The following is a 60,948-nucleotide window of genomic DNA, read 5'->3' on the forward strand; positions in this document are numbered from 1 at the left end:
CATAACACAAAAGACATCTTATAAACATATTAGGGCAAATACGAATAGGCCATCACTCAGAGTTCTTGAGCTTGTCTCCAAATGAAGGTTTTATATATTAGGAATCTCATTAGCATTTTCTTTTTTACTTAAACTACCCATATGAGATCATGTTTTAGTGTTGACATCTGCCAAATAAAGTCCACCATGTTTTAAATCCAGTCTATACAGTAATGATGTAATACAAACTGTTTTAACCATGCATCTTTTTAAAATGTCCAAGCAGTGCAGCTAACATTTTCATGGAAATCATGTCCTTTGTAGGACAAAGCAGCCTAAAACAACAGATTAACACTTAAAAACTCCAGAAAATGTAGCTACCATAAAAGTTGGGTCACCAATAAAGGTCATGTGAACACATGGGCATGTTTTAAGGCAAAGGGACTTCAGGAGAACATTTTAGAGGACAAAACCCAGTGCTTGGTGGGTAGAAAAATCTATTAAAGAAAAAAAAAACATTGTTAAAATAGAGTAATTATATAAAAAAAACAATACAACTATATCACAGTTCACCTCAATTACTAGCATAAAGTTATAGTATATTAATATATAAATATTCAATTCATTTGATTAGACTCACCAAGAGAAACTGACAGCCAGGCAAATGGCTATTATCAGAAGTAAAACAGCAAGGCATATCGCAATATAGATCTTTTTCTGTGAACAAGACAAGACAGAATGTTGTAAAGACTCTTCGTTTTATTTTAGAAGACCACAATGTATCATCATGAGGCACGAGTATTAATTAGTTCTGCATGAATCCATATTTTCTGACTCTTAATAGCTCAGTAGGCATTTTGACTTTTTAAATGAACCACCAAGGACCACACTTTCATCTAATAATCTTTTTGTATTATTTCTATTGATGAAATAAAGTCATTTAAAATATCTTAAATATTTATGCTTTTTTCCAGACTATTTTCTATAACATAAAATTATATGACAAAATAATATAACAATCATTCTGTCACAACTTAAAGTAACAGTAATTAATTAATATTACAACAAAATCTCAACGTGAATTTAAAGTGTGTGAGAAAATCATCAAACTTAAACCGTTTTAGAATAAAACTGGTTAAACTTGTCAACAGAATTGTGGAGTTTGGGGTTCATTTTATACAGTCCAACTTTAAGTCTGTACTGCTCTAATAGTGAACAGCCGCAAAGATCATCGATCCTCTTTTTCAGCTCCAGCCATCATGCATCATGTCTGCTAAAGGGTTTTTCCCCCATGTTGTGAGAAACCTCACCTCCAATCCTCTCTGAAACCTCATTCACAACCCATAACTACTGCAACAAGGAACATCTCACCTCCCCTCCTCCCACCCTATGAAAACTGTTTGCAACGTAGGGTTGCACCATATTGGAAAAATCTGATATTAGATCTGATATAGAGAAATGAATACAGTTTCACAAGATAGTTTGAATAGCACTATTTGTCAGTTTTCTGGGGAGTCTGACAGTATATTCAGGTACAGACATTGAATAACCTAAATGCAAACAATGATTTCATACTTTGTTTTGCTTCTAAACTAAATACCAAAAAATTCTAAGAGCAGGTAAAAATATATATATTTTTTTTTTACCATCCTGAAAAAATTTGTCAAAATTAGGATATTTTATCCTTAAAACAAGCTAAATTATCTGCCAGTCGGGTAAGTGAACTAATCTTGTTTCCACTTTACAATGTAGATATTTGGACTAGAAACAAGACAAAAATTCTAAGTAAGGTTTTTTTTTTTTGCATAAATCATATAAATTCCATATAAATACAGTGAATATATACAGTTTTGTAGTTCCTGCTCAATTATAATTTAGACTCAACATTGCATATCTTTGCGATTGAAGATGCGCACATTCCGATATCAATTCCAAAATGATATATTGTGCAGCCCCACTGCAATGTATACATCATCATACTTATGAACAATAGGCTGATGATTAATGCGATTATGCAATTAATTGTCTGATTTGGTGTTTAAGTATGTGCTTTGAGAGATTTGTGGCTATTGTTTGCTTTGTCTTGTTTGCTTCATGTTCGTTACTTTCTTTCTACTGGCTTATTTGACCCCTCGAAACTAATTCTTGTAATGTCCCTTAAATGTGATTGCTAGTCCTTGTAAATAGTTTGTAAACACTGTAAATAATATTACTCTAGTAAGGAGTCTGATGCCAGTTTATTTGAGAAAACCTTTTGATCTGTTAGGTAGTTAGGGTAATGAACTGTATTTTCTTTCGTTTAAATAGTTAAAGTAGATGTTTTAAATAAATAAAATTGGTTTTAGTATTCTAGACTTGTCAGCTCCTGAACTCCCAATAAATTTGTGATTTCATATTTTCTTTGTCTCGGCTTAGACTGATGTTGTGCACCTCTCCTAGAAGATGCGTAACACCTGTGAGACACCACATGTAGCTTTACTGCATGTCGTGACATGTAACAGAATGTCAATAAAGCTCAATTTGTCTTGACGATAAGCTTAGAAATGAGAAAAACTCATTTTTGCTCATTTGGGATAAAAGAAAATTAGATCATATCCTGCAACTGAGAATTCAGAATTTCAAAAAGTCAGCATTGTTGTATATAAATATACAATATGTTGTGTATATATAAATATATACATATTAGACCTGCAACAACAACAAAAAACACAAGAAAAAAAAGATGATAAAGTTGCAATTACACGTTGGACAGGAAATGCCGTTTGTTTCACTGACTCACCTTCCGCACTTTTTTTGATGTTTTTACAGCAGCGTCTGTGTCTGCAACCGCCTTTTCCACATAGTCATGGGACATTTTAATGTTCGACTCAATTCGGTCCACCATCTCACCCTGAAAAAATTTGAAAGAAACAAATTGGAAATAGTTGGATTTAATAGGTCCTTTGTTTTTGAATTTACTGGACATAAATGATCTGCTAAATATAGCAGACCATCTCACCTGTGCTTCCACCTCCATTGCAAGGTACTGAAACATGTCATGTAGCTCTTTGATGCTTCTCTCCAGTTTGATGATCTCATCGTGTCGTGACTCGATCTCATTCAGAGCTTGTCTGGTCGCTTTTGCATCATTCAAAATCTGAGAAAAAAAGATTACATTTTTATAGCAGGAATAAAGACACTAAACATTAATTGTGAGGTGAACACAGGACACAATGGTGAAATGTTTCATGGTGCTGATGCTTTCATTTCAGGCAAAGGGCGTTGAAGGATTTTAGAAAAGAAAAGAAAATATGTGCTGATGGTCAAAAATCACTGTAACCAAAATTTGAAAAGGGAAGTGGAAATCTAGAGAGGAGGTACTGAGAATGAGGTGCATTTACTCTAGGAATGCTTTTAATGATGTTGACAAAGCAGACTTGTTTTATCTGAAATACAATTCTAAAGATAAATAAAAATATCTGAAGATAGTTATGAAGATGTCCAGGATCTTTAGTTCCAACTGTACACTTTTCTTGGCTTGTTATATGGCATTTTCCCACTACTTCAGGCCACATGGGCCAGGGCACAGAAAATGCCACTGAAATCTCATTATTTATCATATATGATTTGATCACTTACTAAAAGGACAAACAGCTTAATCAACATCATCAAAAACATGTTTTAACATCATCAAATAACATCAACACATTTGTTCTTAAGAGGACCTTACCAAAATGAAATATCCGTTTCCAAAGAAAGCAAAAGAGAAGACTTTAAAAGTGACTTTAAGAAATCAGAAGACTGCAGTAAAAATATCACACTATTGTAGAGCTGCACAACTGATCACTTAAAGAATTGTAGATTCAAAAACCCATGTGAGCTTATTCTTTAACTATTATTATGATGTCATAAACTATTGCATTACATGTCATTGTGTTAGAATCATACACTGGAGGATTGCAATCTCAATTTTAAAAAGCAAATCGAAAAAACTGTTACTCAGGTCAGCCTGAATTATGCAGCTCTACTTAGTTGTGAACCGTTTTATTCAAGGAGTCCCATTATGCTTTTTTACATGATGCTCTCAGGCGTTCAAAAAATCTCTGAAGCTTCAGCTCAAAATATCTCCAATATCATTTATTACAATGCTGTACATCAGGGGTGCCCAACCCTGTTCCTGGAGATCTACCTTTCCGCAGACTTCAGCTGCAACCTTGATCAAACACACCGTTAATTACCAAGTGCTCCTTTTGATTCTACTTAGTTGGGTTAGTGGTGTAAACTCTGCAGGATGGTAGATCTCCAGCAACAGGATTGAGCACCCCTGCTGTACATCTTTTTAGGATGAAAGTTAAAATATGCTGCTTTTTTTCTTTAAATGCAAATTAGATGCATCTCCCCGCCCCCATTTCAAGAAGTAGGCAGTGCTTTTAGATCTTGTGCGTTAAACACTATGGTGAGAAAAAACACATGCACACATTTGAAAGTCAGTTTAATCCTGCTTGGGGACATATTACATAAAGTTTGATATGTTAGTTTAGGACTATTGAGATTGTATTACAGAAGTAAATCTTAACTCGATTTATTCTATCTTAGATAATCATATCTTATCTATAGATAGGAAATTTGTTCGACAATCCACTCTCAGGTTTGATAACTAGCAATCAACACTGCACTACTAACGAGTCGGAGTTAGAGTAAACAACAGTCAAAAAACAAAACGTTACTGAATTATTGTGATTACAAGTCTGTAATTAAGTGTTTTGTCATAGAAATGTAACTGTAATCTTCAGGGTCCTTGAAGAATCTGTGCAATTAAACAACTTTTTTCTTCATTTTCAAACAATAAATGTAACCCTGTAGTTGAACAGTGCAATTACATATATATATATATATATACATGCATATACATGCATATATATATATATATATATATATATATATATATATATATATAAATTTTTATTATTATTTTTTTTTACATTGTACTGAGTTTCATCCAAAGTTTTGTAAGAGTGAACTTTATTTTATTTTTTTTAAACCGGGGCCCAGAGTGTAAATAAAAATAAATTCATAAAAAGATTAGATAGGGAAAGCTCTGCGTTTGTCAATGTAGTCTTAAGTTTACTACTGCTAGAAGATAGGTCATGACTACAAAGTTCTAAAGAGACTACAAATTTTAAAAAAAAAGTGTTTATGGTGGTAGAGAATAATTCATTTTAGATTTTCTTTCATGCTCAAACAGAAACCTTACACAGTAAAGAATATTAAAAAAGTGTCAAAGGCACAATAGGACACCTTTAAAGTAGAAACTAAGAAATTAATAATTAGGAATTGTCCAAAGACTAAAGAAAACACACACACAGAAAAAAATAAAAAATAAATAAATAAATAAAAATCACTCACATTTTGTGTGAAAACATCTGTTTGTCCACTTTCAAGCATTGTTTCAAGCTCGTCATCTGACACACTGTTACCAGCTGCAGAGAAAACCATGAGTGAATAATGCGTGATAAAAACTACTACATATTATACAGCATGAAATTCTTATAGATTTTACAAACAGTTGTCCTGCTTAGTTTGTTTGGAAAACAGTGAAACTTTTGTTTTATTTTTCATGAATGTTTGTTGAATGGAATGTTTAATGATTCAGAGAAGACATGCTTAAGTGACAGACAGAAAAAAGACAAGGAATGAAAAAACAGACATACAATAGAATGAGAATCACCGGATAATAGAAAAATAATACAAATAGAAAAATGAAAATAAAATTAAACCCAGAACAATGAATAACAGAACAGAAAAAAAAAAATAGAATGACAACACTAGAACAAGATTAGAACAAAAAATAAACAGAACACTAGAAAAAACCATAGAACAAAAGCAAGAAAGATGACAAAAAACAAACAGAATGGGAAATGATAGCTAGAATGATATGATAACTATAGAATGACATGCAGAATAATAAAATACAAAGAACGACAGACAGAAAGAACTATAGAAAACATGTACAAAATTAACAGATGCAGGAAAAAAGATAGAAAGAAAAAAAGACAGATAGAAAGAAAAATAAAACAGATAAATTAATAGAACATCAGAGAGATGTTCAGCATCTATTTACTTGCTAGTATTTTGAATGTTACCTGTGATTTAACCTGATAGATGTTGTAACTATTTAACACGTTTAAATAAATCTCTCATGAAACAATTTTAAAATTAATAAAGCAACTAAATTGATCGTTTGTCAGTCATGGAATTTAAAATTATCGAAAATATTATTTTAGATTTAATATTTACTATATTTAATATTATAAACATCATATTAGAATATTAGTCCTGTGCAAGAAATACATATCTCTCTCTCTACATCATCAAGAGCAATAGCTGAGAAAGCTTATTGTAATAGTAATAATTTAATTTATTTCAAGCCAATGCAACATCAGCCCTTTTGCCCTTTACTGTATAGAAAAAACAACAACAATGTTTTCAAAACCAATGTATACATACTACAGAGCCTGTGTAATATCACACTTCAAGCTGACTCCGCTTAGCAGCAATGAAACCCAACTGTGTCGTCACTTTGCATTGGATCTTGCTGGCCCAAAAAGATGTATGTGAACACACAAACAGACGAAAGCTGACTGAAACGATAGCCGAGATTTGCACCTGCGCAAGAGTCTGATAATCTAATAATTCATATCATTGAATTATCATTGGAAATATTTAAGAAATGTAGTGAAATTCCATCCAGACTCTTTGTAATCCTTCTTGGCTCGAGTTGTTTACCTGCTACAACACTTATCTACGTCACACTCGTGCTCTGATTCGTTCCTGAATAACCAGTCAGAGCGCTCTCTTCAGCTGAGGGTCTGACGCCGATGTTAACCCGGCGAGAGGCGACACGTAGAACACACCAAACCAACTAGCCTGACTGACGGACAGATGAAGCCCAACAGCAGACTGTTGGCTTGGTGTGTCCCGGCCCTTACAGTGCATTAAAAAGATGACTTTGTGAGAATGCTAATAAGATCAATGAAATAAAGCACAGCAGAATAAGCACATACTGATTTTGAGTTGTCTTTTAATCCTCTCCACATTGCGGTCTCTGTATTGGGCTTGAATTGTATTACAGCGACCCATCAGTTCCAGGAATTCACGGGACAAAACACCATGCTTTCAAAAAAATGTTGAGAAGACATTCAGGATCAGATTATTCTCATTCAAAACAACTCTGTTTAAGTTTATATATATTAAAATAGAAGATATAAAACCAACCAACCTGAGTTCTCCTCATTCTTACATTCACTGGGATATATTTTTCTTCAACTTCCAATTTCTTGGGTTCAAGACCTGTGATGTAAATGCAGTTGAATTTTTCACATTTGTTAGGTTGAGCAGAAAAAAGTCTGATTATCAAAAAAAGCTTTATTTGTAGAAGTTTATTTGTCAGTCTCACTTTTAATTTCTTTTGGATCTGGCTGGCCATGCCTTTGATGTCTTCTCTGAGTGACTGCAGCTCCTTTTTCATACCTGTGTTCAACGAGAAATATTATACTCAATCACGTACTTTTCTTTGACTTACTCTCTTCGTAATTATAAATAAAAGTATTGTTTTTTTTTAATTAATCATGACTAATCTTAGACAAAAATAAAAGGTTTTAAAAGTATAACATGTCATGTACACATATTGTGTATATATAAATGCACACACCATACAAGAATAACTTTAAACATACATATTTATCACTATTAAACATATATACATTTATAAATATATATATATATATATATATATATATATATATATATATATATATATATATATATATATATATATATATATAATATATATATATATATATATATATATATATATCTTATTTATTTTTTTATATATGAAGAATTATTAGCCCCCTATTGATTTTTTCAGTTCAGTTCTGGCGAGCTCTGAGAAGTGTGTGATGGTCGCGCTACAGATGTATCACTTTTTTATTTCAATAATGTAACGTAACATTTTATTTTGCGACGGATGTTTGAGTGTCTTTTTCTTTTCTTTTTGCCAACTCATTGTTGTTGACTGGCATGTATGTAGTCAACAGCAAACGCATAAAGGTCAATATGAAGAGCGAAAGTTTCTGTCTCCTTTTATATTCCTTAAAGTCTCCGGGTAAACGCTGAGACACATGGCACCTGTCACAATACCGATGGCAACAGAGAATACTGTAGACTGTAATATACTGTAGGGAGATATGCTTGTAGACGGATGGCATTTCATGTCACGTTCAGCCTTATAATCTTAAAATGTGAGTCAGCAGTTTTGTCATCACCTTAAGGGGGTCACACACCTGAAGCGCCGCTTCACATTACGCTATAGATAATCGTTCAAATACTAGCTCTAAAGTGACGTTAGTGAATTAGTAATGGCTTCTGCTGTTCTGATGTCAGCTGCAGATGTAAATGAATGGCGGAAGAAAGTAGTTTCTAATACAAAGGGTTTTAGACTCGCCGTGTTTGATTTTCTTTTTATATAAAAGATTGTGCCGTCAAACTGTTGTATAAACGCAATATCACACTCGTAGAAGTGTGATATGGCTGTATATCAGCACTGGTGGGTCGCACCGCACGCCTCCCACCAGTGCTGATACAGAGCCATATTGCACTGCTACTCGTGTGATATTGCTCCTATATATATATATATATATATATATATATATATATATATATATATATATATATATATATATATATATATAAATAAAGCTAAACACACACATGGTTGTATTCATATAAACAACACATACACACAGTACACAAAATTATGCAAGTGATTAATCAAAAACCCAAGTAAAAGCTAAATTACTCACTGTCCTCTGGAAGTGCACTCCTAACACTGTTTTCTGCTTGTTCTCCAATTCGGAAACCTTTCTCTTAAGAGTTTCAAGACCCTCTCGAATCTCATGAACCTACATAGAAAAAAAGAAAATATATTTTCATGACAAGTTTCAAAGGAAACTTTCCAAGCACAAATATTATGGAATCAGTAACCCAAATGTAATTGGTGTGTAACGTTTGGCAGCCTGCATTCCTTTATTACTGTATGCATGTGCATGTTCCTAATCTATGGTGGCGGAGAGAGCTCAAACATACAGCAAGCTAAGATATGCATATAGAAAACACAAACATATCTTAAAATACTCTTCATTAATTTGAACACATGGGCAAGCAAATTCTCACAACACATGCAAATAGCACAGACCATGTCAGAAATGTGTCGGGGAACCCTAAAGTGACAAACCCGGCTACCTCCTATTTAGAGCCTGTCAGGGCTGCTGTCTCAGATCTAACAGGTACATTATAGGTTATTTTAATGTCCTGGTCATAAGTTTCCTTGTTGTTTGTACATTTTTGCATTAATAATTGCTAAAAATGCTTTTTTGTTGGTGTATTTCTATTTGCAAGTATTCTGAACTTGCAGTGCGTTTGAGCACTCTCAGCCACCGTAGTAATCAGTTTATTTTGAGAAACCTGCAGTGTAGAAAATAATAGTTCAGAATTGCCAGATTCCTAAATTATATTATCCAAGAACCAACAAAACACACTTCAGATTAAAATCATTGATTACAGAAACAACATGCTACCTTTATACAGATCCATAAAACATGTGCATATAAGTGTTGAAAGCTGCAGTTCAAATGAGAACAAATGTGCTACAATGACCTTTTTAAAGAAAGCTTCATTTTCTTTCTCTTCATTTGCTGAGGTTCCGGATCCAGGCTGTATTATCAGAGCTACAGATTCTTCATCTTCATCTGAGACATCAGCAGTCTAGTAAAAGAGTATACATAAGACACTGAATATAGCTGAGAATATAGTTATTAATAAATTAATATATTGTATGTAATCTTATTTTAAAATAATACCACCAGACAAAGGCAACACAATGTTTCTGCAGCTTATATAAAGGTAAATAAGGTTAATACAATTTCTAATATCTATAGTAATACCTCAAAGTTTAAAAATAAAACTGTAATCAGATCTGTTATTTCTCAACTTACAAAAAAAAATTCAATAATGAATAGCCAAAATTACGCTTCTCATCACATTGCAAAAAATACATCTTCCACTGTAGTTGTCGTTTTCCAAATGTCTAAAAATTCTTAAATCAAGATATATTTTACATTTACTGGAAATTATGTTTCATGAAAATAAATGTAAATTTAATTAGTTTAAGATTGCAGAAAAATTGGCTTTAAGAAAAAAAAACACGTTGACAAGAAAGACAGATGTTGTGTTTTATTATGTGTGAATTAACTTACATTTAGTTTCTTAAGATTTTAGGTTCTAGCTTGTTCAGGAAAACAGTAAAAATCCTATGCAGGACATTCATTTATTCAGTAGTGCAACATTTAATGTAAAAACGTTGTGAAATTAACCCTTCGTTATTCGCTTTGGGGCATTTGACGTTAAAGGTATTTGTTGTCGAAATGCAAATTTAGTCCCACAGAAAAAAAAACCCCGCAATAACACAATTCAGTGAAGAATATAAACGGAATGTATAATAAACCTTTATTGCCGAGCGAATGACAGTGTAGTATACTAATATAACTTCAAGTACCAATTCAACGCTGACTGAAATGCAACCATTCATGGCTGCTGTATTTATATGTGGGCTAAATAAGTTACACCCCATTTACCCAAGAACACTGAGCGCTAGTGCTGTAGGAGGGTGTTAGCCTACAGTTCGTGGACACTAAGATATTTTTTCCAACACAAGAAAATAAGTCATGCAGCTGCAGATTGTGACCCGTTAGAATCCTTGAAGGTGTTAATAAATCGCAGTCGAGCCAGTGGTGACAGCAGTATATCCGCTGGTTTAACTTTAGCCCGTTAGCCAGTTAGCCGGTTTCCTGAGTGCACTGCCCTGAATTTACTCACATTGCCCAGTTCTTTGGTCCGGTCCCGCATTTTCGATGTATTATATGGCCAGTTCAGATGAAATGTTCCCGTTTTTAAGAGGTGTAGCTCATCTGTTTGCTGACCCTATACTTGCAAAACTCACAACAGATAAGAGGGAGTTTCCATTCAAAGTCACATTTCACGCCAGCCAACTTCCACAAATAACTTTCAGAGCAGAATGTTGATGGACGCTGAGAGATAATGTATATTATATGGATAAACCCCGGTTATGCTTAGAGATCAATGTGGGGCAATGTCGTTGCATATGAGTTTGCTGTTTTCTTCTTCTCTATTAGTTTGCAGACGTATGACAAACCCTCAAAGCTTTTACTGCCGCCTACTGAGCGACGCGACAGAGGACATAAATGGAAGCAGTTCCGCCACAGAATAACATTTTTTATGTTATTCCGACTTTTTATTTCAGAATTCTAAGATTTAAAGTCACAATTACGAGTTATAATGTCAGAATTTTCAGATATAAATTCCCAATTACGAGTTATGTCAGAATTCTGAGATATAAAGTCGCAATTGTGTGATATAAAGACAGAATTTTCAGATATACTTCAATTCAGAGTTATAAATTGAGAATTTTGAGATAAAGTCACAATTCTGAGTTATAAGTCACAATTCTGAGATATAAAGTCACAATACAGAGTAATAAAGTCAGAATTCAGTCTATTCAGAGTTATAAAGTCACAATTCTGAGACATAAAAGTCACATAAAGTTATAAACTCAGGATTCTGAGATAAAGCAACAATTCAGAGTTATAAAGTCACAATTCTTAGATATACGTCACAATTAAGGGTTATGTTAGAATTCTAAGATAAAGTTGCTATTGTGTGATATAAAGACAGATTTCTGAGATATACGTCACAATTCAGAGTTATAATTAATTAGCATTGCCAGCTAGCCCTTTGCAACTCTTACATGGTTGCCCACTGAAGCTAAGCAGGTCAGTTTCCTGGATGGGAGACCACATGTGAAAATACTGTAGGCCAGGGGTCACCAAACTTGTTCCTGGAGGGCCGGTGTCCTGCAGATTTAGCTCCAACCCTAATCAAACACACCTGAATGAGCTAATCAAGGTCTTACTTGGTATACCTTGAAACATCCAGCCAGGTGTTTTGAGGCAAGTTGGAGCTAAACCCTGCAGGGACACCGGCCCTCCAGGACCGAGATTGGTGACCCCTGCTGTAGGCTATTGCCGGAGGTGATGTTAGTGGGACCAGCAGGGGGTGCTCAACCTGCGGTCTGTGTGGCTCCTAACGCCCCAGTAAATTAATGGGGACTCTATACTGTCAGTGAGCGCTGTCTTTCGGATGAGATGCTCTCTGTGGTCGTTAAAAATCCCAGGATGTCCTTTGAAAAAGAGTAGGGGTTTACCTTGGCATCCTGGCCAAATTTGCGCACTGACCTCTGTCCATCATGGCATCATTGGTCTCCACTCCACTAATCAGCTGGTGTGCGGTCTGGCGCATGGTGGTGGATGAGGAGATTTCCTCACCCAAAAAAAATGCGTTAAGCGCTTTGAGTGTCCAGAAAAGTGCTAAATAAATGTAAGGAATTATTATTACAATTCTAAGATGCAATAACTATTTAAAAAAAAATGTACCCAGAGGCGTAAACTGGCTTACATATACACAGGTGCATCACTCAGTAGGGGCAGTAAAAGCCCCTGAGATTTGAAGTCAGAATTGCGAGTTATAAAGGATATCAGACCAGTTATTGTGAAAAGAAATAAAGAAAAATGAAAGCTGGAAAATAATCCTAAAAATACATTTGATCGGAAGAACCAAAACTGAAGTTTCACAGTGATGACATAAAAAAGCTTTTCGTTTCCCCAGAGCCTTAAAATGAAAGGTCTTTCAAAGTACCATGTTGAACAACATCTTGGAAGAAATGTTGCATAGCTAGTTTACTGATTAGCATGTAAACACAGACCACAGACCAACCAAACAATCAGATTTTTGATAGCTCTGCGCTTATTTTGTGCATGTAAACAGAAACACACACAGTGATTACAGAATTCTCATTTTTGGATGAACTATCCCCTTTAAGAATGTAACCTTATGAAGGATAATATTCCATGTTTGCTTTATATAACTTTTTAATTAACAAGAAAAGTAATTTTTTTCTCATGTAAACAAACAAAGAAAAATAATATGGCATAATATATTTGTTTATAAAACAGTCATAGTTCAAATCAGCAAATTAACCACAGAATATATACGAACAAAATAAGAGAAGCACATTGATACTCTACTGCCATCATTTGCGAATAATAATACAAACCTAAACGTCTTTCATTCCTGACTGTTTAACATAAAATACTGCAGTTTCCCTTTTTCATTAGAACAGATTATACACATGAACAAACTTATTCACATGCTAGTTTGCCATCAAACGAGGATAGTGTGATAGCAATGCCTGTAGAGCACACATGGGAAAGCTGTAGTCCATGGAAACACAATCGTCTGCAACCCGGCCAAACTGCATCACGATGTAGTCCACTGGGGAGAGATATTGATCCACAAAATAAATCACAACTGGGAACTGTAATATTGTTGTATGTTATGTGATTTGCGACTAAAAACACATACCATTATCTGGATGGACAATCTGAAAGTTTTTAACAGATGCCTGAGTAACTCGGCCATGGAAATTGAGCACATACGACTGAGTTTGCTCATTCCAGCTGGGTGATTTATTGACTAGAGTGACAAGATTCTCTTTGTTACCGTTCTCGTATCGGGTGAGCAGAGACTCCAGCTCCTGGAACATGCAAAGTAGATGTTCATTATTAATACAGTATGCTGTACATACAAATGAATCAGTAGTGAATCAAACTCATAAGAGAAATAATGTATTTGATATTTCTAAATTTATAAATATTCAGTCCCTCCATGATTTTGCGAGTCCAATGGTTCTTGAGATCATTTTTGACATTTTACAAGGTTTGTCTGTATTTTCACATCAAACGGACAAAAATTGAAGCAAATAATATCAAACGTGTTGAGAAAAGGCATCACAAAATCAAGCAAACTCCACACAGAAATGCCAACTGACCCAGCCGGGGCTCAAACCAACGACCTTTTTGCTGTGAGGCGATCGTGTTACCCACTGCGCCACCGTGACGCCAATTCATTAATATTATAATAAATTTTATTAATATAATAAATAGTGATATTAATAACAAATGAACCTGCAATATTTTGGAGGGACTGAAAATTTCAGAATATCATACTTATACACTACTCTTTAAAGTGTAGGGATATTTAGAATAAAATGTATACTTTAAAATATAAATTTTTTTGGCAAAGATTCATTAAATTAATCAAAAGTGACATTAAATATAATCAATTATTGATTTAATTATGATGTTGTGAATAAAAAAAACGAATAATTGCTGTTCTTTGACCACTCTTTTAATCAAAGAACATTTATAAATAAATATATTATATATATATATACTGTTGAAGTCAGAATTATTAGCCCCCTGTTTATTTTTTTCCCTAATTTCGTTTACCGGTGAGAAGATTTTTTTTCAACACATTTCTAAACATAATAGTTTTAATAATCATTTCTAATACTGATTTATTTTATCTTTGCCTTGATGACAGTAAATAATATTTTACTAGATATTTTCACCTCTATATAGCTTAAAGTGACATTTAAAGGCTTAACTGGGTTAATTAGGTTAACTAGGCAGGTTAGGGTAATTAGGCAAGATATTGTATAACGATGGTTTGTTCTGTAGAAAAATTGGCTTAAAGGGGCTAATAATTTTGACCTTAAAATGGGGTTTAAAAAAACGTAAAACTGCTTTTCTTCTAGCCGAAATAAAACAAAAAAGACTTTCTCCAGAAGAAAAAATATTATCACACATACTGTGAAAATGTCCTTGCTCTGTTAAACATCATTAGGGAATATTTTAAAAAGAAGAAAAAAAATCAAAGGGGGCTGATAATTCTTCAACTGTTTATGAAACTTTAATAATATTTCACAATAGTTCTGTGGCATTGCATAGCATTTTGACCAATTAAATGCAGCCTTGCAAACAATAAGATATTTTTAAAACATTTGAAATTAAATCTTTCCATGATTATCCAAATAAAATATTATATTAATGATCATCAAACCATTAGTAACATATGAACAACTTACATTTTTTGGTTGAATAATGACTCTCTCATCATTCTCGTGCATACCAGGAATGACTACTGTCATTTTGCGGGGACCTTTGAAACCCAGAACATTTTTTTCCTGTGTGATGTTAAAGAAAAAGTAAGAATTTTACAATCAAACAACCATATATAATTACTGTATGGTTAATACAAATACAAAGTACAACTAAATACAATATCCAATCCAAATACAATTTAATCCAATTGAAAACTACCGTAGACTTTATCTAACGCACACAACGAGCATCTTACATAACATATTGCCGCCAGCTCTTGTCGCAGTGTATCCGTTTCTTTAATAAATGGTTTTCTTTCAGGATTCTCACCATTATCAAACACAGTGAACTTGGTCCCCAAGACATTTGACCTGAGGAGACAAACCACATTTTAAGGATTTTTATCACAAACATAAAGATTTGTGAGGTGTCACTGCTATGGCACAAACCTTAATTTGCCAATGTAGCTGTCAGTATCCCTGGATAAATCTGTAGGATCGACTGATATCAAATAATTGGACGTTTTGCACTTCTTTCTTTTCCTGCCAGCCATCAGAAAGACCTGCCCATTCCAAACAATGGACAAGAGAGTAATACTGTGTTAAGAGATAAGGAAAATTGCTTTTCAAATACTTCACTATTAACACTTCTGCTAACCCGTTTCCCATCCTCCTTTTCCATGTGGAGGTAATAAGTGGGGTAGATCCCTTTCTCCACTCCTCTCCTGTCTCTGGTGATCCTGCACTGAATGGTCACGTCCTTGGAGCAGGACGCATGGCAAACTGTTCCAGATCCTCCAAAGACATCGGAGACGACTGGACAAAACAAGACATATATGAATATTTAGAATATGAATAAATAATCAATCAACATTTATTAACATAATTGTTTATATACATATTAATAAATGTACTTTAATGGGGTATGCACACAGACTTTTCATGTTCAATAAGCCAACTCAATCGCTTCGGTGACCTGTTAAACCAAGTTTAGATATGTATTTTTTTAGAATAGTGACCTTCACTGTCTGACTGAGATACAATATAAACTTTACGATATAAAGTTTACCACAGTATTTTCAATGGAGTATTTGCGCTCGCGCTGCTCCTGGTGGCACTTCCATTTAAACTGTGTTTCATCTCATTTTACGCTTGAACAACTAAATTAATGCTTAAGTCTATTTAATTAATTATTTTTTAATTCAATTACAACATTGAAGCTATTAAAGGAAGCTCAAGAAATTGAAAAAAGTCACATTAACCTTTCACCGGAAGTTTATCAGTGGCTTAAAAACAGTTGTGCATATAGCCAGACGTGTTATTTATACTAATTAAAATTTCTTTAATATATTTTCTGCATGGAACATCAATTCAGCAAATTACAATATAGATTTTATACTTAAGTTAAATACTAAATACTAACACTGCCCCAGTAAACACTTCCCTCACTCAGCAAACTCAACAAAAGTTCCCAAAGGAGGAAAATAAAATAAAATAAAATAAAATAAATAAAATAAAATAAAATAAAATAAAATAAAATAAAATAAAATAATCAATAAATTAAAAAGGCATGAATAAAAATTTTCAATATAAGTATAGAAATGTTAGCCAGCAAGTAATCTTAAAAGGGCACCACACCTTATTGAAGGTATTTAAAGAATCTGTGAGTGGAGGTGATCCCCAACCGATTTAAAAATACAATTTAATCACTCTTTTTTTATGCTTGTACTAAAAAAAGAAAATGCATGCTTCCACTTCAAAATGATGAATATTATTTACACTATCATGTAGTATTTTACATACACAAACATGTGAATGTTACGCTTACAATTAAGACAAGCAGCAAAATAAATGTTTTTTTAAAGCTAGAATTGACTTGAAGTGGAAGACACTGGAAGTGGATGACAAATGAAATAAGCCACATTACATTTACAAATGACCATAGCCAATAATGTGCATGTGTATAAAACAATATAATAACAAAATAATTATAAACTAAGTTTTAGAATTTACACTCACTTTTCCCATGTCCAAAGAATCGCTGTCAGAAGAGTGCTCCTTATAGTTGGAGTTCAAAGAGGCAAGACTGTTATCATTTTTTGCAGCTTTTTTAGACTTCTTTGGTGTTTTTTTAGCTTCCTTCTTCTTGTCCTTCTCCTCGATGTCTTCTTCACTGTCACTGAGATGACATCTCACTACAATGACAGAAGCAGCATTTTACCAATCAGGCACTATTGTTGACAAATTCTTTTTTTATTTATTTACTTGGCTTCATTTGTTTTTTTTTGGTGTAGGAGGAACGGGGCTCTTTGACCAGTCTTTTCCTTCATCCTCACTTTCTGATTCAGGTTTTTTCTCTTCATTAATGGAGAAATCCACAACTGAATCAGTCTGAACTGCTAGGAGGAAAAATACACAAATCGGAATGTTAACAATGCCAATGTCCAATTATTTCCTATTTATGAATAGCTGCGCTGCAGGAAATGGCCTTTAACTTGTGTCAAGCTTAACAATAGACACACATCTCCGGTAAACTTACAGGACTGTTCCCCTGTCTTTGCTCTCTCTTTAGTTCCATTTGTCTTTTCCTTCTTCTTCACAGATTTCTTCTCTTTCTTTTCATTTTCCTCCACCTCCAGCGCAGCTTTTGGTTCAAGTACTGAAATTCAACAAAATAGACTCATCAAACTAAGGCAGACACAACAGGTGAGATTGAAAACAGAAAAAAACCCACTTACGTTTAGTTTGTCCCTTTTTCACACCCTTCTTCTTGTTTTCTTTCCATCTACCTGGCCGTCTGTCTAAAGTGCTTGTAGTGCTGTGCTGTGGGCTGATCTCTAGATCGATTTTCTTAACGATAACGGGACAGGCTGAGCGATTTCCTCTGATGCTCTTCTGTCCTGGATGAAACACTCAGTTCTCCCAAACAAATCTCTTCCACTGTGTTTTCATAAATATGCTCAGGTTGTGTGTCTGATAAAAAAAAGACAGACACAGATGAAGACACAGACACATAGACAATTTCTATGCACACAAAAGGCCTATTTGTCTCAAATATGTTCTAAATCTGTGTCAGTGAGTGCTTATCCACCACCTCACTAAAGTGCTGGCCAACTGCAAACTAATTGTCTTTAACTGGATCTTCTAAATGAACCAGTTCACCAAATAGACCAATTTCCTGAGTTGTTCAGTTACTAGAACAGTACGCTGAGATCAGATGTGAGAACAGTTGAACTGGTAATACTGCATATGCGTGATTCAGCAGGTGGTGAACCAAACACAAACAGTGCATCACAGCCTGTTGTGACTGACACAGTCTCATAGCACAGTCTCAACTGAACTTGGACGACTAACTAAGCTGTTGTAAAAACAGAAAAACAGAAACCGAAGACTAAGAGGATCTGGCGAAACATAAGTTTAGTTCATAACATAAAATCATAATGGAATTAAAATAGTAAGTCAGTCAAGCTCCATTTAGGCTGCAAAACTTAATTGTAAGAAACTTTTCAGATCATGGTGATGTTTTAACTGACTGAAATTATTATTGCTGACTACATATTTTTAGATATGTTGAGTCCTAACATGGGAGGATTGATTACGTCATCATGGATGACGTGATTACATTGTAGTTTTTTTTTAACCGGTTCATTGAGATGAACTGTCCAAGATCCAGTTTGTGGAAAAGATCCAAACTTCTCATCACTTCCTGACATGTGTGGCATATCCAGATGCTGATTACACAGCATGATTATTGCACAGGTGTGCCTTAGGTTGGCCACAATAAAAGGCCACTCTAAATTGTGCAGTTCTACACAGCACAATACCACAGATGTCACAATTTTTGAGGGAGAGATCCTACTGATTGCAGGAATGTTCAACAAATCTGTTGACATGGATTGAATATATCGATCATAATCTTGTCATACCTGTGGGGTTGATCGATTGACTCGACAAAGAAGAAAGCGCTCAGTATCACAGATTAGACAAATGTGTGAACATATTTGAGAGAAATAGGCCTTGTGTACAAAGAAAAATCTTTGAGCTCATGAAAAATGGGAGCAATAACAAAAGTGTTGCGTTTATAATTTTGTTGAATGTAGATTGATTGACAGATTGATGTTAATATGTTAGCAATGAGGTTCTGGTTTATATAATGTAAGTGTGTACAAACCATTGAGGGAAGTGTTGCTTTGAGATTGGCTTATCAATAAAGCAGTATCGTCACACTCAGCTTTCTGTTTGCGTGTCTTGGAACGGATGTCAGGATTCGCTGTAACCATCCGGGCATCTGCCCTTCGTCTTTGTTGTTTCTTGATTAAAAGTGAACGCTATGAGTTGACACGATATGAGCTGTTACACATCCAGTTATGCATTACAATCACAGTATAATGGCATCAGTATAGATAATTTCTCCACAACATTAATTGTGCATTGATTCTATGCTTTAAACATGAAGTACCTAATATAAAATATATCAAATGCATTTTATTTATATAACTTTCAAACAAATGTATTATTTGAGAAATGTCTATCAAAATATACTCATTTTTAAAAATCTTACCTGATTGTCCAGCTTCTGCTGTCGTACTCTGCATCCTCCATTTCTTTAGCTGGAAAAATATAATTATCACATTTTAGCATTAATAAATAATTCACTATTGATCTGCTATTTTGTATTGTCCTAAGCTCACCGTTCAGAATACATGCTCAAATCAAGCTATCGAATGAAAGGCACTGTTTCTCCCCGTTTGTCTCTGTGGCAGCAATGATCTGTTAACGTAGTATGTTCCCAAGTTAGTATGTCCTAAACCTTGCATACTCTTCTGTTACAGACTCAAAAGTATATACTTTTCATTCACAAAAGTACATACATTTAGGACGTAGTACAAGTATGTGAATTGGGACGCAGCAAAATATTCTTTTTCATTTATCATTTTTAGCACATTGCAATTATGATTAACATGTTTATGGTGAAATAGCATTTTTGAAAAATAACTGAAATAGACTGCCATTTTTGATAAAAACACTCCGGATGCTCTGGTTCCCAACATGTTTTCAAAAATGTGATTAGGACCTGTGCTTAGGTTTTATTCACCACAGCATTTATGTTGCAAAAACAACTGGTTGGATGAACATTAGCTTTTATTCTTTGTATCATTGTCTTGGATTAACATTATTAATGGCTTAATGGCCTGTTTTAACTTTGGCTAGAATGTTTTTAACAAATCTTAACACATTTTAAACATACACTGACGTGTTGCTATCATGAATTTTACATGTTTAACAATTTGTGAGCATGAATTAACATTATGTTAATATTTCTAGCATGTTTTGCAAGATGCTGGCATTTGGCTAACATAACTTAATCAGTTGGATGTAATCAACTGATACAAGCATGTTTAATAATGATTTAAAATGTTGCTAGCCACACATATATATATATATATATATATATATATATATATATATATATATATATATATATATATATATAATTGCTAGCTAATGTTTATTATCCTACATTTGGATGTAATGTGTTTTAAAATGTTAGCGTTGATAGATTTTGCTACTAATAGATAAACCTATGAAGGTCCTAAAATGGGTGGATTTATATGAAATAAGAATTTCTGACATCCTCAATAAAAGTCTGTGGGATTTTTCAAGTCTGATGAGTTAGTCAAAATAATGTAGTTCTATACAGAATCCAAAGGCTTTTTTTCTCTTCTTGTTGATTTTGTTTAGATGATCATGATATGCTCATTCATTTCTTTTCGGCTTAGTTCCCTTTATAAATCAGGGTCGCCACAGCAGAATGAACCGCCAACTTATCCAGCATATGTTTTACACAGTGGATGCCCTTCCAGCTGCAATCCATCAACGGGAAACAGCCATACACACTTATTTGCAGACATACACTACGGACAATTTAGCTTACCCAATTCACCTAAATTGCATGTCTTTGGACTGTGGGGGAAAGCGGAGCACCCGGAGGAAACCCACACGAACATGGGGAGAAATCATGAAAAAGTTTTAGAAGAATGTGAAGAGTTGCAAACATCATGTACTGTACATAACTTTGTAGTTTCAATGCTGTGGCCTTGAATATGGACATTTTAAGATAAGCAGGTGAGTGTTCATTATTACTATTTTAATGTTATTTCTTTCAAATTTACAAATATATTTATATTTGACAGTTCAAATTACATTATTTGTTCTGCTTGTTTTTGCGCCTGTAAAAATGAAAATACTGTGCATCTGCAAACCTGTAACAGCTTGGCCTGGTCCTGTACTTTGCTGTAATTTGTTCCATTTCTTTCAACAAGGTACTCAGTCTGGAGACAAATGACAGATGATCATTTATATCAAATGTTTGCAAATAAAACATCTATTGGCACAAGAAATTCCATAAAAAAGGTAGATTTTACTGAAGGTTTTCAGTGTCCTGGATTTCAAGCTGTTGCTGTAACTCAGTTCTCTCTTTCTTCAGCACAAAGATCTTTTGAACAGCTTTCTCATACTTTTCTTGAAGAGGAGTCAGTGACTGTGAATGAATTAGTTAGATAGAAATCATACATATTTCAATTAGACAGTTTAAATTATTCACAATCTTTGGAATCTTTCTTTACCTCTTCGATGGTATTATAACTCTGTTCATCTGGCAGTGGGTGTTTCCGGTTTATCCTTTGATCTCAAATCCTCCATGGCACTCTGCAGTTTAGTGTAAGACACAGGTATAATCACTTTATGCACTACTAAACATATATAGAGGTGTTTCGCAATGACGCCAGTCCAGAACAATGCAGTAAAACCAGTATTACCTTAATCTATTAAAACAAAAATATTAAAAGAACTAAAATTAAACAAAAATAAAAATGAGAAATATTACACAAAAAAGAAAACAAATATTAAAAATATAAAATCAAATTCAACTTAATTATAAAAACGTATTTTTTTTAATGAAAGCGTAAAATGTAAAAAAAAAAAATCTAAAATACTTATGCATACTATAATATATGAAAAATACTGAATTAACACAACTTGATTACTACAATTACTGCAATTATTAGAACATTCTGACAAAAAAATGGATACAAGGCACAAATACTTTTAACAATGACACTGCATAACAAACCTGACATGCAGGTCATTACAAAAAAATCATTTCACACCTTTATTATCCACAAATAACAAGAATTAATAATAATAAAAAAATAATACATACAATTCACACACACACACACACACACACACATAAATACATATATACACATATACATATACATATACATATATATATATATATACTAACCCTGAGTCGGCTCAACTCATGCAGTCTTTCATCCAACTCATTTCTCAGGATTGTATTTGTTTCTTTCAAGGACTCGATCTCCTTCAGAAAGTCTTCTTTCTCTTTCTCCATTATCTCTGCCTGCTCCTACTCACAAGGACAGTCAATAAAGCATCTGTTTAATTTTTTTTGTAAGGTTACTATTGGTAATCTATAACATTTTAGATTAACTATGTCGTACCTGTGTTGTTATGACCAGCAGGTCCTTCTCCAGACTGCAGTCCAGGCTTGCTTCTGGGTTTTGAAAGCAGAATGGAGTGCTGGCTCCTTTGACATGCCCACTGCTGTCTACATAGCAGAACTGGTAAAACTCCCCATCTTCCTTGGGCAGGTAGCTCTCTGAGGATGCAAAAATTGTTCATTAAAGGCTAACCTTATCTATCTTACCTTACCTCTATCTTATTTTACCCAATCATCCCCATCCATCGAATTGGCTCTCTCACTGTCGCTCCACTCCACCAATAGCTGGTATAGTAAGCACACTGGCGCATCATCCAAGTGGATGCTCCACACTAGTGGTGGTGTGGAGAAACACAACACCCCCAATCCCCCCACCCCCTTCATGATTGTGAAGCGCTGTGGGTGTATAAATGCGCTATATAAATACACATTACATTACATCTGAGTCACAGTCCCCCAACACTGTGAAGGCCCCTTCATTAACATATTATATCAGAAGTTTCAAACTTTTTTCTTTATAATCAATCATTGTTTGTGTATTTTTATAATATTTGAGATTTGTTTTGTTTGATACTTTCTGTATAGGTTGTAAATGTTTCATTGATCCTTCCACCTTTTTATCATTTCATTACTTCTGCTTCCATCAACACTCACTTATCATTGAAGTAAAACTTTTAAATAGCTAAGAGTCTAATAACGCTTTTAAAGCTTCTTCAGCCAATCTTAAAATTAATATACATTTTTAATATTGTAGTTATAATGGTGTGATGACTTCATCAATTGAATTTAAACTTCATGAAATTAGAGTTTTTTTTCTCTCTGAATTTGTAGATTTTATTGGTAACTATTGCTATTTTATCATATAATTAATTTCTTAAAATGTATTTATTGTATTTATTTCAATTCAACATAAATCTGTTTAGTGTGAAATCAATAATATGAATTTAGTCAAAGATTTCAACTTAGTTAAAATATGGCAAGCTGTGAAACACAATTTTAGTTTTGCATAAGTTTGTATAGTCCAGTGTTGTGTTTTGTATTTATGAAGCACCATTGTCCTGCAAGACACGACATTTCGCTCCTCTGTATGTCCACACATGTAACGGAATGGCAATAAAAACTTGACTTGACAATACTCAGTAATACATTTATAAATATAAAACACATTGAATGTATTGACAAATACTGTATATAATCCATTTCATTAAATATTTTATTAGAACTATTCTTTATTCCAACCTATTATATATTATTGTAGTAGTACTGTTTCATTCACTCTATTTTCTTTAACATATTGTTTCGTTAACATATGACTAACAAATATGCATCTCATTTATTACATCACAACAAATTTTATTTGCAAATAAAATGCAGATATGATACAATTACATTTTTACAACAAGATTTTTATCCATCTGATCTGAATAATACAATGATGCATTATTTATTCTAGATAAAATTCTGAATTAAATATACCCTTTTATTATTTATCCTATTAATAAGAGTCTAAGCATACAGTTAAAGGTCTATCAAATCACTTCAGAGCTGGAGAAATATTAAATAAATATTAAGATATTTTGATATGGAAAAACTACTCTGCCATGATCAAGTAATCTGCGCACTGTTGCTTTACACATTATTACTTGCCAAGAAAGTGCATGGCAGCAAACCAAATTCTTGAGACACTTGACACATCACAAGGTCCCCTGATATAAGAGCTCTGAGTAACATAGATGTGGTGTTCTACCTTTACTAAAATAGCAGCATGACGTCACATTCACAGCACTGATGCACCAGGAACACATCTATCATGTCCCCCTTTTACCTAAAGCAAATGTTGACTTCTAGAGTGACTGGAGATATTATTTACAATCCCATTTCTAAAAGAGTTGGGGCATTTAGAATAAAGTGAAATCAAGATATTATAGATAGGAGATAGATCTGGACTGCAAAACCTATGTATAAAATGTATATGGCCCTTTCATTAAAAGTAGAAACAGACAATCATGATAGATTGGGCTAACTTTTGCCTCCATCCTCAATTCCAAAAGAATTAAACACTAATTAAATTGAGGTTTCATGGGACACACTGTTTTAAACATGCCTCTGTCCCATTCTTTTGGAGTGTATTGCCAGGATAAAAAATAGTTTACCAGAATAAAATTTATTTTGGCCAGAGGAAATGTTTTAAATCTTTTCTTTCTACTTTGGACAATTAAATAAAAGTTAAAGAGAATTATAGTTCACCCCAAAATTCTGCCATTATTTACTCACCCTTTATTTGTTTCAAACCTTCATGATTTTCCTTCTTCAGTTAAACACAAAGGAAGATATTTTGAACAATGTTGGAAACTTGTAACCACTGACTTCGCCTACGTAGCATTTCTTTTTACTATGGAACTCAATAGTTACAGACTTTCAGCTTTCTTCAAAAATATCTTACAAAAATAAAATATATTCAAAATATCTTCTATGTTCAGCAGATAAAAAAATGTGAAAAATTTATAAGAAGGTTTTTCAGACCTCTGACATTTATGCAGTCTACCACAGTTTGTGTCATAGAGCGAAACACTGAAAAGGAGATTGAGAGGGAGAGGGAGGGAGAGAGGTATTTCCTACCTTTGAAAATCACTTGTTCAGGTTCAGCTTGGTCCAGGTGAGGGGCTTCCACCCAAACATAGTTATAATATTGTTGTGCTGAATTCCAACCAACCTGGATGATTTCAAAGACTAAATTAAACATCATTGAAAAGCAATATGGCCATGCACAACAAATAAAGCATCACAAAATATGATGTATTATCAGTAATCGATTAAAATGAGTGTCTGTTGTTGATTACTCACTTTGTAGATACCGATCCAGTCCCTGGGGTTGGGCTGCAGGTCTCCAGTGAGTGTGAACCGGCAGGTCACGGCAGTGTTCGGCGGGTATGACGGAGGAACGTCGTTAAAAACTACCTGAGCGAATGACGATGTCTCCATTATAACGATCGACTCTTCCTCCGTTCTGTCGCTCATGGCGGGGTTTATGGTGGGGAACCGTCACCTTTTAATGGGTCAAAAGTTTTAGTCAAAAGATATAATGTCCGGTTTGTTTGTCTTTGTTCAAGTTATTCTTTCACTTTCAATTTTTACGTGACTACGTTTTTTACGCTTTACGTAACTAACACAAAAATAAAAGACAAATAACATCGACTGACAAGTTTGGTTAGGTTTGATTTTGTTACCTCGGCGCGTAACGTTAGCCTAAATTAATCAAAGAAAGTTAGGTTATAATTTAAAGACAAAACATTCTAGATCCAGCTTGTAATCTTAAAAAATGGAACTTTAAACTGTGGGCAAACGCACTATTTGACATGTTTAGCCTACTAACGTTATTCGTGTTATTAGGCGATTTATAAACGTTTACAATAAACAACTGCCAGAACTAAATAGTTACCTGAACCTCCTTCAGCCGCAGTGCTGTTCGACAGGCTGTCAGAAACACGACTGTTTCTATAAATGAAACTGTAGAGTAAACAGAACCAACTGGGAGATGTAGTTCTGAGCACACGAGAGAGACTGATGGGGATTCCCGTTTATTATGTCATACAGGGTGTGAATTATAGACTGAGAATAGCTCTCAGAAATATTATTTCTTAATTCTTAGGTTAAAACATTGATATTGTGTTGTTAAAATCCGAATGTAAAGGAATTTATATGAATAACTGTTATATCGCTATGAATAAGAGTGAATATAAACATTTTTAGCAATAAAAAAATCTTACGAATTATTTCTTTTTGCTTACAGTTCTTCAAATGATCATAAAGAATCCGGTTTTTGCAATTTAAAAAAAAAAGAAAGAAAAAAAGAAAAATAATGACATCCATTGGAACTATAAATACTATAAAAAGAGTATTGTCAAGTACCCATTCTCTAGATTTGGTCCTCTGCTTTAGACCAATCCCAGTGCACACACATGAATGAGAAGTGAGAGCACACATAGTGAGCATACACCCAGCGCCTGGGAGCAATTTAGGGATCGGAGTCTTGTTCAGGGGCACCTCGGGTGGGTATCAAAAATGACGAGACTGCGGTTCATTCACTCCCCCATCATCAATTCCTGCTGGGCCTGGGAATCAAACTTGCAACCTTTCAATTACAAGTCCAACTCTAACCATTAGGCCACAAATGCCCCCTATAGAAGGCAATGACTGTTTTTCCCCCAACACTCTTTGAATATATCTTCCTGTGTTCAAAAGAAAATGAGTAAACCATGACAATTTTCATTTTTGGGAGAACTATATATATATATATATATATATATATATATATATATATATAGATATATATATATATATATATATATATATATATATATATATACACACATACACACACACATACACACACACACAGTGACTTCACTATACACTCAAATGGCCTTCAGTCACCAGTCTTAAGGTTGAGAGTTCAAGGCTTCTTGAGATCCAAAAAAAAGAATTTACAAGAATTGTGTATTTTCTCAGGAAAATACACAAAGAACTGAAAGAAATAATGCCAAACGTTTTAAAAAAAAAGCCATCACAAAATCTGCCTAGGTTGAAAATTCTGCAAGGACTGATAGATCACCCTTGGGATGTGCTGGAACAGGATAAGTGCAGATAAGTGGTTTGTTTGGCGCAATTATTTACAAATGTCTACAAACTTTTATTTTTTTTTATAAATCAAATTGCATCTATTTAATAATTGCATCAAACGAACCAACTGCATCATACAGATTGACTTGCTTTACAAAGCATACACACATAACACTTGCTAATAAATGAAGGAGGGAAAGATACTACAAAACAATCAAATATATAATATGTACTTTATTTTAAAAAAATGACAATTTTACACCAGAATGACTAAAATGTGGCAGTTAGTCCTCAGTGAAAGCAGATAAACTGCACTCTTGGTGACTTTAACTGTTGGTCAAGAAAAGGCACCAAGGTTGAGGCACTGAACAAATAACTGTACATAAGCATTTCTTAAAAATGCACGTCTTAACTGGGACAGAGCACAAAACGAGGTAAAATATACAAATGAATGCAATGTCATGATGAGAAGCAGTATTCTGAAAGGTTGTTACTGAAATTCAAAGCAGAGTATAAAATTAGTTTATTATATATACACAGATGACCTATTTTTGCTATTTTTAGTGGCTTTCAAGTGTGAAATGGCATGAATCACAAACACAGAACACAAAAGACATCTTATAAACATATTAGGGCAAATACGAATAGGCCATCACTCAGAGTTCTTGAGCTTGTCTCCAAATGAAGGTTTATATATTAGGAATCTCATTAGCATTTTCTTTTTTACTTAAACTACCCATATGAGATCATGTTTTAGTGTTGACGTCTGCCAAATAAAGTCCACCATGTTTTAAATCCAGTCTATACAGTAATGATGTAATACAAACTGTTTTTACCATGCATCTTTTTAAAATGTCCAAGCAGTGCAGCTAACATTTTCATGAAAATCATGTCCTTTGTAGGACAAAGCAGCCTAAAACAACAGATTAACACTTAAAAACTCCAGAAAATGTTGCTACCATAAAAGTTGGGTCACCAATAAAGGTCATGTGAACACATGGGCATGTTTTAAGGCAAAGGGACTTCAGGAGAACATTTTAGAGGACAAAACCCAGTGCTTGGTGGGTAGAAAAATCTATTAAAGAAAAAAAAAAACATTGTTAAAATAGAGTAATTATAAAAAAACAATACAACTATATCACAGTTCACCTCAATTACTAGCATAAAGTTATAGTATAGTAATATATAAATCTTCAATTCATTTGATTAGACTCACCAAGAGAAACTGACAGCCAGGCAAATGGCTATTATCAGAAGTAAAACAGCAAGGCATATCGCAATATAGATCTTTTTCTGTGAACAAGACAAGACAGAATATTGTAAAGACTCTTCGTTTTATTTTAGAAGACCTCAATGTATCATCATGAGGCACGAGTATTAATTAGTTCTGCATGAATCCATATTTTCTGACTCTTAATAGCTCAGTAGGCATTTTGACTTTTTAAATGAACCACCAAGGACCACACTTTCATCTAACAATCTTTTTGTATTATTTCTATTGATGAAATAAAGTCATTTAAAATATCTTAAATAGTTATGCTTTTTTTCCAGACTATTTTCTATAACATAAAATTATATGACAAAATAATATAACAATCATTCTGTCACAACTTAAAGTAACAGTAATTAATTAATATTACAACAAAATCTCAACGTGAATTTAAAGTGTGTGAGAAAATCATCAAACTTAAACCGTTTTAGAATAAAACTGGTTAAACTTGTCAACAGAATTGTGGAGTTTGGTGTTCATTTTATACAGTCAAACTTTAAGTCTGTACTGCTCTAATAGTGAACAGCCGCAAAGATCATCGATCCTCTTTTTCAGCTCCAGCCATCATGCATCATGTCTGCTAAAGGGTTTTTCCCCCATATTGTAAGAAACCTCACCTCCAATCCTCTCTGAAACCTCATTCACAACCCATAACTACTGCAACAAGGAACATCTCACCTCCCCTCCTCCCACCCTATGAAAACTGTCTGCAACGTAGGGTTGCACCATATTGGAAAAATCTGATATTAGATCTGATATAGAGAAATGAATACAGTTTCACAAGATAGTTTGAATAGCACTATTTGTCAGTTTTCTGGGGAGTCTGACAGTATATTCAGGTACAGACATTGAATAACCACAATGCAAACAATGATTTCTTACTTTGTTTTGCTTCTAATCTAATACCAAAAAATTCTAAGTGCAGGTAAAAAAAAAAAAATAATATATATATATATATATATATATATATATATATATATATATATATATATATATATATATATATATATATATATATATTTTTTTTTTTTTTTTTTTTTTTTTTTTACCATTCGGAAAATTTGTCAAAATTAGGATATTTTATCCTTAAAACAAGCTAAATTATCTGCCAGTCAGGTAAGTGAACTAATCTTGTTTTTACTTTACAATGTAGATATTTGGACTAGAAACAAGACAAAAATTCTAAGTAAGTTTTTTTTTGCATAAATCATATAAATTCCATATAAATACAATGAATATATACAGTTTTGTAGTTCCTGCTCAATTATAATTTAGACTCAACATTGCATATCTTTGCGATGTGACTATTGAAGACGCGCACACTTCGATATCAATGCCAAAATTATATATTGTGCAGCCACTGCAATGTATACATCATCATACTTATGAACAATAGGCTGATGATTAATGCGATTATGCAATTAATTGTCTGATTTGGTGTATAAGTATGTGCTTTGAGAGATTTGTGGCTATTGTTTGCTTTGTCTTGTTTGCTTCATGTTCGTTACTTTCTTTCTACTGGCTTATTTGACCCCTCGAAACTAATTCTTGTAATGTCCCTTAAATGTGGTTGCTAGTCCTTGTAAATAGTTTGTAAACACTGTAAATAATATTACTCTAGTAAGGAGTCTGATGCCAGTTTATTTGAGAAAACCTTTAGATCTGTTAGGTAGTTAGGGTAATGAACTGTATTTTCTTTCGTTTAAATAGTTAAAGTAGATGTTTAAAATAAAGAAAATTGGTTTTAGTATTCTAGACTTGTCAGCTCCTGAACTCCCAATAAATTTGTGATTTCATATTTTCTTTGTCTCGGCTTAGACTGATGTTGTGCACCTCTCCTAGAAGGTGCGTAACACCTGTGAGACACCACATGTAGCTTTACTGCATGTCGTGACATGTAACAGAATGTCAATAAAGCTCAATTTGTCTTGACGATAAGCTTAGAAATGAGAAAAACACATTTTTGCTCATTTGGGATAAAAGAAAATTAGATCATATCCTGCAACTGAGAATTCAGAATTTCAAAAAGTCAGCATTGTTGTATATAAATATACAATATGTTGTGTATATATAAATATATACATATTAGACCTGCAACAACAACAAAAAACACAAGAAAAAAAAAAGATGATAAAGTTGCAATTACACGTTGGACAGGAAATGCCGTTTGTTTCACTGACTCACCTTCCGCACTTTTTTTGATGTTTTTACAGCAGCGTCTGTGTCTGCAACCGCCTTTTCCACATAGTCATGGGACATTTTAATGTTCGACTCAATTCGGTCCACCATCTCACCCTGAAAAAAAAAATTGGAAAGAAACAAATTGGAAATAGTTGGATTTAATAGGTCCTTTGTTTTTGAATTTACTGGACATAAATGATCTGCTAAATATAGCAGATCATCTCACCTGTGCTTCCACCTCCATTGCAAGGTACTGAAACATGTCATGTAGCTCTTTGATGCTTCTCTCCAGTTTGATGATCTCATCGTGTCGTGACTCGATCTCATTCAGAGCTTGTCTGGTCGCTTTTGCATCATTCAAAATCTGAGAAAAAAAGATTACATTTTTATAGCAGGAATAAAGACACTAAACATTAATTGTGAGGTGAACACAGGACACAATGGTGAAATGTTTCATGGTGCTGATGCTTTCATTTCAGGCAAAGGGCGTTGAAGGATTTTAGAAAAGAAAAGAAAATATGTGCTGATGGTCAAAAATCACTGTAACCAAAATTTGAAAAGGGAAGTGGAAATCTAGAGAGGAGGTACTGAGAATGAGGTGCATTTACTCTAGGAATGCTTTTAATGATGTTGACAAAGCAGACTTGTTTTATCTGAAATACAATTCTAAAGATAAATAAAAATATCTGAAGATAGTTATGAAGATGTCCAGGATCTTTAGTTCCAACTGTACACTTTTCTTGGCTTGTTATATGGAATTTTCCCACTACTTCAGGGCACACGGGCCAGGGCACAGAAGATGCCACTGAAATCTCATTATTTATCATATATGATTTGATCACTTACTAAATGGACAAACAGCTTAATCAACATCATCAAAAACATGTTTTAACATCATCAAATAACATCAACACATTTGTTCTTAAGAGGACCTTACCAAAATGAAATATCCGTTTCCAAAGAAAGCAAAAGAGAAGACTTTAAAAGTGACTTTAAGAAATCAGAAGACTGCAGTAAAAATATCACTCTATTGTAGAGCTGCACAATTGATCACTTAAAGAATTGTAGATTCAAAAACCCATGTGAGCTTATTCTTTAACTATTATTATTAATGTCATAAACTATTGTATTACATGTCATTGTGTTAGTATCATACACTGGAGGATTGCAATCTCAATTTTAAAAAGCAAATCGAAAAAAAGTGTTACTCAGGTCAGCCTGAATTATGCAGCTCTACTTAGTAGTGAACCGTTTTATTCAAGGAGTCACATTATGCTTTTTTACATGATGCTCTCAGGCGTTCAAAAAAATCTCTGAAGCTTCAGCTCAAAATATCTCCAATATCATTTATTGCAATGTTGTACATCAGGGGTGCCCAACCCTGTTCCTGGAGATCTACCTTCCCGCAGACTTCAGCTGCAACCTTGATCAAACACACCTTTAATTACCAAGTGCTCCTTTTGATTCTACTTAGTTGGGTTAGTGGTGTAAACTCTGCAGGATGGTAGATCTCCAGCAACAGGGTTGAGCACCCCTGCGTACATCTTTTTAGGATGAAAGTTAAAATATGCTGCTTTTTTCTTTAATGCAAATTAGATGCATCTCCCCGCCCCCATTTCAAGAAGTAGGCAGTGCTTTTAGATCTTGTGCGTTAAATACTATGGTGAGAAAAAACACATGCACACATTTGAAAGTCAGTTTAATCCTGCTTGGGACATATTACATAAAGTTTGATATGTTAGTTTAGGACTATTGAGATTGTATTACAGAAGTAAATCTTAACTCGATTTATTCTATCTTAGATAATCATATCTTATCTATAGATAGGAAATTTGTTCGACAATCCACTCTCAGGTTTGATAACAAGCAATCAACACTGCACTGCTAACGAGTCGGAGTTAGAGTAAACAACAGTCAAAAAACAAAACGTTCCTGAATTATTGTGATTACAAGTCTGTAATTAAGTGTTTTGTCATAGAAATGTAACTGTAATCTTCAGGGTCCTTGAAGAATCTATGTGCAATTAAACAACTTTTTTCTTCATTTTCAAACAATAAATGTAACCCTGTTGTTAAACAGTGCAATTATATATATATATATATATATATATATATATATATATATATATATATATATATATATATATATATATATATATATATAAATTTTTTTATTATTATTTTTTTTTACATTGTACTGAGTTTCATCCAAAGTTTTGTAAGAGTGAAACTTTATTTTATTTTTTTAAACCGGGTCCCAGAGTGGATAAATAAAAATAAATTCATAAAAAGATTAGATAGGGAAAGCTCTGAGTTTGTCAATGTAGTCTTAAGTTTACTACTGCTAGAAGACAGGTCAAGACTACAAAGTTCTAAAGAGACTACAAATTTTTTAAAAAGTGCTTATGGTGGTAGAGAATAATTCATTTTAGATTTTCTTTCATGCTCAAACAGAAACTTTACACAGTAAAGAATATTTAAAAAGTGTCAAAGGCACAATAGGACCCCTATAACTAAGAAATTAATAACTAGGAATTGTCCAAAGACTAAAGAAAAAACACACACACAGAAAAAAATAAAAAATAAAAATAAAAATCACTCACATTTTGTGTGAAGACATCTGTTTGTCCACTTTCAAGCATCGTTTCAAGCTCGTCATCTGACACACTGTTACCAGCTGCAGAGAAAACCATGAGTGAATAATGCGTGATAAAAAATACTTCATATTATACAGCATGAAATTCTTATAGATTTTACAAACAGTTGTCCTGCTTAGTTTGTTTGGAAAACAGTGAAACTTTTGTTTTATTTTTCATGAATGTTTGTTGAATGGAATGTTTAATGATTCAGAGAAGACATGCTTAAGTGACAGACAGAAAAAAAGACAATGAATGAAAAAACAGACAAACAATAGAATGAGAATCACCGGATAATAGAAAAATAATACAAATAGAAAAATGAAAATAAAATTAAACCCAGAACAATGAATAACAGAACAGAAAAAAAAAATAGAATGACAACACTAGAACAAGATTAGAACAAAAAATAAACAGAACACTAGAAAAAACCATAGAACAAAAGCAAGAAAGATGACAAAAAACAAACAGAATGGGAAATGATAGCTAGAATGATATGATAACTATAGAATGACATGCAGAATGATAAAATACAAAGAACGACAGACAGAAAGAACTATAGAAAACATGTACAAAATTAACAGATGCAGGGAAAAAAAGATAGAAAGAAAAAAAGACAGATAGAAAGAAATATAAAACAGATAAATTAATAGAACATCAGAGAGATGTTCAGCATCTATTTACTTGCTAGTATTTTGAATGTTACCTGTGATTTAACCTGATAGATGTTGTAACTATTTAACACGTTTAAATAAATCTCTCATGAAACAATTTTAAAATTAAATAAAGCAACTAAATTGATCGTTTGTCAGTCATGGAATTTAAAATTATCGAAAAATATTATTTTAGATTTAATATTTACTATATTTAATATTATAAACATCATATTATAATATTAGTCCTGTGCAAGAAATGCATCTCTCTCTCTCTACATCATCAAGAGCAATAGCTGAGAAAGCTTATTGTAATAGTAATAATTTAATTTATTTCAAGCCAATGCAACATCAGCCCTTTTGCCCTTTACTGTATAGAAAAAACAACAACAATGTCTTCAAAACCAATGTATACATACTACAGAGCCTGTGTAATATCACACTTCAAGCTGACTCCGCTTAGCAGCAATGAAACCCAACTGTGTCGTCACTTTGCATTGGATCTTGCTGGCCCAAAAAGATGTATGTGAACACACCAAACAGACGAAAGCTGACTGAAACGATAGCCGAGATTTGCACCTGCGCAAGAGTCTGATAATCTAATAATTCATATCATTGAATTATCATTGGAAATATTTAAGAAATGTAGTGAAATTCCATCCAGACTCTTTGTAATCCTTCTTGGCTCGAGTTGTTTACCTGCTACAACACTTATCTACGTCACACTCGTGCTCTGATTCGTTCCTGAATAACCAGTCAGAGCGCTCTCTTCAGCTGAGGGTCTGACGCCGATGTTAACCCGGCGAGAGGCGACACGTAGAACACACCAAACCAACTAGCCTGACTGACGGACAGATGAAGCCCAACAGCAGACTGTTGGCTTGGTGTGTCCCGGCCCTTACAGTGCATTAAAAAGATGACTTTGTGAGAATGCTAATAAGATCAATGAAATAAAGCACAGCAGAATAAGCACATACTGATTTTGAGTTGTCTTTTAATCCTCTCCACATTGCGGTCTCTGTATTGGGCTTGAATTGTATTACAGCGACCCATCAGTTCCAGGAATTCACGGGACAAAACACCATGCTTTCAAAAAAATGTTGAGAAGACATTCAGGATCAGATTATTCTCATTCAAAACAACTCTGTTTAAGTTTATATATATTAAAATAGAAGATATAAAACCAACCAACCTGAGTTCTCCTCATTCTTACATTCACTGGGATATATTTTTCTTCAACTTCCAATTTCTTGGGTTCAAGACCTGTGATGTAAATGCAGTTGAATTTTTCACATTTGTTAGGTTGAGCAGAAAAAGTCTGATTATCAAAAAAAGCTTTATTTGTAGAAGTTTATTTGTCAGTCTCACTTTTTAATTTCTTTTGGATCTGGCTGGCCATGCCTTTGATGTCTTCTCTGAGTGACTGCAGCTCCTTTTTCATACCTGTGTTCAACGAGAAATATTATACTCAATCACGTACTTTTCTTTGACTTACTCTCTTCGTAATTATAAATAAAAGTATTGTTTTTTTTTAATTAATCATGACTAATCTTAGACAAAATAAAAGGTTTTAAAAGTATAACATGTCATGTACACATATTGTGTATATATAAATGCACACACACATACAAGAATAACTTTAAACATACATATTTATCACTATTAAACATATATACATTTATAAATATATATATATATATATATATATATATATATATATATATATATATATATATATATATATATATATATATATATATATATATATATATATATATATATATATATATCTTTATTTATTTTTTTATATATGAAGAATTATTAGCCCCCTATTGATTTTTTCAGTTCAGTTCTGGCGAGCTCTGAGAAGTGTGTGATGGTCGCGCTACAGATGTATCACTTTTTTTATTTCAATAATGTAACGTAACATTTTATTTTGCGACGGATGTTTGAGTGTCTTTTTCTTTTCTTTTTGCCAACTCATTGTTGTTGACTGGCATGTATGTAGTCAACAGCAAACGCATAAAGGTCAATATGAAGAGCGAAAGTTTCTGTCTCCTTTTATATTCCTTAAAGTCTCCGGGTAAACGCTGAGACACATGGCACCTGTCACAATACCGATGGCAACAGAGAAATACTGTAGACTGTAATATACTGTAGGGAGATATGCTTGTAGACGGATGGCATTTCATGTCACGTTCAGCCTTATAATCTTAAAATGTGAGTCAGCAGTTTTGTCATCACCTTAAGGGGGTCACACACCTGAAGCGCCGCTTCACATTACGCTATAGATAATCGTTCAAATACTAGCTCTAAAGTGACGTTAGTGAATTAGTAATGGCTTCTGCTGTTCTGATGTCAGCTGCAGATGTAAATGAATGGCGGAAGAAAGTAGTTTCTAATACAAAAGGGTTTTAGACTCGCCGTGTTTGATTTTCTTTTTTATATAAAAGATTGTGCCGTCAAACTGTTGTATAAACGCAATATCACACTCGTAGAAGTGTGATATGGCTGTATATCAGCACTGGTGGGTCGCACCGCACGCCTCCCACCAGTGCTGATACAGAGCCATATTGCACTGCTACTCGTGTGATATTGCTCCTATATATATATATATATATATATATATATATATATATATATATATATATATATATATATATATATATATATAAATAAAGCTAAACACACACATGGTTGTATTCATATAAACAACACATACACACAGTACACAAAATTATGCAAGTGATTAATCAAAAACCCAAGTAAAAGCTAAATTACTCACTGTCCTCTGGAAGTGCAACTCCTAACACTGTTTTCTGCTTGTTCTCCAATTCGGAAACCTTTCTCTTAAGAGTTTCAAGACCCTCTCGAATCTCCTGAACCTACATAGAAAAAAAGAAAATATATTTTCATGACAAGTTTCAAAGGAAACTTTCCAAGCACAAATATTATGGAATTCAAGTAACCCAAATGTAATTTGTGTGTAACGTTTGGCAGCTGCATTCCTTTATTACTGTATGCATGTGCATGTTCCTAATCTATGGTGGCGGAGAGAGCTCAAACATACAGCAAGCTAAGATATGCATATAGAAAACACAAACATATCTTAAAATATCTTCATTAATTTGACAACATGGGCAAGCAAATTCTCACAACACATGCAAATAGCACAGACCATGTCAGAAATGTGTCGGGGAACCCTAAAAGTGACAAACCCGGCTACCTCCTATTTAGAGCCTGTCAGGGCTGCTGTCTCAGATCTAACAGGTACATTATATGTTTATTTTAATGTCCTGGTCATAAGTTTCCTTGTTGTTTGTACATTTTTTGCATTAATAATTGCTAAAAATGCTTTTTTGTTGGTGTATTTCTATTTGCAAGTATTCTGAACTTGCAGTGCGTTTGAGCACTCTCAGCCACCGTAGTAATCAGTTTATTTTTGAGAAACCTGCAGTGTAGAAAATAATAGTTCAGAATTGCCAGATTCCTAAATTATATTATCCAAGAACCAACAAAACACACTTCAGATTAAAAATCATTGATTACAGAAACAACATGCTACCTTTATACAGATCCATAAAACATGTGCATATAAGTGTTGAAAGCTGCAGTTCAAATGAGAACAAATGTGCTACAATGACCTTTTTAAAGAAAGCTTCATTTTCTTTCTCTTCATTTGCTGAGGTTCCGGATCCAGGCTGTATTATCAGAGCTACAGATTCTTCATCTTCATCTGAGACATCAGCAGTCTAGTAAAAGAGTATACAATAAGACACTGAATATAGCTGAGAATATAGTTATTAATAAATTAATATATTGTATGTAATCTTATTTTAAAATAATACCACCAGACAAAGGCAACACAATGTTTCTGCAGCTTATATAAAGGTAAATAAGGTTAATACAATTTCTAAATATCTATAGTAATACCTCAAAGTTTAAAAATAAAACTGTAATCAGATCTGTTATTTCTCAACTTACAAAAAAAAATTCAATAATGAATAGCCAAAATTACGCTTCTCATCACATTGCAAAAATACATCTTCCACTGTAGTTGTCGTTTTCCAAATGTCTAAAAATTCTTAAATCAAGATATATTTTACATTTACTGGAAATTATGTTTCATGAAAAATAAATGTAAATTTAATTAGTTTAAGATTGCAGAAAAATTGGCTTTAAGAAAAAAAAACACGTTGACAAGAAAGACAGATGTTGTGTTTTATTATGTGTGAATTAACTTACATTTTAGTTTCTTAAGATTTTAGGTTCTAGCTTGTTCAGGAAAACAGTAAAAATCCTATGCAGGACATTCATTTATTCAGTATGTGCAACATTTAATGTAAAAACGTTGTGAAATTAACCCTTCGTTATTCGCTTTGGGGCATTTGACGTTAAAGGTATTTGTTTGTCGAAATGCAAATTTAGTCCCACAGAAAAAAAAACCCCGCAATAACACAATTCAGTGAAGAATATAAACGGATGTAATAATAAACCTTTATTGCCGAGCGAATGACAGTGTAGTAATACTAATATAACTTCAAGTACCAATTCAACGCTGAACTGAAATGCAACCATTCATGGCTGCTGTATTTATATGTGGGCTAAATAAAGTTACACCCCATTTACCCAAGAACACTGAGCGCTAGTGCTGTAGGAGGGTGTTAGCCTACAGTTCGTGGACACTAAGATATTTTTTCCAACACAAGAAAATAAGTCATGCAGCTGCAGATTGTGACCCGTTAGAATCCTTGAAGGTGTTAATAAATCGCAGTCGAGCCAGTGGTGACAGCAGTATATCCGCTGGTTTAACTTTAGCCCGTTAGCCAGTTAGCCGGTTTCCTGAGTGCACTGCCCTGAATTTACTCACATTGCCCAGTTCTTTGGTCCGGTCCCGCATTTTCGATGTATTATATGGCCAGTTCAGATGAAATGTTCCCGTTTTTAAGAGGTGTAGCTCATCTGTTTGCTGACCCTATACTTGCAAAACTCACAACAGATAAGAGGGAGTTTCCATTCAAAGTCACATTTCACGCCAGCCAACTTCCACAAATAACTTTCAGAGCAGAATGTTGATGGACGCTGAGAGATAATGTATATTATATGGATAAACCCCGGTTATGCTTAGAGATCAATGTGGGGCAATGTCGTTGCATATGAGTTTGCTGTTTTCTTCTTCTCTATTAGTTTGCAGACGTATGACAAACCCTCAAAGCTTTTACTGCCGCCTACTGAGCGACGCGACAGAGGACATAAATGGAAGCCAGTTTCCGCCACAGAATAACATTTTTTATGTTATTCCGACTTTTTATTTCAGAATTCTAAGATTTAAAGTCACAATTACGAGTTATAATGTCAGAATTTTCAGATATAAATTCCCAATTACGAGTTATGTCAGAATTCTGAGATATAAAGTCGCAATTGTGTGATATAAAGACAGAATTTTCAGATATACTTCAATTCAGAGTTATAAATTGAGAATTTTGAGATAAAGTCACAATTCTGAGTTATAAAGTCACAATTCTGAGATATAAAGTCACAATACAGAGTAATAAAGTCAGAATTCAGTCTATTCAGAGTTATAAAGTCACAATTCTGAGACATAAAGTCACAATAAAGTTATAAACTCAGGATTCTGAGATAAAGCAACAATTCAGAGTTATAAAGTCACAATTCTTAGATATACGTCACAATTAAGGGTTATGTTAGAATTCTAAGATAAAGTTGCTATTGTGTGATATAAAGACAGATTTCTGAGATATACGTCACAATTCAGAGTTATAATTAATTAGCATTGCCAGCTAGCCCTTTGCAACTCTTACATGGTTGCCCACTGAAGCTAAGCAGGTCAGTTCCTGGATGGGAGACCACATGTGAAAATACTGTAGGCCAGGGGTCACCAAACTTGTTCCTGGAGGGCCGGTGTCCTGCAGATTTTAGCTCCAACCCTAATCAAACACACCTGAATGAGCTAATCAAGGTCTTACTTGGTATACTTGAAACATCCAGCCAGGTGTTTTGAGGCAAGTTGGAGCTAAACCCTGCAGGGACACCGGCCCTCCAGGACCGAGATTGGTGACCCCTGCTGTAGGCTATTGCCGGAGGTGATGTTAGTGGGACCAGCAGGGGGTGCTCAACCTGCGGTCTGTGTGGCTCCTAACGCCCCAGTAAATTAATGGGGACTCTATACTGTCAGTGAGCGCTGTCTTTCGGATGAGATGCTCTCTGTGGTCGTTAAAAATCCCAGGATGTCCTTTGAAAAAGAGTAGGGGTTTACCTTGGCATCCTGGCCAAATTTGCGCACTGACCTCTGTCCATCATGGCATCATTGGTCTCCACTCCACTAATCAGCTGGTGTGCGGTCTGGCGCATGGTGGTGGATGAGGAGATTTCCTCACCCAAAAAAAATGCGTTAAGCGCTTTGAGTGTCCAGAAAAGTGCTAAATAAATGTAAGGAATTATTATTACAATTCTAAGATGCAATAACTATTTAAAAAAAAATGTACCCAGAGGCGTAAACTGGCTTACATATACACAGGTGCATCACTCAGTAGGGGCAGTAAAAGCCCCTGAGATTTGAAGTCAGAATTGCGAGTTATAAAGGATATCAGACCAGTTATTGTGAAAAGAAATAAAGAAAAATGAAAGCTGGAAAATAATCCTAAAAATACATTTGATCGGAAGAACCAAAACTGAAGTTTCACAGTGATGACATAAAAAAGCTTTTCGTTTCCCCAGAGCCTTAAAATGAAAGGTCTTTCAAAGTACCATGTTGAACAACATCTTGGAAGAAAATGTTGCATAGCTAGTTTACTGATTAGCATGTAAACACAGACCACAGACCAACCAAACAATCAGATTTTTGATAGCTCTGCGCTTATTTTGTGCATGTAAACAGAAACACACACAGTGATTACAGAATTCTCATTTTTGGATGAACTATCCCTTTAAGAATGTAACCTTATGAAGGATAATATTCCATGTTTGCTTTATATAACTTTTTAATTAACAAGAAAAGTAATTTTTTTCTCATGTAAACAAACAAAGAAAAATAATATGGCATAATATATTTGTTTATAAAACAGTCATAGTTCAAATCAGCAAATTAACCACAGAATATATACGAACAAAATAAGAGAAGCACATTGATACTCTACTGCCATCATTTGCGAATAATAATACAAACCTAAACGTCTTTCATTCCTGACTGTTTAACATAAAATACTGCAGTTTCCCTTTTTCATTAGAACAGATTATACACATGAACAAACTTATTCACATGCTAGTTTGCCATCAAACGAGGATAGTGTGATAGCAAATGCCTGTAGAGCACACATGGGAAAGCTGTAGTCCATGGAAAACACATCGTCTGCAACCCGGCCAAACTGCATCACGATGTAGTCCACTGGGGAGAGATATTGATCCACAAAATAAATCACAACTGGGAACTGTAATATTGTTGTATGTTATGTGATTTGCGACTAAAAACACATACCATTATCTGGATGGACAATCTGAAAGTTTTTAACAGATGCCTGAGTAACTCGGCCATGGAAATTGAGCACATACGACTGAGTTTGCTCATTCCAGCTGGGTGATTTATTGACTAGAGTGACAAGATTCTCTTTGTTACCGTTCTCGTATCGGGTGAGCAGAGACTCCAGCTCCTGGAACATGCAAAGTAGATGTTCATTATTAATACAGTATGCTGTACATACAAATGAATCAGTAGTGAATCAAACTCATAAGAAGAAATAATGTATTTGATATTTCTAAATTTATAAATATTCAGTCCCTCCATGATTTTGCGAGTCCAATGGTTCTTGAGATCATTTTTTGACATTTTACAAGGTTTGTCTGTATTTTCACATCAAACGGACAAAAATTGAAGCAAATAATATCAAACGTGTTGAGAAAAGGCATCACAAAATCAAGCAAACTCCACACAGAAATGCCAACTGACCCAGCCGGGGCTCAAACCAACGACCTTTTTGCTGTGAGGCGATCGTGTTACCCACTGCGCCACCGTGACGCCAATTCATTAATATTATAATAAATTTTATTAATATAATAAATAGTGATATTAATAACAAATGAACCTGCAATATTTTGGAGGGACTGAAAATTTCAGAATATCATACTTATACACTACTCTTTAAAAGTGTAGGGATATTTAGAATAAAATGTATACTTTAAAATATAAATTTTTTTGGCAAAGATTCATTAAATTAATCAAAAGTGACATTAAATATAATCAATTATTGATTTAATTTATGATGTTGTGAATAAAAAAAACGAATAATTGCTGTTCTTTGACCACTCTTTTAATCAAAGAACATTTATAAATAAATATATTTATATATATATATACTGTTGAAGTCAGAATTATTAGCCCCCTGTTTATTTTTTTCCCTAATTTCTGTTTACCGGTGAGAAGATTTTTTTTTCAACACATTTCTAAACATAATAGTTTTAATAACTCATTTCTAATAACTGATTTATTTTATCTTTGCCTTGATGACAGTAAATAATATTTTACTAGATATTTTCACCTCTATATAGCTTAAAGTGACATTTAAAGGCTTAACTGGGTTAATTAGGTTAACTAGGCAGGTTAGGGTAATTAGGCAAGATATTGTATAACGATGGTTTGTTCTGTAGAAAAAATTGGCTTAAAGGGGCTAATAATTTTGACCTTAAAATGGGGTTTAAAAAAACGTAAAACTGCTTTTCTTCTAGCCGAAATAAAACAAAAAAAGACTTTCTCCAGAAGAAAAAATATTATCACACATACTGTGAAAATGTCCTTGCTCTGTTAAACATCATTAGGGAAATATTTTAAAAAGAAGAAAAAAAATCAAAGGGGGCTGATAATTCTTCAACTGTTTATGAAACTTTAATAATATTTCACAATAGTTCTGTGGCATTGCATAGCATTTTGACCAATTAAATGCAGCCTTGCAAACAATAAGATATTTTTAAAACATTTGAAATTAAATCTTTCCATGATTATCCAAATAAAATATTATATTAATGATCATCAAACCATTAGTAACATATGAACAACTTACATTTTTTGGTTGAATAATGACTCTCTCATCATTCTCGTGCATACCAGGAATGACTACTGTCATTTTGCGGGGACCTTTGAAACCCAGAACATTTTTTTCCTGTGTGATGTTAAAGAAAAAGTAAGAATTTTACAATCAAAACAACCATATATAATTACTGTATGGTTAATACAAATACAAAGTACAACTAAATACAATATCCAACCAAATACAATTTAATCCAATTGAAAACTACCGTAGACTTTATCTAACACACACAACGAGCATCTTACATAACATATTGCCGCCAGCTCTTGTCGCAGTGTATCCGTTTCTTTAATAAATGGTTTCCTTTCAGGATTTTCACCATTATCAAACACAGTGAACTTAGTCCCCAAGACATTTGACCTGAGGAGACAAACCACATTTTAAGGATTTTTATCACAAACATAACGATTTGTGAGGTGTCACTGCTATGGCACAAACCTTAATTTGCCAATGTAGCTGTCAGTATCCCTGGATAAATCTGTAGGATCGACTGATATCAAATAATTGGACGTTTTGCACTTCTTTCTTTTCCTGCCAGCCATCAGAAAGACCTGCCCATTCCAAACAATGGACAAGAGAGTAATACTGTGTTAAGAGATTAAGGAAAATTGCTTTTCAAATACTTCACTATTAACACTTCTGCTAACCCGTTTCCCATCCTCCTTTTCCATGTGGAGGTAATAAGTGGGGTAGATCCCTTTCTCCACTCCTCTCCTGTCTCTGGTGATCCTGCACTGAATGGTCACGTCCCTTGGAGCAGGACGCATGGCAAACTGTTCCAGATCCTCCAAAGACATTGGAGACGACTGGACAAAACAAGACATATATGAATATTTAGAATATGAATAAATAATCAATCAACATTTATGTAACATAATTGCATTTCTATACAATATTAATAAATGTACTTTAATGGGGTATGCACACAGACTTTTCATGTTCAATAAGCCAACTCAATCGCTTCGGTGACCTGTTAAACCAAGTTTGAGATATGTTTATTTTTTTTAAATAATGACCTTCACTGTCTGACTGAGATACAATATAAACTTTACGATATAAAGTTTACCACAGTATTTTCAATGGAGTATTTGCGCTCAACTGCTGCTCCTGGTGGCACTTGCATTTAAACTGTCTTTCATCTCATTTTACGCTTGAACAACTAAATTAATGCTAAAGTCTATTTAATTAATTATTTTTTAATTCAATTACAACATTGAAGCTATTAAAGGAAGCTCAAGAAATTGAAAAAAGTCACATTAACCTTTCACCGGAAGTTTATCAGTGGCTTAAAAACAGTTGTGCATATAGCCAGACGTGTTATTTATACTAATTAAAATTTCTTTAATATATTTTCTGCATGGAACATCAATTCAGCAAATTACAATATAGATTTTATACTTAAGTTAAATACTAAATACTAACACTGCCCCAGTAAACACTTCCCTCACTCAGCAAACTCAACAAAAGTTCCCAAAGGAGGAAAATAAAATAAAATAAAATAAAATAAAATAAAATAAAATAAAATAAAATAAAATAAAATAAAATAAAATAAAATAATCAATAAATTAAAAAGGCATGAATAAAAATTTTCAATATAAGTATAGAAATGTTAGCCAGCAAGTAATCTTAAAAGAGGCACCACACCTTATTGAAGGTATTTAAAGAATCTGTGAGTGGAGGTGATCCCCAACCGATTTAAAAATACAATTTAATCACTCTTTTTTTATGCTTGTACTAAAAAAAGAAAATGCATGCTTCCACTTCAAAATGATGAATATTATTTACACTATCATGTAGTATTTTACATACACAAACATGTGAATGTTACGCTTACAATTAAGACAAGCAGCAAAATAAATCGTTTTTTTAAAGCTAGAATTGACTTGAAGTGGAAGACACTGGAAGTGGATGACAAATGAAATAAGCCACATTACATTTACAAATGACCATAGCCAATAATGTGCATGTGTATAAAACAATATAATAACAAAATAATTATAAACTAAGTTTTAGAATTTACACTCACTTTTCCCATGTCCAAAGAATCGCTGTCAGAAGAGTGCTCCTTATAGTTGGAGTTCAAAGAGGCAAGACTGTTATCATTTTTTGCAGCTTTTTTAGACTTCTTTGGTGTTTTTTTAGCTTCCTTCTTCTTGTCCTTCTCCTCGATGTCTTCTTCACTGTCACTGAGATGACATCTCACTACAATGACAGAAGCAGCATTTTACCAATCAGGCCACTATTGTTGACAAATTCTTTTTTTATTTATTTACTTGGCTTCATTTGTTTTTTCTTTGGTGTAGGAGGAACGGGGCTCTTTGACCAGTCTTTTCCTTCATCCTCACTTTCTGATTCAGGTTTTTTCTCTTCATTAATGGAGAAATCCACAACTGAATCAGTCTGAACTGCTAGGAGGAAAAATACACAAATCGGAATGTTAACAATGCCAATGTCCAATTATTTCCTATTTATGAATAGCTGCGCTGCAGGAAATGGCCTTTAACTTGTGTCAAGCTTAACAATAGACACACATCTCCGGTAAACTTACAGGACTGTTCCCCTGTCTTTGCTCTCTCTTTAGTTCCATTTGTCTTTTCCTTCTTCTTTACAGATTTCTTCTCTTTCTTTTCATTTTCCTCCACCTCCAGCGCAGCTTTTGGTTCAAGTACTGAAATTCAACAAAATAGACTCATCAAACTAAGGCAGACACAACAGGTGAGATTGAAAACAGAAAAAAACCCACTTACGTTTAGTTTGTCCCTTTTTCACACCCTTCTTCTTTGTTTTCTTTCCATCTGCCTGGCCGTCTGTGCCTAAAGTGCTTGTAGTACTGTGCTGTGGGCTGATCTCTAGATCAATTTTCTTAACGATGATCGGGACAGGCTGAGCGATTTCCTCTGATGCCTCTTCTGTCCTGGATGAAACACTCAGTTCTCCCAAACAAATCTCTTCCACTGTGTTTTCATAAATATGCTCAGGTTGTGTGTCTGATAATAAAAAAGACAGACACAGATGAAGACACAGACACATAGACAATTTCTATGCACACAAAAGGCCTATTTGTCTCAAATATGTTCTAAATCTGTGTCAGTGAGTGCTTAATCCATCCACCTCACTAAAGTGCTGGCCAACTGCAAACTAATTGTCTTTAACTGGATCTTCTAAATGAACCAGTTCACCTAAATAGACCAATTTCCTGAGTTGTTCAGTTACTAGAACAGTACGCTGAGATCAGATGTGAGAACAGTTGAACTGGTAATACTGCATATGCGTGATTCAGCAGGTGGTGAACCAAACACAAACAGTGCATCACAGCCTGTTGTGACTGACACAGTCTCATAGCACAGTCTCAACTGAACTTGGACGACTAACTAAGCTGTTGTAAAAACAGAAAAACAGAAACCGAAGACTAAGAGGATCTGGCGAAACATAAGTTTAGTTCATAACATAAAATCATAATGGAATTAAAATAGTAAGTCAGTCAAGCTCCATTTAGGCTGCAAAACTTAATTGTAAGAAACTTTTCAGATCATGGTGATGTTTTAACTGACTGAAATTATTATTGCTGACTACATATTTTTAGATATGTTGAGTCCTAACATGGGAGGATTGATTATGTCATCATGGATGACGTGATTACATTGTAGTTTTTTTTTAACCGGTTCATTGAGATGAACTGTCCAAGAGATCCAGTTTGTGGAAAAGATCCAAACTTCTCATCACTTCCTGACATGTGTGGCATATCCAGATGCTGATTACACAGCATGATTATTGCACAGGTGTGCCTTAGGTTGGCCACAATAAAAGGCCACTCTAAATTGTGCAGTTCTACACAGCACAATACCACAGATGTCACAATTTTTGAGGGAGAGATCCTACTGATTGCAGGAATGTTCAACAAATCTGTTGACATGGATTGAATATATCGATCATAATCTTGTCATACCTGTGGGGTTGATCGATTGACTCGACAAAGAAGAAGCGCTCAGTATCACAGATTTAGACAAATGTGTGAACAATATTTGAGAGAAATAGGCCTTGTGTACAAAGAAAAATCTTTGAGCTCATGAAAAATGGGAGCAATAACAAAAGTGTTGCGTTTATAATTTTGTTGAATGTAGATTGATTGACAGATTGATGTTAATATGTTAGCAATGAGGTTCTGGTTTATATAATGTAAGTGTGTACAAACCATTGAGGGAAGTGTTGCTTTGAGATTGGCTTATCAATAAAGCAGTATCGTCACACTCAGCTTTCTGTTTGCGTGTCTTGGAACGGATGTCAGGATTCGCTGTAACCATCCGGGCATCTGCCCTTCGTCTTTGTTGTTTCTTGATTAAAAGTGAACGCTATGAGAGTTGACACGATATGAGCTATGTTACACATCCAGTTATGCATTACAATCACAGTATAATGGCATCAGTATAGATAAATTTCTCCACAACATTAATTGTGCATTGATTCTATGCTTTAAACATGAAGTAACCTAATATAATAATAATCAAAATGCATTTTATTTATATAACTTTCAAACAAATGTATTATTTGAGAAAATGTCTAATCAAAATATACTCATTTTTAAAAATCTTACCTGATTGTCCAGCTTCTGCTGTCGTACCTCTGCATCCTCCATTTCTTTAGCTGGAAAAATATAATTATCAACATTTTAGCATTAATAAATAATTCATACTATTGATCTGCTATTTTGTTATTGTCCTAAGCTCACCGTTCAGAATACATGCTCAAATCAAGCTATCGAATGAAAGGCACTGTTTCTCCCCGTTTGTCTCTGTGGCTCCATCTGACATCCCCACCTGCGAGCAACAGAAGCTAAAGAAGATTATAGAGGATAAAGTTCTTACACTCAACGCTCCACTGAGACGCCATTTAGAATGGATCCTTCATCATCACTGACATCAGATGCTATTTATGACTCCAAAGTTCTAAATGTTACATGCTATTGTTTGTATAATACAAAAATTGGTATGTATTTCTGCATTTTTCCAACAGAAATAATCTTTTTGTGCAAGATTCTTTTATTCCAAGAATTCAGTTGTGCAAAATATACAAAGAGTTACAGTATATAAGGATATAAAAGAAGCCTCTTCTTCTTGATTATTATCTTTATTTTGAGATTTGGACCTATTGTGGTTCCAAATTGCACATTTAAGTGATCATTTATTTATTCTTTCATATTATTATTATCATCTATTTGAGTCTGTATATTTCAAGTACAAGAATTTTTCCTCAAAACATTTTTCCCTCATGCACTGAGCCAGAACTCTTCACTTGAAATTTACTTATAGCAGAACTTTAATTTGATTTGAAATATGGAATCTTCTGAATTGATTTCTAGTAAATATATCTTTATCATACACATTTGCCAAATAAAACATATCATAAGCATTATTTGTTGTTTAAACTCTCTAAAATATCAACAAAATTCTACAGTATTATTAGCCTGATAAATACTAAAAGTATTGTAAGCCTGATTTTGTACAATTTTCCTTTTTTTTCATAATATATGAATATTTAATTAGATTATACCTCATTTGCATATTCAGACTTTTCCAAAAACCTTTAATACAAACCATGTTATTGTTGAACTTTTTTAAAGTATGTTTTTTTTCCAGTGGTTTACAACTGAAACGACTTCTTGCTTTAATGCAGTTTAAAAAAAAGCTTGTCTTCTAAGGGAAAAGATAAACAGTTCATATTGATGTATTTCGAAATGTAGTCGGCCTGTTTTGTTTGCTTTAGTGGGCTATTATATGTACATAGACTGATGCATAACTGCCTGTTTTTCTAAAACATAGAAAGCGAAACAGCTGCCCAGGAACATTAAAATACTGTACAATTATTAGTTTGATCTGTATTAATTATTTATATCATCAAAATTAGTTGCTATTGCAAAACATTGCTATTTAGAATTGTATTACTGTTTTATTTTTAGGCTAATTTTTGACTGGTGTTTTGAATGTTCTTTCACATATACATATATGAAAAAAAAACAACGTTAAGGGGTCAATCCCTATGCCCTAATCCTTTCTCCCTTCGGAGGGTCCTTCTGAAAGGATTAACTGAAAACATAGGGATGCACACTTCCGAATTGAGTGCCGTACACCAAACAGCTTTCCTGCTCAAAGAATAATTTCCCGAAATGTCCATCAGTTGTATTTTTAAAACTCCTTTATTTAAGGGCCCTTCGGAGCAGGGGCGGATTTAACCAATAAGCATGGTAAGCGGCCGCCTAAGGCCCCAGGAAATCTGAGGTCACCCAAATAAATACCTAGAAGTACAAAACAACCTATATTTATATATTAAATTGTTTTCTATTATATTTTGTATGGTGAGGATCTAAAAAATTTCATTTGAACATAATTATTACATCTGAGCAAATGTGTCGTCCACCTTCAATCACGATGAACCAGTCCAGCAGTCAAATCTGTAAAGATTTAGTACTTAAAACAAAATGGTTAATTTATTGTTTTTAGTTAGTTGATTGTTGTGAATTCATCTTAAGAGAACAAATCGTTTCAAAAGTTTTTACAAGGTGCTTTACATTTTATTATTATTTTGCATTAAGATAAAATGTAGAAAAGGAGATCGAAAGATATAAAAAAACAGCAAAATAAAATAAAAAAAATAAATAAAAACAAAGTACAAAATGTGCATTTTAGAACTTTTGGGACCCTTGGCTGGAATTGCTTAAACTGTATAAATTAATTAATTATATTCTAACTTAATTTTATAAGTTATGCAATCAGTTTTAGGTCAGTTTAACAATATAAGTTCAATGGACTCATAAGGTTCATTCAATTCAGCTTAAAAAATTAAGGCAACCAGGATTTTTTGTACAGTGTAGGACCCCAAAAAATCACTAAATCCGGTCCTGCTTCGGAGTGGCCAGTTTTGGGCACTTCGGTTTGGAATGACACGATTTTTTTACTCCTAAAATGCCCCTCGGAAGGCGATACCTTTGTACCGCACATTCAACATGTCCGCATAGTAAACAAACCACAAACCGAAGACAAATAACCTGTACACTAGATGGCAGCGTCTCATTTCGGCCTGTTTTCACCTACAGCTGAAGAAAAATGAAACTGGTCACGTGACTTGCTTACTCTGAATTATGTCTCGACGTGTTTTTAACAGTTCTTATCTATTTTGCCTTTGTAAGTGAGACAGTCGAAGTGGCATTTCAGAAACATCTTAAATTTATTACGCCCGGATGGGATGAAGATACTCCTTTTACTTTGTTTATTTGAGGTAGTATCCATGAGCGCTAGCAGAAATTCAACCTGGAGCTGAGAGTACTACTACAGTAAGTATCAGACTTAATAACGCACATATAAGTGAAGCAGGAAATATATTTTATAAGTATTCTCTTTAGTAACAAGCGCGGTGGCAGATCACATACACGAATGCTAAGTGTTTCTCCTACACATGATTGCTAGCGTGTTTAGTTTCGTTGGCTGATGTGTTCACGCGTAAATCACATTATTGACCACAGAATTGACAAATAATCATGATTAATCGGTGTTTAGAGGAAGAGGAGGAGCAGATGGTTTACCACAGTGGTAAAAACGCGAGTCAGGAGAATTTTGTAACGTTATCCTAGATACTCTAAGCATTTTGTGATGTATTGGAGAGCTGATAGTATCAGGGCTGAGGAGTCTGTTGATTTCTCTCATTATGGAATTGTGAAGATACTTGCTTTTCTCAAATTATGGAAACCCAAAAACAAAATAACGTGAGTTAAAAAGGCATGACAGAACATGCAGTGTTTTTCTGTTTGTTGTGGTTGATGACTCATGTGACAGTCACTGTTTTATTCCACAGATGTCCATTGTGCCGTGTTTCCTCTGGCAGGATGAGCAAAAGTCAAGAGCAAGATGTAAGATTTCGTTCTTATACTTAGATGTTTGGCTTTGTAATGAGCAATGACGCAGCATTATTACATAGTTTGTTTAAAAGGAAAAACTGTTGATTGAAAGTGCAAAATAGTAATGGGTCACAGGATTGCCTTTTTAAAAGTGTACATTTACATAGATGTCTAGTATCTGCATGTAGCAGACTTGAAATTAGTTTTTTAACTTTAATTTCTACATAGGAATTCATAGCTGTGAGAGTTCAGGATCCTCGTGTTCAGAATGAAGGGTCGTGGAACTCATATGTGGACTTCAAGATTTTCCTTCATGTGAGTGTTTTTGCTGCAAGGATTTCTAATAATACATCAAGATTACAATCTACTAATGTGACTTAAGTTTCTTAGTCAAAAGCTTTTTAGTATTTCTTTTTTGCCAATTTGAGCAAAGGTCAGTTTCTCTGGATTTAAAATTTGTATTTACAGTGCTCAGAATATTTGAGTACACCCTATTTTAAAAATGAATATTTTTATCAATTTCTCAGTGAATATAGGGGATGTATCTTGGTGCATTTAAACAAAAAGATTTATCTAACAGATATATTTATTAAAACAATATTTTAATCACCAAACATATTTAGAAATTGAAAGATAATACAATTAAATAAGAGCAAAATATTGCAAAAAAAAAAAAACTTAAATTTTTCAACTAAATTGTGTATTGTTTGTTTCTCTTGATTTTTTTTTTCCTCTTTAAAAAAATTTTAAAAAATTTTTCTATGACATAAATTTGGGTGTACTTGTTTTTGGACCGTTAATGTAAGTTATTTTGTTAGCTAAGCTCCAGATTTGGCTTCAGTACTGAGTAATCTACTGTATATGCACAAACATAATATTGTACAGCTTCCTATTAAAAATGTGAATTTAAAAGATAGATTTGTGAGGGCTGTACTCATATATGCTGAGCACTGTATTTAAAATGAAAATATTGTCAATTAGAGCTTTATTATTTTGGAGAAAATAGCAAAAAAGTTGCAGCAAAAAGTTGATTTGTAGATGATACAATAACAATGTTAAAAATGAAAATGTACTTAGAATTTGCTTACTTTCAAATGGTTCCAAATCTCTGAGTTTCTTTCTTCTGTTGAACACTAAAGAAGATGTTTTGAAGAAAGCTGAAAACACGTAACCTTTGGTGGAAAAACAAATACTTTGGAAGTCAATGATTACAGGTTTCCAGCTTTCTTTAAAACATCTTTTGTGTTCAAACAACAGAAAGGGTAAAGAAAGTGAGTAAATGATGACCGAATTAGAACTATGCCTTTATGAAATCAATATTTACAATCAAAATATCTCAAGCTGTTTGTTATTCTAATTAGTTGTCATTGAATGAAAAAAGCTGTAAATGACAATATTTGAATGATGGACATCAGCATGGCTTCAGTTTGTTTGAAGGTTTATGACAATACTTCAAGCGATAACTGACAATCTCAAAATGGGCAGATATGTAAGACGTGATGCATAAACAGGCTTTTATGATATAAATGTCTTTATTATAGATGTAAAAACCTTGTTTTTTTATTCAGAAGTTTGTCTTGTTAACTATGCTAGTGATCTGAATTTGGTTTCATGCTTGCTTTCTGTCATCAGACAAACAGCAAAGCATTCACTGCCAAAACATCCTGTGTGAGGCGGCGATACAGCGAGTTTGCGTGGCTGAAGAAAAAACTGCAGAAGAATGCTGGTCTGGTGTAAGTTCCTGTTAATGCTTCGTTCTCATTGTAGCCATGCTCAATTTGATCAAAAATCTGATTAGTGAAATATCCCGTTTTACTGGTTTGCAGTCTGTGCAGATGTATTAGCCGACATGTGAATAAGATACACTTAAAAGACTTTATTTAAAATTGTATTATTTCCTGGTGGTGACATCGAAACATACCTCCTGCTCATTGTATATTATTTGATATGCAAGTTGGATCATTAAAATATGAATAAAATTGCTATGACTTGTACATTCGCATTAGATGAGAAGATATTCATATAATTTCTTTGGTCATTGATTGCATGTAAATCCAAAGCACTCTGCATAATAGTAAGTGGGAGTTTCCAGATAAGTGGGTGGGGCCATCAGGGAGGGGGGGGGGGGGGGGTCCACAGCATTTTCAGTTTTGCTTTGCAGAGATTCTCAAATAATGTCAGTTTTAAGTGCTTACAAGCTGTGAGCAGTTAGCGTAATAGACTAGCTGTAATAAACTAAACTAGACTACAATAAAGTGTAGCTGTGTTGATCTGTGTATGTTATGTACATTAATGAGCTTGCTAGCATAAAGGAGAACAGCTTAATGCATCTGTGGAAATGTTTGGAGAGAAGACCAAAGGTAACAAATAATAAATACAAATGATATTAAAAATACTCGTATAAATTAAAGAAAAAAATAGTAATGGTCCGTAACTCTATATAATGTGTGTTTTATTGTATTTGCACATTGTAAGTGGAAAAATATTTAATTTAACATAGTAAAGTTAAAAAAAAAAGTCACAATATAAGTGAGGGTCTTTATACAAGAATGCAAGGATACAAGGTGCTTTTCATGTTTCGTATGGGCTTCTGTCACATGAGGATGATTATTTTGAGGCATCTAAAAGATTTAGTTCTGGGTTAACTTGTTTACATGACCACACTCACATCGATGGTTTATGTTTCATCCAAAATGCTTGATTAAATTGGTCAGTTACTGCAATAAGAAGCAATGTTATCGATCTGCCATGTAGCAGAGCCTGGATGCAATTCCATTTTAATGATACATACTAAAAAATAATTTCAATTTCTAATTTAAATCAAGCAGTACCTTTTTAAACTCAAAATGCTTCTCTATCTCTTACAGGCCTGTTCCTGAGCTGCCAAAAAAGTCTATCTTCTCGTTTATTAATGATGACTTCATCGAAAGGAGGAGAAAGGGTCTTCAGGGCTTCTTGGATAAGTCCGTTTTTGTTATTTATTTCAATAGTCTTGCTGGCATTTGCTTAAATTCAATTCACACCACACCAACAGGTGGCAACAGACCGGCTGGGTGCTGTCCAGTGTGTTACCACTCTCTGTCTGAGCTTGTTTTCGTCAAACTGAATGTGCTGAATCAGCACTTGTCTGATCATGGAATGTCTGAGAGGTGACGTGTTGTTATCTGGCGATTGTCCACTGTTGGTGTAGTGTGAATGGGCCTATACACAAAGCTTTAACATTATGAGAATTAAAAAGTAGCTTGAAATTCCACGGATTAATTGTTTTCGTCTTCCCGTTCAGGGTGCTGCACATGACAGTGTGCCTGTCGGATAGTCAGCTGCATCTTTTCCTGCAGACTCAGCTTCCTGTCAAGCACATTGAAGACTGTGTGCAGGGTCACACCCCTTACACTGTTACTGAAGCCATTCTAAGTTATGCTTCCTCCAATCGTGGATGGGTGCAGGAGGAAGGAGGCGCTGACCAAGAATCATGCTCCACCACTGTGTCATATGAATCCGTAGAAAGGTAAAGAAAAACTGGTTTAAAGATCATAAAATAAAACTAAATATAATAATGTAAAATAGCTCCTAAAATCCTTTGAGTGCAGTGTTACTGGTGCCGCCACATTTTACAAATAGACCAGATTTGGTAGCATTATAGTATTAATAGTGTTACATGTTTTGACTGACGTTACAGTAGCAGTAACTTATAAATGTAAATATTTTTTCATCATCCAAGAACGGTAATAACTGTACAACCACCAAGTGTTTCGGACTAAACTCATTATCAATGCAAAAATCGCAGAATAGATTTGTAGAATGATTTTCCTCCACAGCTCTACAAACGATATGCTTTCTGTGATATGTAGCTTAAAGGAATAAAACATAAATATAAACTGATATGGCTAAAATAAAAACGTTATTCTGTATAAATTTTCTATTTTTTCCACCGGTAAGTGTTACTAAAATCAATTCATGATAAATGTTTGCAAAGTTGAAAAAAAGAATTAGAGCCTTTATCTTGTATTCTATTATAATATAATTTCAAGCCATTATATCATGGAACGACCTAAATATATATGTCTTACTGCTATAGTCAGTGTTGTTACCAGTATTGTTTAACCACCATACAATTGAAATTTCTGAAAGAGGTCAGAAAATATGGAAATATGTTTTATATGTAAATATTACTTATGGTGATTTTAAAGTGTTTGTTCACACAACAATGAACATTCTGTTATCAATTACTTTTATATCAGTTATGTCCTTACTTTCCGATCCCCTGAGACCTTCGATGATTTTCTGAACACAAATTAAATCAGAGCTGTTGACGCCCATAGCCTAGTGGTAAAGCGCGCCGACATATAGCACTGAGGTAGCACTGCTTACGGCGACCTGAGTTCGATTCCCGGCTCCATGTCCTTTACCGATCGTTTATCCTTATCTCTGCTCCCCATATAATCCTGTTTCATCTCCACTGTCCTATAAAATAAAGATGTAAACCCCTAAAAATCTGAGACCTGCCTCATTCTCTAAAGACAGTAACGGTTCAGAGATGTTCAAAGTTCAGAAAAGAAACCAAACACATTGTCAATATTTCTAACTGTAATCATTTGAAGCTCCAGCAACATTTTTGTGTGATAGGGTGCGCGTTTACCACTGTCAGTGCAACGTATTGCTATTAGAGTCAGCAGCACAACATGCAAGCTGCGTATATCCCGCAGTAAGCACACACCGGGATCTGATTCAGCTGACAAAAAGGCATAGGCAAAGTTGTTCTTGGAGCATCATATGATTACAGTTGAACCATTGAAATCACATGGAATGTTTCGACAATGTTTTTGGTTCCTTTTTTGGACTTTAAATGTCTTAAGACTTGCTGTCCATGGAGGATAAGGGTGTGTTTCAAGTGTTTTTAATTTGTGTTTCGAAGATGAACAAAAGTCTCAGTGAATTGGAAAGATGTGAGGGTGACTACATAATAACAGAAATGTCATTTTTGGGTGAAATAAGGAGGTTCTGAAAAGTAGTGCTGCTTCATTCACTGTACAAAATAATCTAGTTGCCTACATTTTTGTCAGTTGAATCAAACTAACTTTGCTAGTCATCTCAACTTACTTCAGTGACACTGATAAAAAAATTACATCAAACCTGATTAATCAGAATCTGTTTTATTGCCAAGTGTGCTTACACACACAAGGAATTTGTTTTGGCTATAGAAGCTTCCAGTGTACGTAAAGTGACAAGTGACAACAGAAAATAAATAAGAAAAAAATACGACAAACATTAAACAGACATGCAATTAGTCAAAAAGCTCTGGATGTTGAATTGCATGTACAGATTTTTTTATAAATATACAAGTTAGAAAGTGCAGTGTACAGATGTGTAGAGAAAGTATTGCATTGTATATTGTTATAAGGTGCTGTCACTGTGTACATGTGCGTATGAGAAAGTAACTTATTGAAATAAGGTAAAGTAGCATAACACATTTGTTGTCATGACTTTGTTCATATCTTTGTACAGTGTTCCAGTATATAAAAGTGTTGTGAAATGTTTGTCATACGCTCCAAAAATAGCCAACACTCATCAGTTTGGTAGTTGCACCAGTCAAAACTCAAAATTTAGTTGCGCTGAACAGAAAAAATGTTGCACAACCTGGCCATTTAGTCACAGTCTAAAGCTCTGCTTTAACATTAAAATCACTTGTCTCATACAGGGTGTCCGTGGGGTCTTACAATCTTTTAGATTTCAAAAAGTCTTAACTTCGCTGAAATATTATATTGTATGTCCTAAATTGTTTTAAACAAGTCTTAATTTTCCCATGTCCGTGTAAAGCTGCCCAGTCGGACAAACACCCATCCAATGAGCAACAATCCATCTCAATAAAACTTTTAGCAAAACTCTATTTGTAACTCTATTTACCAATATGGTTTAATTATCTACCTTACAATAATATTTGATTAAAAGCTCTCAATGCATTTAAAGCCCATATATGATGAGGACCCTGACTTGACACATATGCATACGTTTAGTTTACTATAGTTTTTAAAGCACTTTTTTTAAAACAGATAAATGTATGTTGACCAAAATATTTTGTCTACACCTACAGTTTGCTTTTTTGACACATTATTTAAAATATGTGGCCAAGAAATAACTAATTAGTGTTTTTTGATGGGAGAAGTCAAAATATATTGGGCTAGACCAACTAATGGTCATTAGAAAAAAAGACTCCTGCATGTTTAAGTCTAAAATGTATTTCATAATGGTCTTAAAATGTCTTCAAGTTGACTTGGTGAAACCAGTAGAAACCCTGCTCATAATGCTATACTTCTCTTTACAGCCCTGTCGCTCACCTTCCGTCATTACAAAGTCCAGGAGCCTTATCTAGTGGACCTTCAAATGAACTTATAGACGCTTCAGAGTCGAGACTGAGTGATACAGAACAGACTGCACTGAAAACAGATCATGAACATCAGCTTGAAGATGAAGAGAGTTACATTAAACTAGTAGTTGAAGTCCATCCAAACTTTCAAGGTTCTGTAGAAACGGAGGAAGAAAGTGCAACCACTGAATCAGAAGATGCGGAAATACTCGATAAGGACACCAAAGATCTACAAACGTACAACTGCGAGTCTCCTGCTCCACAGATAGACGGGAGTCTTGAAGACAAGCCTCTGCAAAAAGAAAAACATAATGAAAATAATCTAGATCAAGAACCGTCTTTTGGTGACTATTTAGTAGACATTACCTCAGTAGATAAAGTCATGGAGAGAGGAACTCTTCATGATGTGAATGAAGCAATGAAGGGAAATCAAGAGGACATCACTGTAGGACAAACCCCTGATGAGAACATTCATGAAGAAGATCCAAGAGTAAGGATCCAAAACAATGAAGTAACTCTAGATCTCAGTGCTATCAAGGAAGACGACGCTGAGAATGTGCCAGAAACTGCAGTTACAACAATGGAAGATGTTGCACTCCAAGTAGAGTTAACAGAGAACCATGCGATCCATGAGAATGGAATCAGTGATGAAGACTACAGAGCAGTCCAGGAAGAGGCCGTGACTGAGAATGAGGATCATGTTGGTGAGGCTAACAAGCTCAATGCTAAATGCCTTCAAGCCAGCGGTGGCATTTTAATACTGGAGGGAATTGAGGAAGCAGTTAGCACACAAGCTGCTCCCATGACAGAAACCACCAGCAACCTTGATGCAAATACTGCTGAAGTCAACACGCTTGTTTTAAAAGCCATCGAGATGGACTCTGTTCAGTGTCAGGAGACGGATAGTCAGGTCATCATCGCTACCCAGCAGCTAGATGCCAAGTAATTACCATTAACATTAGTATAGCCATAGTGTTCAAAGGGTCCCACCTCCAGATGTTCCTCAGTCAACACTGATTTAAAATGGGATTTAAATGAATGAGTAGATGTAACTAAAGGAATGCATCTCATTTTTTCTGCATTGATCTACTATTGATGTGTTCAGTTACAGGCTGTTTACAGAAGATACACTGAATGATCAGACCGACTGTAGTTTATTTTTCTTCCCCTATAAACAATGTGAACAAAGAGATAATGCACTCGCTCGCGTGCCATTCAGGAAGCAAACAAATAGTTATGAATCCATGGTAGCGAAAAAGAGGAACTGTACTGAGAGCAGCACTATGGCACCTTTATCTTAGTATGATTTTACCAACTTTACAGTCAAGTGACGATTACTCCATGACATGTGCTGATCTATTTCAGCATTTTCACAACACAATTTTTACTGATTTGTCACTTTCCAAGGCACTTCCTTTTTCCCCCTTCAGTGATACTTGCACATGTTTGCTTTACAGTAATTTAAAGTGCAATTCATCCAAAAAAAAAAAAAAAAAGATGATTCTGTTCTCATTTACATGAACACAAGATGTTTGGATAAACGTGCTTTTCTGTCTAATGCCGTTTTAAAACTTTCAAAAACTGTTTAACCCCTTAACTTTCACTGTCTACTGGGATTCTTATGTTTGCTTTACTATTTTGCAATTGAATCCCAAACCAATGATGGAAAACTAAATAGTGTTGGAAAGGTCGGAGACTACCGAATACATATTTTACCACTTTTTTTACCCATTCAATATTTTAAACCGTAGTATTTTAGTCTAAACAAAGCAATCATGACAAATTATATATCATTTAAAAGCTATGAATTTCCAGTTTCCATATAATAAATTACAAGCATATAGAGCAAGAATAAAAGTGAACTAAATAGTGCTTTATGGTTTTCTGGGGAATGTAACAGTATTCGAGTGCAGATATTGAACAATCAAATGTAAAATAACATGGTTATCTTTGTGTAAATATATTATCTTTGAATCTTTAACAAACAATATAATCCTGCAATGTGACTTGCATACAGTATATTGTTCAGCCGTATATGCTACTATATTACGTGTAAACAATAATCACAAAAATAAATTCTATTTTATTTAAATTCCATTCTATTTTTCTTTTTTTTTTAGACAAAATGGTTTAATCACATTTTAAATGTGGGGGGGAAATTAAATATTCTCACTTTGTGATGCTGCGCCTGGTTTCCACAACCTGGTTTCAAATTTTTTAGGCTGAAGTCAAATCACTGCCAAACTGCCCATACTACTTTAGAATTAGATGTCTACTTTATAAGTACTGTGAAAAACATGAAATAAATATGGTGAAGATTGCTCAAACCATTGACAGAAATAGCGGGTGCCCTTTTATGGTCACTGGAAACTGGATGCATCTGGTGGCAATGTTTGGTACTGCCTACAAACAAACTCTTACTGAAGCTAATTTTTCGAGATGTCAGATTCGAATTTGGAATATAATTTGTTGAAATATTTTGCTTTGATTTTAGGGTAAAACCGGTTTTGCTAAATACATATTTTATGTTATATATTAAAATCCTTGTTTTCTGATAAACTTAAATTTACATCATTTTGTTTAATTTAACTTTTTGAATATTAATTTCACTTCAGCTACAGTCTGACAAGCTTAAATCTTTGCACCTACGTGTTTCGCAACAATTAATTTATTTTAAATCATCTTTTTCACATCTCTGTGCTCCAAAAGTGACAGTTAAGGGGTTAAACATTCTTCAAATGCCTTCATTTGTGTACCACAGAAGTAGTCTGCAATGACATGCAAGCAAATTACAACAATTGTTATTCTTGGGTGAAATATCCCATCAACACAATTATAATAATATTGTTCAAATTCTATTATCTGTTCAGTGTGGTTGTTCACGTTTTATGTGGAATAAAATGTTTCTTTATGGTTTAAATTATGCTCATAACACTAAATTCCATAAGGAAAGCTAAGGGGAAAAACGACAGTCCAAATTGTGGTTCGACAATGGTCATATGCTTAATTTTCCCCATCCTAATGTAATGTTGCAATAAGTTGGCTGTTTGAATCTATTGTGCTGTGATGTGGTACAGTGCTGCTTATATTACTAATACGGGAAATGAAACATATCCTCAAAAGGGACGTGCTTGTTGGTTTGAACAAAAAAGGGAAACATACAAGATATCTTATCAAACACAGGTGTCATTAGTTTTTTTTTTTTTTACATTAGGAATGCAAACAAATTCAGTGCATCTATTTGTTTTGAAGGGATTTTTAGTTTCTAACAGGTTGAAGTTTTGCATTTTATTCTAAGTTGTGAAGAATTTCTCTGTTGGCTCCATTTGTAATGTGATGTTTTATTTTTACATTCATTTGAAAGACAAGCATCTGATGTTCATCACTGTATGTACAGTATGTTTGGGTTCACTGGTGTGTTTACTAATAACGAACCAATAAAGAACAAAGAACTGAAATGAGTGTTCAGTGATTAAAAAAAGAATAATGCATACATTATACCAGGCAGAATACACAAAAATATATAGATTTAAGATTAACATATTTTAAGATTTGCATAGACAATTTCCATCCACGATGGGCAGAGGATGAATAACTTCTGAGAGATTTCAGCTGCTGTC

The 60,948-nt window shown here is 33.9% G+C and overlaps 5 protein-coding genes and 1 pseudogene across 5 annotated transcripts in view; 1 reads left to right on the plus strand and 5 right to left on the minus strand.

Moving 5' to 3' along the window:
- LOC130238382 (syntaxin-4-like) overlaps positions 1-7,311 on the minus strand; it is a 7,692-nt gene extending 381 nt beyond the window's left edge. The window contains exons 1-7 of the mRNA XM_056469378.1: positions 7,238-7,311; positions 7,023-7,131; positions 5,365-5,438; positions 2,978-3,115; positions 2,759-2,869; positions 620-696; positions 1-476 (exon numbers count right to left, since the gene is read on the minus strand). The exon at positions 1-476 is cut by the window's left edge and continues 381 nt beyond it. Of these exons, the coding sequence (XP_056325353.1) occupies position 476; positions 620-696; positions 2,759-2,869; positions 2,978-3,115; positions 5,365-5,438; positions 7,023-7,131; positions 7,238-7,252 (525 nt within the window). The 5' untranslated portion in view covers positions 7,253-7,311 and the 3' untranslated portion in view covers positions 1-475. The remainder of the gene's footprint in view (positions 477-619; positions 697-2,758; positions 2,870-2,977; positions 3,116-5,364; positions 5,439-7,022; positions 7,132-7,237) is intronic.
- Positions 7,312-13,292: 5,981 nt separating this feature from the next.
- LOC130238881 (tubby protein-like) lies at positions 13,293-19,799 on the minus strand (annotated as a pseudogene).
- Positions 19,800-21,178: 1,379 nt separating this feature from the next.
- Positions 21,179-26,174, minus strand: LOC130238882 (calcium-binding and coiled-coil domain-containing protein 2-like). The gene is given in 11 exon segments (XM_056469998.1): positions 21,179-21,184; positions 21,358-21,398; positions 21,401-21,426; positions 21,520-21,635; positions 21,721-21,759; positions 21,761-21,802; positions 22,404-22,529; positions 22,624-22,781; positions 25,242-25,335; positions 25,467-25,668; positions 26,062-26,174. Coding segments are annotated over 10 exon segments (822 nt in total). The 5' UTR covers positions 25,641-25,668; positions 26,062-26,174.
- A 1,287-nt stretch (positions 26,175-27,461) lies between these two features.
- On the minus strand, positions 27,462-39,105 carry LOC130238899 (syntaxin-4-like). The gene is made up of 11 exons (XM_056470016.1): positions 38,852-39,105; positions 37,626-37,733; positions 36,767-36,866; positions 35,350-35,424; positions 35,174-35,244; positions 34,959-35,067; positions 33,296-33,369; positions 30,920-31,057; positions 30,697-30,807; positions 28,459-28,535; positions 27,462-28,317 (listed from the first exon to the last, which is right to left on the minus strand). Coding segments are annotated over exons 1-11 (894 nt in total). The 5' UTR covers positions 38,882-39,105; the 3' UTR covers positions 27,462-28,316.
- A 1,991-nt stretch (positions 39,106-41,096) lies between these two features.
- On the minus strand, positions 41,097-47,712 carry LOC130238689 (tubby protein homolog). The gene is made up of 12 exons (XM_056469781.1): positions 47,671-47,712; positions 47,272-47,428; positions 45,827-46,066; positions 45,628-45,747; positions 45,353-45,487; positions 45,106-45,281; positions 43,727-43,885; positions 43,518-43,630; positions 43,325-43,439; positions 43,053-43,151; positions 41,477-41,648; positions 41,097-41,386 (listed from the first exon to the last, which is right to left on the minus strand). The coding sequence occupies exons 1-12, from the start codon at positions 47,710-47,712 to the stop codon at positions 41,253-41,255; spliced, it is 1,662 nt and encodes a 553-aa protein (XP_056325756.1). The 3' UTR covers positions 41,097-41,252.
- A 2,464-nt stretch (positions 47,713-50,176) lies between these two features.
- On the plus strand, positions 50,177-59,286 carry snx11 (sorting nexin 11). The gene is made up of 7 exons (XM_056469857.1): positions 50,177-50,403; positions 50,922-50,976; positions 51,193-51,279; positions 52,597-52,697; positions 53,832-53,927; positions 54,248-54,472; positions 57,287-59,286. Exons 2-7 carry the CDS (start codon positions 50,953-50,955, stop codon positions 58,272-58,274), a joined length of 1,521 nt encoding a protein of 506 aa, XP_056325832.1. The 5' UTR covers positions 50,177-50,403; positions 50,922-50,952; the 3' UTR covers positions 58,275-59,286.
- Positions 59,287-60,948: the final 1,662 nt, after the last annotated feature.

The sequence above is a fragment of the Danio aesculapii genome, chromosome 12, assembly GCF_903798145.1.
Source record: "Danio aesculapii chromosome 12, fDanAes4.1, whole genome shotgun sequence".
Classification (NCBI taxonomy): Eukaryota; Metazoa; Chordata; class Actinopteri; order Cypriniformes; family Danionidae; genus Danio; species Danio aesculapii.

Coding starts and splice junctions, on each gene's coding strand:
- snx11 (XM_056469857.1), top strand. CDS start 50,953: ATGAGCAAAAGTCAAGAGCAAGAT. Junction 51,280..52,596: donor ACTTCAAGATTTTCCTTCAT/GTGAGTGTTTTT, acceptor TTCTGTCATCAG/ACAAACAGCAAAGCATTCAC. Junction 54,473..57,286: donor TCATATGAATCCGTAGAAAG/GTAAAGAAAAAC, acceptor TTCTCTTTACAG/CCCTGTCGCTCACCTTCCGT.
- LOC130238689 (XM_056469781.1), bottom strand. CDS start 47,712: ATGGAGGATGCAGAGGTACGACAGCAGAAGCTGGACAATCAG. Junction 45,282..45,352: donor GAAAAAACAAATGAAGCCAA/GTAAATAAATAA, acceptor CTGTCATTGTAG/TGAGATGTCATCTCAGTGAC. Junction 41,387..41,476: donor GATTGTCCATCCAGATAATG/GTATGTGTTTTT, acceptor ATCTCTCCCCAG/TGGACTACATCGTGATGCAG.
- LOC130238899 (XM_056470016.1), bottom strand. CDS start 38,881: ATGCGGGACCGGACCAAAGAACTGGGCAAT. Junction 35,425..36,766: donor AGTTGCACTTCCAGAGGACA/GTGAGTAATTTA, acceptor CGTTGAACACAG/GTATGAAAAAGGAGCTGCAG. Junction 28,536..30,696: donor CATCAAAAAAAGTGCGGAAG/GTGAGTCAGTGA, acceptor TCTTGTTCACAG/AAAAAGATCTATATTGCGAT.